The following is a 61,512-nucleotide window of genomic DNA, read 5'->3' as shown; positions in this document are numbered from 1 at the left end:
TTAAGCTCTCTCAAGTCCTGTGCCAAAGACAGCTCTGTAGTAAAGCTGGCAACCCTGAAATTAAAGATCCTCGGTCTTTTGTCAAGAATAAAAATCAGCCAGGTATGAGATTCGTTGTCGGTTGAATGGCTTGCACCGCGACGCAAGCGAGCTGCCGATCACCTATATACATACACCCGGTGGGCAGAGAGAAGCTGATAACACTTTCACTGTTGCGGGAAGCTGAACGTATTCTTTTTTTTAAGTCTAATGAATTATTCAAGCTGCCCCCGTATCTGCTACATTATTATGCAGCCCAGATGAGAAACCCAGAACGGATGAAAGGCCAGTAAGTGTGTACGGGTGTGACGTCACGGCAGTGGGTAAAACTATTTTTAAGTAGGGGTGGACGGGAATTTTTATAACCGTCTTCACTGATTACCCGCTACCAAAAAGTTGGATACTCGGGATACCTCGGTGGATTATCCTTTTTGGCGCGATGACCCAGTAAAAATGCGAAAAAACCCACCAGAATTGTTGCTGTTAGAAATTTAACACTTCCCTAAACCAGCCAATATTTGTAGTTGACGACCTGTTCCGTAGCACCAGGAGCATGAGCAGTGTGGCATTACCGAGTGGGTATATGTGTATTTATATTACAAGTTGGCCATTGACAATAACAACTCTATTATTCACCAAGTTTTTCTACAAATTTCTCATCGTAGTATTTTTTCAATTTATTTTATAAGCGTACTGGCACTCTCTCCTATAATCTAAAACCGTTAACCCGTACATTATGATGTCGATATGTGAGAGAACTTTACCCTAAGGGGAACAAGCACAGTAGTAATCTTTAATGCGGATCGAAATTTAAAATAGGGATGTTACTCTGTGCGAAAGAGATACATATTTAGAGTGGCGCACAGTTGTAAATATATACATGTATGCACACAACAGAGTCTCGCTTCGTATAGACACCACCATCTTCTCCTTCCTGGTGAATTTGAAAGTAAAGAACAGTGCATCGATTCTAGGAAGGCATAGTAACTGTTGTAGCGTTTGATATTTGTCTTCGCATGGCATTTTCTTCAGTGTATTATAAACAGATTTTTTATCACTATAGAAAGTGTGTCGACAACTCCACCATCTAGCTTGTTAATGCTACCTTTATACAAGTGCATTTTGTGCGCCTATGTGCGTGTTTGAGCATTTACAGCAGGTCATAGGTGCATGGGTATGAGGTCGCACTCTTTTGACCAGTGCTTATTACAAGAGTGAATTACAACAGTGAACACTAGCGCGGCGTACAGCGCAGCGCTTAAATTCCTGTGACCTTACAGTATTGAAAATACACTGTATTCAGCGCAAGCCAGTAAACAAGAAATCTAATTTTCAAACCGAAGACTGAAACCTTTCACGGTTTACTTCCCCGAGGTGCGGGATGACCCGGTTATCAGGTTTCCATGGTTACAGTCGATAAGATGATGACGCAAGCAGGGAGACACTGAAGTGGGTCAGTAGTAGTGTTCACAGTATTGCTCATCATGGAGGAGTTTATTCAGATCTCATATCTTGTAACCGTTTTCAAAATACACAACCCATTATTTTTGGAAATTCCTAAAGGAAAAGTACACTACGATTTTTCTGAATAAAGTATTGATGCTGTTGGCAATACATATTGTGTTAGGCCTACCTATCGCAGGAGAAAGCCGATCTTATGATATGTATTTTTATCCAGGCTATGGGTTTGATATAATCAGTAATATTGTGGCTTTCATGTCGTTGCTGGGCGACGATTAGACTGATCACTCACATTGTATATAAAGGGTATCATATATAATTTCGGTGGCTGGAAACCGCCCTCTATCGGAGAAAAAGACGCTCAATACAGTGCAATGACACGATATTATCGTTTGCAATGTTCGAGAAGTGTGTTGATGATCGATTAATACATTAAATGGAATGTGTACATCATGTGCAGGTCGAGTTCACGTGTAAGATGAGATCGATATAGAAGAGTTGAAATAGGAGTCAGTGTGCCTGACCTTTGCTTGAACTCTTCTGGTGTGATTACATCGTATTCGAGTACTCCATTTGTGACTTCGCAACTCTACTCATTCTCATTGGCACATCACTTCATGAAATCGATAATTTAACTCTAAAAATTTACAATACTGCTATCAAATAATTAGAACAGACGATATCCAACGAAATATGAACAACGAAAGATGAAAAATAGAAAGACCGTAATGAATAAAACACTCTTCCCAAACAAGATAATTGAATGCAAAGCTTGGAAGTCGAAAGAAGAAAAAGAATTTAGGTAATTTACAACTGTCAAGTCTAATTATTATTGGAGTCACGAAATCGAGTTTACTGTGTTATTCTGCCAAAAGTACTTTTCAGATCGTTTCCATGGATACCATTTTGAAAACGCTTGCTAAGTGATCATTCTTTTCAAGCGGATCCTGAATGAAAACAGCGAAATAATGTTTCGTCGGACAGGAAGGTCATACGAGGTCAGTAACCATCATTGAGCATCGACACATAAATTTCCATTTTCCTGAAAACTGTGTGTTCGCGGCAACAATGTGTTAATAGACGAAATGTGTAGAACACGTTCCATCAGTAGCCCCTTCAGTCATTAGAGGACATTTTGGTTCACCAACAATAGAAGAGCTCCGAAATGTAAAGTCATTTGGAGTAAGTTCATCTACCTGCAAGTTTTTCCAATTCAAATGCAATAAGTTAAACCACGAAAATTACAACACTCACTTCTACCCTGTCAGTGCTAGTGGTGGGGAAGGAAAATTGCATGTTGCCGGTTCGCGTTTACGCGAATGGGACAAACTACAAAAAATGCGACGACACAAATTTTTACGCTAGAAATTTACGCGTAGAATTTATTCGCGTTCGTAAGAGTAGTACATGAAAACTTAAACTATAGTGTTACATCATGACTACAGGAAATATTTGTCATCGCACTGACCTTTCGAAATCAAAAATCAAAGTCAAGGGTCACCGTGCAAAATTTGGCACCAGGAACAAATTACCAATATTTACCGGCACTTGGTATTCAACGTGGCCGCTTTCCCTTTGTTAACTATAAGGGGAAAATAACATTGTCGATTATCACAAAAGTATGGAAATCGGTCACGACATGCGACATGCGACCTGCGACTTCAAAACTGCAACCTGCGTCCTGCGTGTTTGTCAAACTGCGACCTGCGTAGGGTTAGGGTTAGTTAGGGTTAGGGAAGTCGGACCCCAAACCAGAAGACAAGTTTTGACAAACACGCAGGGCGCAGTTTTGAAGTCGCAGGTCGCATGTCGTGACCGGATTTCCATACAAAAGTCAGCCGGTGGAAACTTTATATACTCCATGAGTTTCAAAATGAGTCCAAGCAAATTGTCAGTATTTTAAATTCAGAGGAAGTCGATATTTTCGTATAAACGGAAACAATCACACTCCCTGACAAGCAAACCAATCGCAATCGAAATTTCTTACATTTGCATTTAAAGTTGAAAAATAAAAGACTAAATAAACAAACAAATAAACAAACAAACAAACAAAGCAAAAAGGCTTCATCAAGTATCAACACACAATTCGCTGAACAAACTGCGTGCCTTAGTTTTTCCTTGAACATTCTCCTTCTTGCACGACCAACTCAAAGGATTGGGAGAAGTCATCGCCCGGACGATGTTTCCACTAGCGCCCTCAGGCGGTCAGTAATCCGACCCGTCATGATTGGGAGCCCTTTTACGAAATCCCTTCGTTTTAATACATCGGAAATTCAATAAATGATAATTTTAATAATGATAAAACAAGGGAACAGAGATTTTTCCGTCATGTCTTATCGTTCCATTGCAGTGGTTAATTTTTGTGACGTATGAGTGATGTAAAATTATATCCAACATTATTGTTCGAGAATGGCTGAAATCTTGACACGGAAATCTTGACACGGCTGTAATACTATTATATATGGTAAAATGCTATACGATGCGTCATATGATAGCAAGAATACTAAAAATTATTTTGTATTTTTCATATTTTATAAAATAAATCACACCTGAATTCACGTGTGATCACATTGCTAAATTGGAAACTCGAGTAAAGAAGAACGTACGAACTCATATTCAGTTGCACAGAAATTACTGATTTATTAATGCCTTTGGTATGTTTAGACGGTATAAAGGAAATCGACGCTATAGCTAACAACACTTATACGTCGGGAAAAAATACGTGTGTTAACGTTTACACGTGGAATTTGTATTTTCTGGTTGAATTTTGATACAAAACAATTCAACCGAAGTGGAACTGAGAAAAATCACCCTTGGTTCTCAATCAGGACCCATTCTGTGTGACATATACTGTTTCTGGTCACGTGTGAAAAGTTTCAAGTATTTAAATATCCGAAAAACGCAAAGAGAACATTATTGTGCAATAACTACAACTTTTCTCACGAAAGAAAATATTCATATAATAATAAAACTACAGAAAAAATTGCTAGCTATAAAATATTAACATCATAAATCATAATATCTACAAAAAAAAAAAACTATTTTAATATGCTGTTAAATATTAATCCTATTAAGTACAAGAATAATCCGATATGTATTAACCTAGCCTAGTCCCTCGACGAAGTATTTTTGCCTTCGGAGATTTTTCGCCTTCGGCCATACTCCTATATGGGCGAAGGCCAAAAATCTCCATAGGCAAATATACTTCGTCGAGGGACTAGGCTAGCATTAACCATTTTGAAGAAAACCATAGTCTATGGACTGAAATAAGATTTGCTGATTATATTAAGTCAGCGTGGCTCAAATGTCTTCCAATTGGTAAGTTTTTCCAACAAGAGCTGTATGGTGTATGGATGAGTTTGATGCCAGCTCGTTTCAATTATGTTCGAATCAGCTGCACAAAATCTGAAAAAAACAAACAAACAGAAACATTCTCTCAGAAATGTGAATGATATCTCTTCTATTTTGTTCAGTCTAAATCGCAGATAGGGTTTACGTTCTTGTTTCTGCTGATAGTTTTGCTTACGAGACGTTTTGGGGATGAAATCTGCACTTGACAGTGTTATTGCGATTTCAATGCCAATGGTTGAACCTCCAAAAGTTCGAAGGACAACGAGATTCAGATTGTTGCCAGCCATAGGTTTGCTGTTACTGCCATTTCAGATTCGGAAAACAGATGAGCAATTCAGAATAGGATTGAAACTCAAATCAATCAGTTATCCTTGTAAAATATCAAACACAGTGTCGATATTGCCAAACTTAATCAAGCAACCGACCTTCATAATTAATCTGTCCATGTGAATTCTCAAGACCCTGCAACAGATCATCCACGTCCTCGTCGCTGAGCCGATCTCCTAAATAAAAATAAACACAAGACAAATCAATACCGTGCAATACGATACAATACAATACGATACAATAACGAATCTGTAGATGTATACCATTTTCTGTCCGAAATACATTCTAAGATCAGATACAGTGGTCTGTGCGTTGGAAAAAGCTAACGGCAGTCTTACAGCTAACTTACATGCACTGCATACTGCCATTTCAGAAAGTCTACGGTGCGAATAAATGTATTTTTGTATTCTTTACTATGCTAAACTCTCATTCTGTCATAGTATCAACTTAACGTGGACTATTGTGAGTACCTTATTTTATTGTATTTGCTAACTTTCAGTATGTTAAATTTCGCTAGTAATTAGTGTAAGTTCCTGCCGATTAGCCATCATCCCATCGGCAGTTTCGTTCGTTCGTTCATCAGGTAGTATCTATGTCAAGAAAGCGCCTGTCGACCTTCCTCATCTACGGAGCCGACCGTTACCTCATCCCATCTCGGACTACTCCTCCTTGGAAATATCTCCGTACTCATTACAGTAAGTCAGAAGCTTTTGATGTTGGTTGGCTTGTTAGTTCGTAAGTTTCGATTGTCGGTCCGTCGGTCAAATAATGAGTTATTTTGTCAAGTTAGTGTTGCATGTGTTCAAAGACACACTTTTGTGGAGGGACCGTGACACAATCTACTCACCGAGTGTCGTTAGGATGTGACGTAACTCAGATGACGATATATAGCCGTTGCTCTCTTTGTCGAACACACGTAGCCCTTCCACCATCGTAGTGTAGTCGCTGGTAGAATCGCCTCGTATCTTAGACCCGTGGGCAGCTACCACCGCCATGAAGTTCTCGAAAGCAACTCGGTCGGCTGTGTTGTGAAAAAGAGAAATTGAAACTTATGAATGGCGCCCTCATGTAGAAATAAGTTGTAGCTCTTTTGACAACGGTTACCACATTCGGAAATTTTCAGTACATTGCATTCCGTTCACTCATGGTTCTCAAGAGTTGCAGCTTTCAGAGAGAACTATTTCACGTTTGACTGAGTTATTCAATTTTCTAGGGCATACATTTGCCTAGTCACGCGTTTCTCCTCTTTGATTTCGACCAGAATTTCATCAAGAATTGCGGTTGACTGGATGTTATATACAAACAAGAAAACGAACGTGTTGGTGCATTCGTCGTCGTTGTAGACAGTCAACATAGCGTGAATGTTTATTTCACATGTTGCAATGGAGAATTTTACATCACCGTCATCATACCAACATTTGCGGTTCTAAAAACCGAAATGCTTTCTTTGATCATTGTCCCTATAACGAAGCTCAGTGTTATGACCAATTGCCGCTATCCGAGACACCAATTGATAAATATCACTGACATTTGAAATCAGATTGTTTGTTCTGACCAATAAAGTTCCTCAACTGCCGATCGAATGCCTACCATTATGGTGAAAATTCCTTTAAATTAGCCATTTAGTATATTTCAGTGATTGAGTGGCCAGAGCCATGGTATTAAAATTTTGCAAATCACTTTAAAATATCCAAAACAGTTATGAACATTTATCCTTCCAAAGTTAGGTAGGTCAACGAACCGAACCTCGTTTTGACTCGACTTACCTCCATCGCCAAGTTCCTTCTCAATTTTCTTGACATCTTCTCCCATCGGATTGTAACCAAGGGCACGTAGAACATTCTGTATTTCTGATATCTCAACCTTCCCATCGCCAACCTTGTCGAACAGAGAGAAACAATCTCTCATGTCTGTACAGAAAGGTCAATCAGATCAGATTATTTAGGAAAACGTCCATTGGGATAAATATTTTTGAACCACATACAGTTTACCGACAAATACATACCAACACCTACCTACCTACCTTCCTACCTACCTACCTACCTACCTACCTACCTACCTACCTACCTACATACCTACATCCATCCATCCATCCATCCATCCATCCATCCATCCATCCATCCATCCATCCATCCATACATACATACATACATACATACATACATACATACATACATACATACATACATACATACATACATACATACATACATACATACATACATACATACATACATACATACATACATACATACATACATACATACATACATACATACATACATACATACATACATACGTTCATACATACATACGTTCATTCAGTCATTCTAGTCAGTCAAATATTTGCCCCAGGCCAGTGGTGCTAAATCAACAGGTTGTTTCTCGGTTCATTGCCAGGATTCCGTGACCTCTGACACACAAGCAGTATTCCCAATCCCTGCCATGGCTTTGGCATTCACCGAATTCCATTGATGCTATTGAAAACTGTATCTATGCATAGTCTTTGTTTTGGCACATTCCGCACCCCTGGCATATATACAGCGAGCAAGGCTTACATACAATGGCCAGACCAAACACAGGCGCTGAACGATAAACATCACCCCATTATAGCGTATCGAATGCCCGCTTCAGGTGAAACTATCAAAGTCTTATATAGATTGTGTACATGTCCGAAAACATTTTAATGAATTCTCTAGCAAGAGAGATTAACCGCTGATTTGAATTTGTTAACATGAACCGCTATGCCACGCCCTCGATGTGGTGCGCACCTTTTAAGACGCAAGCGATACACTTGTACTATAAAATCATAGTCGCCGAAGGAAACTGAGGAAAATCTTTTACCAATGACTTCGGTAAGCTGATAAACTGAACACATAAACTGGCGATCTGGAGAGTTTCATGAACGTGTATAAGATTTTCAAATCGCTAAAGAATGAATGGGTTACAAAATGTCGTTCTTAGACTATTGATGGTATTCAAAGCAGGCGGGGTACGCTTTTCAGACCTATACTTTTGTTTGCTCGCAGTCTGCGCTCAAAGAAACGAAAATGAGGACGAAAAGCGGTGTCGGCAGCTTTGTCGATAAACTGTGAAATGCGTGAACCTGGTAAGACGTGGGTACGTTCAGCGTTGTCAGTTGAAATCCTGTAGGTCTGACTGCCTTATGATACAATTTAAATACTTGTGTCGTCCCATTCAGCCTTTTCAGCTGTCGACTCTAATCCCGTTTCTTGAATAGACTTTCCGCTTGACAGATTTATTCGTCTAGTACGAGCAGCGGTGGCTATTCACAATACATCAAAATATCTGTTCGCTTACCCATGACCTGGTCTTCGTCAAAACCGCTCGCTGCCTGTGAAAAATGAAAAAAAAATTCAAAGTTATATGCAAAAAGTATCACGATTAAAGCCAGTAGGACTTGAATGAAGATGTGGTTTAATACTCACCATGTTGGTCCTCACTGCTCCTGGAGTGTTTACAGGTCTTAAACCTATTAAGATGCGCCCTCTAGTGATGAGCAGTTACGTAAGTGTACCAGGTAAGATTGATGACGTCTTCGGTCAAATCGTTGATTGGAGGAAAGGGCAGGTCTGCAAAGTCGCAAAGAAACTCGTGCACAAGATGCGAGCTTTAGAGTTCTACGGGTGTCTAAATGCTATGCAGCCTCTCTTTCTTTGCACGTTACACAAATCTATTACAAACACTACAGCAATTGAAGTATAGAAATGCAAACCTTTAGAGATTTGTCTGGTGTTTGAAGTGCATGACCAAAGCTGTACACGTCGCAGAGTAAGTACATGTAGCTTTTCATCAGTTGGCCAAGGCTCAAACACTTGTTTGCCATATTAGGAATGCATTAACATACCTTCTGATTGGCGGTAACGGCGAGGATACTCCTCCCCCTCACACCCCCCTCCCCCGAGATTTTGTTTGATGTGGAGTGCGGTGCGGACTTTGAGGCATGAAATGCAAATCTTTACCATGAATATCATCACTCCTTCCACATATCAGTAATGCGCCTCTTCAATCCTGGTACAAGGCAAGCGTGTGGATTTTCACTAGGGTCGTAATTATCACGTCAATTTTTTTACCATCCCTCAGAAAATCCGATGGTTTGTCTTCATTGCTGCCAATGGTAAGGATAAGGCCAAGAAAGACATAATACAAAAATGATGCGGTGACACGTTTTTTACTCTTTGTTTTTATTCTTCAATCAACAAGAACGCGGAAAAAAAACATGAAAGCAACATAAGGAATGCACCCAGAGATGAATGCACAGCAGTATTACTGTAGTATTTTTGAATAGCAACAGTTCTACAGTTTGACTTTTAGTGCAGCAATGCACAGTTTTGACAGCTTAATATAACAGTGACATATGTGTACAGTTCTGAATGGAATGTTAGTGTCAGTTATTTTGTTTACGGTTCTGATTTATACAGCACTGTGTTATGCACTATCACCGCGTATTTTTGCGTTTTATTTTTTTCCTTATGAGAAGGAAAAAAAAAGTTTGACGCCGCGGGCCTGACGCGCGCGAGGATGAGAAACAAACTTTTTATTTATTTTTATTTTTCTTGGCCTAATAGTACCATGTAAATGTACTTTCGATAAACATAAACGAAAACAGGTACGTGGCCTTCGTTTGTTGTTGTTGAAATTATGATAAAAGGTACATCCGCTGTCTGACAAGCATCTTGTTCTAAAACATCGATGACATATCTGAAACTTCGGAAATAAGGTCGATCGCCAGGAATTTTATATAATTTTTGAACAAATATAAGAAAGAAAAGTAGAAATGAGCAATTTTAATGTACTTTATAAACTTCGTGTTGAAGACCTACAGATTATGCGAGAATAAGAAAATCCAATATTTTTGTAGGAAAAATTTAAGATGCTTCAAGAGAGTAAACACAGAATACCGACTTCAGAAATAGAGTGTAAGCATTAGATCGCCATCATCTGCATTCTGTTCATTGATACGAAAATCAGCGACTTTAAGTCATTTCTTTGCAGAAATTTCTTGAAGTCATCAGGAGTGTTCTCGTAATTACAAAGCTCCAGGTCCTGATCGATTTTTTATATTCTATTGATATTGTTACATCTATTTATGTCAACTTTTCAGTGTTATTCTTGATGTCGGACTGTGTTCTGAGAATTTGTTCTAAGGAATTATTTCTCCACTACATGAAAAGTGCTCTATCTGATGGGAATAAGTAGTGTAATGGAGGAATTCCATTACTTCCAATCTGTAGTAAAAGTTTGGCGACAATCTTAAATCAACGGGCACCTGAAAATAGAGTGATAGCTGAAGCACAAGCTAGTTTTCGAAAGGGGTATTGTACCAGAGACGATATTGTTTGCTAATCTCTAATTCAGAAACACGCATCTGTAGTTACAGACGGACGATAATCGTGTACACCATTTCATAGACTTTCCAAAGCTTTTGAGGTAGTCAAACATGATGGAATACATGAGAGAATTTTGAGTGTTGAGATCAGTGCATTACAGGCTGCTTGCGTGTAAAGGGGGACAGGCGAAGTAACTGGACAAAGTTGTACGGTAAGTCGAGTTTATTTTCTTTGTTTATTAGTGATTTATAAGCTTATTCAAGTGATGTGCAATCAGAGGGCATTATCGTTGATGGCAATCATGAATACCCTTAAAGCCATTCCTTGGGTATAAAAGACAGCTTCACTTCAGTGGCTTCATTGTTTCGAATGACGGAAACGTGGAAGCAACGCGAGCAACTGCTCCGGAAAACTGGCGTAAATCTTTTAAAGTTAGTACTTTGATGTACGCTGAAGGGCTAATAGTAGGCTGGAAGATCCGTCGCTCGAGGGCGCTCTATCCTCCAGCGACAGATCTTTCAGTCTGAGAGCGAAACTCGTGAGCGAAACTGTAACTGACTTAGATTTTGTCTGCAGAGTAAAAGTGAATCAGCTCGACGAATTTTATGTGAATCTTTCTGAATCAAAGATAATTATCTTTACAAACGGTGGGTACCTCAGAAATTATGTACAATAGGTTTTCTCTGGTAAAATAGTTTAGACAGTGAACATTAAAGCTATCCCGGGGTTGATTCTTTCCTCCAAATTGTCATGGTCACCAACAACAAAAGCTGCTATTGGTTTGAGTTTTAGTTTCGATACAAATAGCCACCAGGAAAATTAGTGCAAGGTCTGTTGCAAACATTTCCAAAATGTTTGACCCGACTGCTTTTCTCGCTACTTGTTATGGATCTGATGTAAAATCTGGGCCTTGATAGCTATGAGCATGTAGAAGTTGAGTATTGCAGTTTAACAGGTGTGAACAGCATTGTAAATACCATACTGAAGTTATCCTTGGCCAACGTAGCAGAATGCCTTTCTGTTGCTTTTATTTGAAAAAAGCACTTCTCACAGGCAGAAACGGCGAGAAATGAGAGGTACCAGATACACCATGCAAATGGCTTTGATATGATGGGGGTGGGGTGGGGGCTTCCCCATCATTTTATATGCAACAGTTTTGGGGAGGGCCATTTCATGACAGGTTGTCAGAGAAAAAGTTTCTGACCACTTGGATAAATGTGTATGATAATCCAAAACACACACAAACAAAATATGAAAGCTACATTAAAACAAATGTCAGAGGTTGACCAAAATAATACGAAAATTGACCAGAAACAAATAGCACTTGGATTTTAATCCAAAGGGGTATCAATGACATTTCAAATATATCAGTAGTGTTTATATTTAGACTTGTTCATTTCCAACTCATGATGCAGCTTCACAAATGCCTGTGTGATATGTACAGTGGTTTTAAAGTTTGGCATTGATGCCTATACACACATATACTTTCATACATACACATACACATATACAAACGTACGCACATGCACACATACATAAATACATACATAAGCTTACATACACAAACATACACTGAATTGTGAAAAAAACAATGTTATTGTTGAAAACTGAATTTTAGTCAAGACTAGAATTGGGCTTACACTCTATTGCAACATACTTTATGTTGAAAAAGAAAACTTGAGTGTTTCGCCAGAAAAAATAACAAAAATATTATTTCAACTATTCTCCCTCTGATGAGTTGCTTCTTCAAAGTTCCACTTCAGTCTTGCATTCACCATCACCAACATCCTGCAGAATAAAAAAATAATAGATAACCTGATAAACTATGGGGAGAATTTCTTATAAGTATATCATTTATTAAGAAATTCCACATATTATTTATGGACCCAACTAAAGATTATTTTAATATTATTGGTAGCATGTTTGAATCAAGGCTGTGGATAGTGTTGTCAGATATTCAGGAAATCACAGTCCTGACTTTTAGGAAACTACACTGCAAATTCTGGCACAGGGGTTAATGAATTGCAAATTAACAGATAATAAAGAATAATGCTATTAAATCTAGTTTTTTTGTATGAGCCTTTTCCCCTTGTTATCTTCTCTCACCCTATGTTTCCTTCCAGTGTGGGTCACGACTGTCCTTATATGCAGTGCGCCCTCCCTTGGTGAACTTATGGTATGGGATTTCGGCTCTGACCTCCTTACTGTTGCCGTCCTAAAAGCCTATCGTAAAGCATGCAAAAAATTTACCAAGGGAGGGTGCACTGCATACTCCGTATATGTATATTTAACACTGAACCATCATTACTCACAGGTCAAGGAAACATGGGGAAAGAGAAATACACAAAACTAGGTTTAATAGCATTATTCTTTATGTGGTTGTTGAGAGTGTACATGTACATAAGAGCAGTAAAAAGGGTTTTTTTTTGCCAAATGGAAATAAATCATTATTACCATGTGTCAAACTTTGACACTAAGCATCAAAGGTATTTCTCCATCAAAAGGTTATTTGATTGTATGCAGTGATATATGCCAAATTTTATTGACTTAAAGGCCAGGGACTTGATCCCCGGGATCAAGTTTGTTTTAGTCTATAAGAGGATTATGGAGTATTATAGCCTTTTGTTTTCCTTTAAATTGTAATCCAACAAGCGGATTTCCCTGAGAGACAATCTGACCCTGGCACAGGCCTTTAAAGCCCCTGGGTCAAAACCGTGACATACCTTCCCCTTTACAGTTACACTGAACACATCAAGAGCCTTTGGCACAGATCAGTGCACACAGCCCTTTATTAGGTGTATGTAAGACAACCCATATGACATGTCATTCAGGCTGTCTGATGTATACTCATCCTATATTATCACAAACATGGAGTTAGAAGTGAGATCTACCTCCATGATCACTACACAAGCGATTGTGGCACATTTCTCCAGCACCTAAACCGTTGTGGGGAGGTGCTTGTGAAATCAAGCACCCATAGCAGTATACATTGTTTTTGCATACTGGGGAAGAGCAGTAAATGATTTGTGGACCCAAGTAACAGTTCTGCTGTCCCTAATCTGATTACATTGATATACCAAGGGTAGCTGCGGTACAGTACTTGAGATTTTGCCGGTGGTTGTTAGTTGAAGTTTAGTTTTGCCATAAAATCCACAACCCCGGGTAAAACCTTGAGCCATGCCACTGAAGCAATAACAAGGGGAATCTGTTAAAATGACTTGGAAACCCCGTAACATTTACCTGCTTCCCTCGACAAAAATGCTGGTACAGTACATCTCAGTACTATATTCATGACATTACAGTACTGCAGGTGCTTGACTCCACAATCACTGTTGCTTGTGGTTGGTACATGACATACACCATAGACCGGCCTTATGCATCTATCATTGTATCAATGCTCTCTACAAGGGGGAGGGGCAGAGCAAAATGTATCCCGGGACAGGGGAATTTGATGGCCACAATATTTTACAATACAGCAAAATGCTAGTTTTAGTTTTGACTGATACAGAAAAGTCCTACAAATTGACGAGGATTGGAAAATCATTAAAAACAAAATACTGATTTGTGTATCATGATTTTTACCACCATTGAGGCATTAAAAAACAGATCGTATCCGAGGGTACGTACACGGATCTTCACCGGCTACCTATTAAACTACAGTAAGCTTACAGGTTGAACAACGAGCAACTGTTGTGAGGACGACCGGCGGTTTCCTTGAACAGTGCGCTCTCTCTGTTTTTAAAAGGTGATAGCTGTTTTTAATCTATCTGAAGTTAGTCTCCCCTACCTGATTCTACGGCCACCTACAACTTCAACGCAACATGAGGCAGATTTTTCGGACGCTAAGTTACGGGCGAGTTAGTTACGGGCGACTCCATGGGCCAGCTGATGGGAGATCGCCCTCTACAGGTAGCATCGAAAAATCTTTTGCAACGCCCTAGGACGCCCTCTGCCAAAATATAGATGAAACCTTCGTTTCTTTTACCAAGTTGGGCAAAAAACAAGTCCCTGGGGGAGGGAAGGGGGTGTTGTGAACGAACGCTGCCTAGTGCAGACCCGGTAAGGGAGGGGAGGACCGGATCCTAAGCGCCACACACTCTATAGAGGCTCACCTCAGTCTAAGACCTACCAGTGAGTTATTTCCAAAGAGATAACGGGTCAACCCCTGCCCCTGGCTTTTAAATGCCCTTGGAGCTCCCAGGTTAGTACAACGTACTTCCACATTTACCTAATGAATTTTGTGCCTTTTTATGGATCACTCCTAATTCACAAACTTTACAAACGGTGAGAATATTAAAAGGAAAACTGGAATAACGAGCCAAGTAGATGTCGATTGAAGGTAAAGTTTGTCAGGTCGTCTTTTATCGAAACAAATAAGAGTATCATGTCAAAATCTCTTCAATAAAAGAACATTTTACGCTTTCTCGCGAAATTTGTCATAAACATGTCAACACGTACTATGATCGTCATCAGTAATTTATTGATATGTAAATGTAATATGCAAATGTTATTCACATATTATTATTATGTAAATAAACAAAAGACATGGTATGCAAATTCACAGTAACCATCAACACGTGCTTTCACACCTATTGCTCACAGTGAATAACAATGGCTCGTTGATCTAAGAGAACACTATTTCAGCAAGCCATGAAGTTCATAATATCACAGATATATACTTGTTGTGCTTAGTATTAATTTCATTAACTTCGTTAACTTCTCTGCGAGGTGAGTAGGTATCGCAGCCTGCGTTTTTAATCTGTTTGAAATATTATTTAATCCTGAAAGGTTAATTAGGGTATGGACAGATTCAACAAGGGGGAGAGCTGGTGAAAAAAATTGTCACAAAATGCGAACCCCGCCCTTTTTCGTGATCAAAACGATCACTTCCTCTTATAAGGGTTACAGCATAGTCCCTTTAGTTAACGACTATAATGAAACTCTGATTGAAAGAAAATTTGTAAAACCCTGGGGTCATAGAAATGTGAAATAATGAGTGCAACTTGCGCGTTGATGGGGTTGCCAGCACGACCAGGTTAATGAATGCAGACTTGCCGCATTTGTGTTCAAGTTTCTTCATAACATTTTCCCAAACGATGAAAAGTTGTACAAGTGGGAAAAGGTAGCATTGTTAAAACACAGAAAAACATGTTCTGGGATTGTGCCAGACGCAAGCATTTTTGTGAGAAAGTAATTGAACCGATTCATGATAAGAGACAGATAAAATTGCTTTTTTTAATGACGTACTCACAGAGAAAACGATGTCAAGCAAACACGTTCTTGTTATTCTGTGCAATACATAAAATGGCTGATTTGCCAAAGCAGGAATATTGATATCTTTAAAACTTTGTGGATTTTTGTTGTTTTTAAAGAAAAGTCGATGGGTAGAGTAAGAATTGAAGATAACATGAACAGCGGATCTGCGAGAAACAAATGGTATTGTTTCCTAGAGATGTTCAACTAAACGTTATTTTGACTGTCAAACGTGTACAACTTCATTTTTGTTCGCTCGGTTGTATTATGTATTACTGTACAATAGAGGAATGAAAAAAGAAAGAGAAAAAACAAAAACACAACAAACCAAAACACAAACAAAAAGCTACGCTACTTGCATGTTGAATGTGATGCAAATGTTATTGAAGGCTGGTGCGTTTCAAGAGCTGGAATCATGATAAACATGACCTTCCTCGAACGCTTGCAAAATACCAAAAAAATGCTGACCTTTCTCTTTGATCAACCACAAGCTATCCTACCCTATCTCAAATAATATGCCTTTCACAGGGGTTGTTTGCAATGATGTCATTGATTTCTCATTAATATGCAAAAATAAATAATAGTCGCAAAATCATTTTTTTTCCAACTATAATAACGCATGCAGGAATGGTTAAAAGATCTTAGTCAACTAAAGAGGCGACTCTCTATGTTACGATTCAGACATAACCCGCAACAACAGCCACACATGAAATACCGACAAACTTTGTCTTAATTTCTGGAAGAAAGGAATATATAGCTCGCATGAAATTATATTTAGTAACAGACCCATTAATCATTAACAACCCTATAGAGAGCCTGGTAATCGTTCCACATTCCAAAAGGAAATGCCAAATTTTCAATAATTTGCATTGTTACCACAGTTTTTACATAACGTGCATGTTATGCTTTTAAGGTAGTATGCACCTCGAAAGTGAAAGACTTACACTTTTGCTCAAACTTTCATCCAGGAATCTTTAAACCATTCACTTTCAAAATTGGGGGTTATCATGGTACTAGAGGAACAAATTACCCAAGATTTACCGATTTTTGAAATTCAAAATGGCCGCCATCCATGTGTTTACTCTATGGAGAGAAAGAAAATTTTCGATTTTCAAAAATCTAAGACGGTGAAATTTTTTTCGTTCTGAAAGGGCTGTAAAATGAGCCCCTACAAGTGGGAGATCAGAAAAGAATTGGGAAATTTGGAGAGTCCAAATATCTGTTTTAAATAAAGAAATGTCGCAAAACGAAATAAGTTTAATTGTATCAAACTGTGTTACATGAACGTATATGGACGATGATGATGATGATGATGATGATGACGATGACGACGACGATGATGATGATGATGATGATGATGATTGTGATTGCAGTGGTAACGATGGTGGTGTTGATGACTGCGGTTGTGATGAAGATGAGAGAAATGAGAAAGCGGAGGAGGGGGACCAAAAGGAGGAGGAGAAAGAGGAGGGGCAGAAAGAGGATGGTGATGATGAACAAGATGTTGATGACTGTGGCAGCAGAAGTGATGGCGTCGGTGATGTTTGTGATGGTGTAAAGTTTGGCACTCTCTGGGGGAGGGAAATAGAGTTTTCCATTTCCGAAAACTGAAGATGGTGAAAATGTTCCGTACTGCAAGAGCTTTAATGGACTGAACTCCCACAAGCAGTAGATCACAAAAGAACAGTTACTGTAAAAGTGTGAGAGTCTAAATATCTGTATCTGAAGCACACTGTACATTAATTGCACAATATGACAGAGAGAAATCTGTTTCCACAACTATCTGTTAAGTATAATTTGATGGTATGAATAACGGATCTTTTACGACGAACGAATGTGTCGAATTTTATGCTTTCACAATCATTGTTATACTTATTAAATGTACTGCAATTGAATGGTTGTCTAGGGCGTCGAATAGAAGAAAGAATATTCATCATGGACTGAGAAATGTCTCGGAATTCCTATTACTTGAACAGCTTAGTATTTTGTAATTTTATTTTCTGTGATACCTTTTTGTCATATCTCACTAAATCAATTTTAAATCAATGGTTTCCTTCAAAGCGCTGTGGAACGTCACTGTTATAACATTTCCATCTTTTCTGATACCGAATTCTTTTCTGATACCGAATTCTTTTCTGATACCGAATTCTTTTCTGATACCGAATTCTTTTCTGATACCGAATTCTCTGTTGTACTTTGCTTGCTGTGCACGATTGTTTAAAAAATATCACGCTTTTTAATGAGTTTGAAATATATCGCAAAATATCGAATAGTCTTCAAAAAAGTGAAAGCGTCATTGCGAAAAATTGAAACTTTTAAGTCTGAAACTTGTAAGTTTTAGTTTTACATCTAGCTATGAACTTCCGAGCTTCTTAAATTTTTATGGTAAATATCAATTTCCAAATCGGGAGAACGTTCAATGTACATTGTCAAATTGGAAGTTATAAGTAATAAAAACATTATTAATTGTCAACGTAATTCTTTGTGTTAAATCGAGGAAGAAAGCATGACAGTCATTAAACATTTAGGTTGACTTCAAAAGTTTGGAGAAATGTCTAAGGAGCGAAGGTGTGAAACGTGCAATTAAACTGAATGCATTTCACTGACAGTCTGAAGAGGGATCATAATTTTTAATGTTTCAATGTAATTGTGCAATGATACAGCGTTTATGGTGCGAGGAGGGGTGCGTTTACCTCTCTTTCGACGGTTTTGCGCAAAATCGCAGTAAATGCCAAAGTTGCACAAAGGCAACCATAAATGAATGATACTTGATCGCTGTTCTCCAGGTTCGAGTGGTTCAGAATTCCAACAACCTGGTTAACTTTAAATTGTAATTTATCGCGTTTGGAAGAATCAAATCATAATATCATCTTTGGTTTTCGCATTTCCAAACTTTCGTTTAGAGGAGGTTCAAGTTCAAACGTGGCGGGTTTGATTTGTCAGGTAGATGTTGTTAGTATCATTGGTTCCCGGCGCGACCACGAATCATTTCATAAACAGACATTAAACAGACGATCCGCCGCTCGAGAGCGCCCCAACGCCCACCTCTCTAGGGAACGCCCTCTTGTGACGCATCTTGACTCCTAATCATGCTAATAAACAGTGGGTCTTCTCTGTACTCCCATTCTGATAAATGAACTACGTTCCAGGGGCAGCTTTAGTCAAGCACCAGCCTGCACTTACCGTGTCGGTTCACTGCTACCGACAGTGGGTAAACAATATGCGGTTTGGACAGAGATTTCGAAATACAGCCTTTGGCAATCAGCTTACTTAGGTACCGTTCAGTTTTTACGGCCGGGGGGGGGGCGGCAAAATCCAGGGGGGGGGTCATCAAAATTTTGGAATCCGCAAAGGGGGGGTCATCGCTTTTTCACTGGTAGGAAAGGGGGGGTCACCACATTTTCAAAAAATAATACCAACAATAAAGTTCACTTTATGCCATTGCCATGATCGACCCTCTTTACCGGCGGGCCGCCTTCGGCGGCCCACTACAATAAATATACATTATGTATTACCCATGACCCTCTTAACGGGCAGACGCCTTTGGCGGCCCACTCCAATTAGGTTTACTTCATGTAATGTCCATGATCGACCCTCTTTACCGGCGGGCCGCCTACGGCGGCCCACTCCAATAAATTGACTTTATGTAATACCCCACGGCAATCTTAATGGCTGTGTGCCTTCAGCGGCCCTGTCCAGAAAAATCTACTTTATGCAATAGCCATGATCGACCCTCTTTACCGGCGGGCCACCTTTGGTGGCCCACTAGAATAAAGTTGACTTTACGTAATGGCCCATGACCTTCTTAACCGGAGGGCAGACAGTCAATGTAGCCGACAATGAGATGCTAATGATATGCAGAATGTACAAGTTTCAGGTTTTGTCGACCAACTTCCCCCTCTTGGGTACAACTTCAAACTCTGAAATACCAAGTCGGTGGCTATCGTCTGTTACATAATTCAATAGCAAACTTGTGGAAGTTTCCAAGTTCGTGGGACCCTCTGCCAACTTGCCAACTTACTTGCCAACTTTCAATGGGGAAGTTGGCGGGGGCCTCTGCCAACTTGCCAACTTACTTACTTGCCAACTTTAGGCCTAATGGGTGGAAGTTGGCGGGGGCCTCTGCCAACTTGCCAACTTACTTGCCAACTTTCAATGGGGAAGTTGGCGGAGGCCTCTGCCAACTTCCACCCATGAAAGTTGGCAAGTAAGTAAGTTGGCAAGTTGGCACAGGCTTCCGCCAATATCCGTCCATGAAAGTTGGCAAGTAAGTTGGCAAGCTGGCAGAGGCCCCCGCCAACTTCCACCCATGAAAGTTGGCAAGTAAGTAAGTTGGCAAGTTGGCAGAGGCCCCCGCCAACTTCCCGTTATGAAAGTTGGCAAGTAAGTTGGCAAGTTGGCACAGGCCTCCGCCAACTTCCACCCATGAAAGTTGGCAAGTAAGTAAGTTGGCAAGTTGGCAGAGGCCCCCGCCAACTTCCACCCATGAAAGTTGGCAAGTAAGTAAGTTGGCAAGTTGGCACAGGCCCCAGCCAACTTCCACCCATTAAAGTTGGCAAGTAAGTTAGCAAGTTGGCAGAGGCCCCCGCCAACTTCCACCAATGAAAGTTGGCAAGTAAGTAAGTGGCAAGTTGGCAGAGGCCCCCGCCAACTTCCACCCATGAAAGTTGGCAAGTAAGTTGGCAAGTTGGCACAGGCCCCCGCCAACTTCCGGCAGACAGTCCATGTAGCCGACAATGAGATGCTAATGATATGCAGAATGTACAAGTTTCAGGTTTCGTCGACCAACTTCCCCCTCTTGGGTACAACTCCAAACTCTGAAATACCAAGTTGGTGGCTATTGTCTGTTACATAATTCAATAGCAAACTTGTGGAAGTTTCCAACGTGGGACACTCTGCCAGCTTGCCAACTTACTTGCCAACTTTCAATGGGGAAGTTGGCGGGGGCCTCTGCCAACTTGCTTACTTGCCAACTTCATGCGTGGAAGTTGGTGGCGCCCTTTTGCCAAGTTGTGGAAGTTAGCAAGTTCGTGGGACCCTCTGCCAACTTGCCAACTTACTTGCCAACTTTCAATGGGGAAGTTGGCGGGGGCCTCTGCCAACTTGCCAACTTACTTACTTGCCAACTTTCATGGGCCGAAGTTGGCGATGGGCTCTGCCAACTTGCCAACTTACTTGCTAACTTTCAATGGGGAAGTTGGCAGAGGCCTCTGCAAACTTCCACCCATTAAAGTTGGCAAGTAAGTAAGTTGGCAAGTTGGCACAGGCTTCCGCTAACTTCCATCCATGAAAGTTGGCAAGTAAGTTGGCAAGCTTGCACAGGCCTCCACCAACTTCCACCCATGAAAGTTGGCAAGAAAGTAAGTTGGCAAGTTGGCAGAGGCCCCCGCCAACTTCCACCCATGAAAGTTGTCAAGTAAGTTGGCAAGTTGGCAGAGGCCCCCGCCAACTTCCACCCATGAAAGTTGGCAAGAAAGTAAGTTGGCAAGTTGGCAGAGGCCCCCGCCAACTTCCACCCATGAAAGTTGTCAAGTAAGTTGGCAAGTTGGCAGAGGCCCCCGCCAACTTCCACCCATGAAAGTTGGCAAGTAAGTAAGTTGGCAAGTTGGCAGAGGCCCCCGCCAACTTCCCTGTATGAAAGTTGTCAAGTAAGTTGGCAAGTTGGCACAGGCCTCTGCCAACTTCCACCCATGAAAATTGGCAAGTAAGTTGGCAAGTTGGCAGAGGCCCCGCCAACTTCCACCCATGAAAGTTGGCAAGTAAGTAAGTTGGCAAGTTGGCAGAGGCCCCCGCCAACTTCCACCCATTAAAGTTGGCAAGTAAGTTGGCAAGTTGGCAGAGGCCCCCGCCAACTTCCACCCATGAAAGTTGGCAAGTAAGTAAGTTGGCAAGTTGGCAGAGGCCCCCGCCAACTTCCACCCATGAAAGTTGTCAAGTAAGTTGGCAAGTTGGCAGAGGCCCCCGCCAACTTCCACCCATGAGAGTTGGCAAGTAAGTAAGTTGGCAAGTTGGCAGAGGTCCCCGCAACTTAGACCCATGAAAGTTGGCAAGTAAGTAAGTTGGTAAGTTGGCACAGGCCCCCCGCCAAAATTCCACCCATGAAAGTTGGCAAGTAAGTTGGCAAGTTGGCACAGGCTTCCGCCAAGTTCCACCCATGAAAGTTGGCAAGTAAGTAAGTTGGCAAGTTGGCACAGGCCCCGCCAACTTCCCTGAATGAAAGTTGTCAAGTAAGTTGGCAAGTTGGCAGAGGCCCCCGCCAACTTCCACCCATGAAAGTTGGCAAGTAAGTAAGTTGGCAAGTTGGCAGAGGCCCCCGCCAACTTCCACCCATGAAAGTTGGCAAGTAAGTAAGTTGGCAAGTTGGCACAGGCCCCCGCCAACTTCCACCCATTAAAGTTGGCAAGTAAGTTAGCAAGTTGGCAGAGGCCCCCGCCAACTTCCACCAATGAAAGTTGGCAAGTAAGTAAGTTGGCAAGTTGGCAGAGGCCCCCGCCAACTTCCACCCATGAAAGTTGGCAAGTAAGTTGGCAAGTTGGCACAGGCCCCCGCCAACTTCCGGCAGACAGTCCATGTAGCCGACAATGAGATGCTAATGATATGCAGAATGTACAAGTTTCAGGTTTCGTCGACCAACTTCCCCCTCTTGGGTACAACTCCAAACTCTGAAATACCAAGTCGGTGGCTATTGTCTGTTACATAATTCAATAGCAAACTTGTGGAAGTTTCCAACGTGGGACACTCTGCCAGCTTGCCAACTTACTTGCCAACTTTCAATGGGGAAGTTGGCGGGGGCCTCTGCCAACTTGCTTACTTGCCAACTTCATGCGTGGAAGTTGGTGGCGCCCTTTTGCCAAGTTGTGGAAGTTAGCAAGTTCGTGGGACCCTCTGCCAACTTGCCAACTTACTTGCCAACTTTCAATGGGGAAGTTGGCGGGGGCCTCTGCCAACTTGCAAACTTACTTACTTGCGAACTTTCATGGGCCGAAGTTGGCGATGGGCTCTGCCAACTTGCCAACTTACTTGCTAACTTTCGATGGGGAAGTTGGCAGAGGCCTCTGCAAACTTCCACCCATTAAAGTTGGCAAGTAAGTAAGTTGGCAAGTTGGCACAGGCTTCCGCTAACTTCCATCCATGAAAGTTGGCAAGTAAGTTGGCAAGCTTGCACAGGCCTCCACCAACTTCCACCCATGAAAGTTGGCAAGAAAGTAAGTTGGCAAGTTGGCAGAGGCCCCCGCCAACTTCCACCCATGAAAGTTGTCAAGTAAGTTGGCAAGTTGGCAGAGGCCCCCGCCAACTTCCACCCATGAAAGTTGGCAAGAAAGTAAGTTGGCAAGTTGGCAGAGGCCCGCGCCAACTTCCACCCATGAAAGTTGTCAAGTAAGTTGGCAAGTTGGCAGAGGCCCCCGCAAACTTCCACCCATGAAAGTTGGCAAGTAAGTAAGTTGGCAAGTTGGCAGAGGCCCCCGCCAACTTCCCAGTATGAAAGTTGGCAAGTAAGTTGGCAAGTTGGAACAGGCCTCTGCCAACTTCCACCCATGAAAGTTGGCAAGTCAGTAAGTTGGCAAGTTGGCAGAGGCCCCTGCCAACTTCCATCCATTAAAGTTGGCAAGTAAGTAAGTTGGCAAGTTGGCACAGGCCCCCGCCAACTTCCACCCATTAAAGTTGGCAAGTAAGTGAGCAAGTTGGGAGAGGCCCCCGCCAACTTCCACCCATGAAAGTTGGCAAGAAAGTAAGTTGGCAAGTTGGCAGAGGCCCCCGCCAACTTCCACCCATGAAAGTTGTCAAGTAAGTTGGCAAGTTGGCAGAGGCCCCCGCAAACTTCCACCCATGAAAGTTTGCAAGTAAGTAAGTTGGCAAGTTGGCAGAGGCCCCCGCCAACTTCCCAGTATGAAAGTTGGCAAGTAAGTTGGCAAGTTGGCACAGGCCTCCGCCAACTTCCACCCATGAAAGTTGGCAAGTAAGTTAGTTGGTAAGTTGGCAGAGGCCCCCGCCAACTTCCACCCATTAAAGTTGGCAAGTAAGTTAGAAAGTTGGCAGAGGCCCCCGCCAACTTCCACCCATGAAAGTTGGCAAGTAAGTAAGTTGGCAAGTTGGCAGAGGCCCCCGCCAACTTCCCTGTATGAAAGTTGGCAAGTAAGTTGGCAAGTTGCCACAGGCCCCTGCCAACTTCCAACCATGAGAGTTGGCAAGTAAGTAAGTTGGCAAGTTGGCAGAGGTCCCCGCCAACTTAGACCCATGAAAGTTGGCAAGTAAGTAAGTTGGTAAGTTGGCACAGGCCCCCCGCCAAAATTCCACCCATAAAAGTTGGCAAGTAAGTTGGCAAGTTGGCACAGGCTTCCGCCAAGTTCCACCCATGAAAGTTGGCAAGTAAGTAAGTTGGCAAGTTGGCACAGGCTCCACCAACTTCCCTGAATGAAAGTTGTCAAGTAAGTTGGCAAGTTGGCAGAGGCCCCCGCCAACTTCCACCCATGAAAGTTGGCAAGTAAGTAAGTTGGCAAGTTGGCAGAGGCCCCCGCAAACTTCCACCCATGAAAGTTGGCAAGTAAGTAAGTTGGCAAGTTGGCACAGGCCCCGCCAACTTCCCTGAATGAAAGTTGTCAAGTAAGTTGGCAAGTTGGCAGCGGCCCCCGCCAACTTCCACCCATGAAAGTTGTCAAGTAAGTTGGCAAGTTGGCAGAGGCCCCCGCCAACTTCCACCCATGAAAGTTGGCAAGTAAGTAAGTTGGCAAGTGGGCACAGGCCCCCGCCAACTTCCACCCATGAAAGATGGCAAGTAAGTTAGCAAGTTGGCAGAGGCCCCCGCCAACTTCCACCCATTAAAGTTGGCAAGTAAGTAAGTTGGCAAGTTTGCAGAGGCCCCCGCCAACTTCCCTGTATGAAAGTTGGTAAGTAAGTTGGCAAGTTGGCAGAGGCCCCCGCCAACTTCCACCCATGAAAGTTGGCAAGTCAGTAAGTTGGCAAGTTGGCAGAGGCCCCCGCCAACTTCCACCCATGAAAGTTGGCAAGTGAGTAAGTTGGCAAGTTGGCACAGGCCCCGCCAACTTCCCTGAATGAAAGTTGTCAAGTAAGTTGGCAAGTTGGCAGAGGCCCCCCGCAAACTTCCACCCATGAAAGTTGGCAAGTAAGTAAGTTGGCAAGTTGGCACAGGCCCCTGCCAACTTCCACCCATGAAAGATGGCAAGTAAGTTGGCAAGTTGGCAGAGGCCCCCGCCAGCCTCCACCTATTAAAGTTGGCAAGTAAGTAAGTTGGCAAGTTGGCAGAGGCCCCCGCCAACTTCCCTGTATGAAAGTTGGCAAGTAAGTTGGCAAGTTGGCAGAGGCCCCCGCCAACTTCCACCCATGAAAGTTGGCAAGTAAGTAAGTTGGCAAGTTGGCAGAGGCCCCTGCCAACTTCCCTGAATGACAGTTGACAAGTAAGTTGGCAAGTTGGCACAGGCCTCTGCCAACTTCCACCCATGAAAGTTGGCAAGTAAGTAAGTTGGCAAGTTGGCACAGGCCCCCGCCAACTTCCACCCATGAAAGATGGCAAGTAAGTTGGCAAGTTGGCAGAGGCTCCCGCCAACTTCCACCCATTAAAGTTGGCAAGTAAGTAAGTTGGCAAGTTGGCAGAGGCCCCCGCCAACTTCCCTGTATGAAAGTTGGCAAGTAAGTTGGCAAGTTGGCAGAGGCCCCCGCCAAGTTCCACCCATGAAAGTTGGCAAGTAAGTTGGCAAGTTGGAACAGGCCCCAGCCATCTTCCCTGTATGAAAGTTGGCAAGTAAGTTGGCAAGTTGGCACAGGCCCCCGCCAACTTCCACCCATTAAAGTTGGCAAGTAAGTTAGTTGGCAAGTTGGCAGAGGTCCCCGCCAACTTCCACCCCTGAAAGTTGGCAAGTAAGTTGCCAAGTTGGTGGGGGCCTGTGCCAACTTAGACTCATGAAAATTGGCAAGTATTAAGTAAGTTGGCAAGCTGTAAGGGGGCCTCACCAACTTTCCAGTTGTCAAGTAAGTTGCCAAGAGGGCAGAGGCCCGTGTCACCTATTATTGTCTTCTCATTTACATATTTTTCGTGTAACCCCATGTTCGTGTCGGCTACATAGACTATCTGCCAACCGGAGGGCTGCCTTTGGCGAACCACTCCAATATAAAGTTCACTTTATACAATGTCCATGGACATGAGTTGTCTATGGAAATGAAGTTAAAAATTGCCTTACAGTCGTCCTAATTAACAGACGTTTCAATGGATGTGGCTGAGAAGTTTGTGCACTGGCATCTCTGCTACACGAATAAAGTGCGCCGCGTACCGGAGTTCAAATCCAAACCATGCGGGTAAATTTGACATATGGGTTTTAGTTATTTTTAAGCTGGGGGGGGTCATCAATTTTTTTCGTCTGACAAAGGGGGGGTCATCTTTTTTTCACGAAAAATGCAGGGGGGGTCTATATTTTTTTGAACACCGGCGACAAGATTTTGCCGCCCCCCCCCCAGCCGTAAAAACTGAACGCTCCCTTATTTCTGCTGATACAAAAGCGCTATGTTTAATAGCTGATGCATTAACGGTGGTACTTAGCCGGGATCGATTACCTCAAGAACAAAACTACTCGCACCTGCTGCAACCCACATATCTCGGTCTGCCCAGTCGCCCTCTTGGACTAATTAGCTCTGAGCCGTTCCTTTTTGAAGGACTATCTGTCTGCAAAACACATTTTCCCGGTGTATCTTCACCCGTCGAATCAGATCGACAACAACATTTATATAATCTCTTCCCATCCAGGGCATATCTCACCAAAACAAACATTTGCACATCGCATACTACTTACTGTCAATAGGTCATTCTTTTCAGACCCCGTGTCTGTTGTTGTAGCTGCATATGCATCCGGACCTTCGATGTCGGTCCCTATAAACTTGCATTCCAATGTTACACCGTCATCTTCCCAAATAACCACGTCGTTGCATTCAATGCATACACTGCTTTCCCGCTCAAATATGCATGATAAGGTGATATTCTCACTAATATCACCATTCGAGTTTTGATTTACATTCTCATTAAAATAATAATAACCGGTACTTCTCTTTTGCGCTGATCCTGCTTCAGCCGCAGGTTTGCTTCGACATTCGTATCTCCAATGACCGACTTCACCGCATCCATAGCAAACACCCGATTTTTTCGTAATGTGTCGTCCTTTATCGCCTGTCTCATCAGTACCTCTGCTTGCACTGCCGAGGCGGTGGTCCTTATAGGCCCTGGCTTTGCCACGTCGCTGTTCCTTCAGCTTTTGTCCAGCCCGGTATTCTGCCTTTCGTATTTTCTTGTCATCTTCATCATCTGAAGCCAGCTCGTGGGCGACATACTCATCTACAGTTTTCCAGCCGTTCTTGGACATGTCTGCTAGCTTGATCAGTTTTTGTCTATTTTTGATCATCGTAATACCTTCCACAAGTTTATCTTTGGCCTGGATGTATTTGGAGCCCTCTATTGCTTTAACTGCGCTTTCCATGTGGTCCATTACTTGATCGTTATGCTTGTACTGCAATTCATTGCCTTTCTTTCTGAATGATGGCTTTTCCATCCACTTCATCGCCCATATTGCTTCTATCTGGTTTGAAGAGTTGGCCGCTTGTGCTTCCTGGAGTTGATTTGCCATCGCGGAAACCCTCGATGTTACCAGCTTGTCCAAATCTCGCAGCAGTTGACTCGACACTCTTTCCATCGAGTCGGCAATTCTTTTGTTCAATTCTTCCTCGGGAAGAGCCATGATTGTCCTTGTCGCCGTGCTTGATTGCGATGTCGGTGGCGTCGATGTATTGTCACCTGTTGTATCAATATTCTGTGTATTGCGAGTTGCCATCACTGAGGATAGTTATGAGCACGAAAAATGAATCGGATTTTGATGATAACTTGGACGAACCCGTCTGTAGGCTGCGTTGAAGCGTCTGGCTAGACTGAATATCTACTTCCTAACTTCCCGCTAACAGCTTCGTAGCCCCGCCCACACATTGTTTATCAATGCCACGTGCCAAATTCACGTAACGCGAAGACATCAATTTCTCTCTATACTATCGAACCGCGAGAAATGATATCTCTTCTCGTACTCACCGTGTCGCATTACTTTTTCATACATATTTGAAGTCTTTTGGACTCTTTTCGCCGGCAAATTCAAGAAAATGTCAGACATGATGAGTCATAATGGTTACCCTTTCCAGTCGTTCTAAGCCAAATGATCACGTGACCTGTGCAACCTATTATTGGCCCGGATATGTGACATTACAGAAGGATATCAAGTAGGCCCTATATCATATGAACTGTGTTAAAAACATCAAAATAAAGTCAATAAGTGTGTAATTTTGTTTAAATATTTCCTATTTGATGAATGATCACTATTTTGGAATTATGAAATAAACAAATGCATCTATGAACGAACAAATAAATATTAATGATGTTAGTGACACTGTGTTCTCATTAGATCACAAATGATGGAAATTTTTCAAAACTGTAGGACAAGTTGTGCCAGAGATAGTTTGACCAAAATAAAAATAAAAATACTACAAATTACACATCTGCAAATTTCATCTATATTAGCACAAATGAGCCGGGATTAGGCGAGTCATGATGGTGAGGAACCAGCATTACCAAAATGGAAAATCATTTTCTCAAAAAACATTTGCCAAAACGTTTACACGTGCAAATTTCACGGTAATTTCTTCATATCTGTATGAAATCATCCCCAAGCACTTATTGAACAAAATATGAAAACCATAAACTTGTTTTGACCACACATAAGAAAATTGCGCCCCTTCAAAATACACATGGGTAAATGTGTCATCATTTTCATTCTTCGAGGGCCAACGTCAATTTTTCTCCCCTTTACAAAATATACCCAGGTCAATTTTTCTGAGATTTTTCTCAAAACTTTGATAAAAAACTGTAGCCAATGAAATATGATGTCCGTTGGGTCCAAAATTATCAAAACACTTCAGAAAAATTCATGAAAATTGGTAAAATGTGGCAGTACAATTTTGGTGGCAAAAATTACAGCACTCAAACACACCAGATGTCCAATGTGGTACATGCTGAAAAAGAGGAAGGTATGACATGGTTTGCTCTTCAGAGTGTGATTTCCATACAGTTTGATTTTTAACACTTTCCATTGATAGCTGCACACCTGTGTTAAATGGCCAAGTTTGAAACATATGAATTAGGATTTAGTTACAATTTTGGTTCAGAAACCTCGAGAACACCAATTCATGTGGTTGCTGAGAGTGCACATAAGTAAAGAGTATTAAAAAGGAGGTTTTTGGCCAAAAAATTGAACAAAATCATTATCACCATGTGTCAAACTTTGACACTTAGCATCAAAGGTACTTCTCTATCAGAAGGTTGTTATTTGATTATACGCAATGATATATATCAAATTTTATTGATTTTAAAGCCCCTAGGTCAAAACCATGACATACCTTCCCCTTTAAAGTACACTGAACACATCAAGAGCCTTTGGCACTGATCACTACACACAGCCGCTTTATTAGATGTATAGTCCAGTCAAAATAGGGTTAGACCCACCACAAATTGCAACAGAATTTTTTTCTTCGGAATGCATTTCAGAGAGGTACCCAGAACAACATATTAAAAGTTTACTCGAATCCACCTTGGGGAAATATGTCTAATTTGCATAAATCAAATATGGCGGCCAACATCCAACAAAATAACATAATTTGCTATATATCGCATGTTAAACAAGCTATTTCAGTGATTTCAAAGTCTGACACTAGTAATTTGGCCCAGGGAATTATTTTGGAGGTATAATGTTCTTTATAGGTACTTTATTAATTTGCATAATTCCAATATGGCGGCCAACATTCCTACAAGGGACATTGTCGGTCATACATCACGCATTATACAAGCTATTTCTTTGATTTTAAAGTTTTAATATTTTTCTTGGGTACGAAGAAACACTTTTAGGGGCTCAATTTTACAAAGGCCCTTTGATAATTTGCATAAATTAAATATGGCTGCCATATTAATGGCCCGTGGCTTAATAGCTTCTAATATAAATAACGGTTTTGGTATAGTTTTTAGCACTAGGAAACTATCAAGAAGAAACTGTTAAGTCCTTGGACATTCATTTTAAAATTTTTTGATTATTCTGTATATGACGACTGTTATGTTAATGAATGTTAGTCTTCTGAATGATATATTCTTTTTTTAAATATAACATTGAATTCATCTGTGTGTGGCATTTTCGTAATTTGTAAGGGTGTTTAACACTCTACAGTGTCAAAGCATGTAATCTGTAATGTTTACTGTTAAAAAAAGGGGTGTTCAAAATCTTTAGTTTTTAATTTAGACTGAACCCCCTTCTTATGGATGGGTGCATCTTTATAAGATCCCTAAGATGATAGGCAAGAAGTCATCACACATACCAGCAAAATACAATAAACACAACAAAGCTAAAAAAAAAAACCAGAAAAAATGATATGACCGAAATAAAAAGTGTCGTAATACACACAAATTGAAACTTAGCACTATTGCAAACAATGTCAGATTCATAAAAACTTTCTGGACACACAAACTCAAAAAATCTGAAAACTGCATGCTTTAGCAAAGACTTACAATTAATCCAAACACAGAATCCAACTATTACACAATACAAAGAAGTACATCTTGAGTCATTTTTCCAAGTGTCATTTTTCCAGATGTACATGTTTGTATCGTGTAACAGTTGGATTCTGTTGGGCTAATGAGTTGTTTGAATTAATTTTAAGTCTTTGCTAAGCATGCAATTTTCAATTTTTGTGAGTTTGTGTGTTGATCAAGTTTTTGAGAGTCTGACATTGTTTGCATCAGCGCTAAGTTTTAATTTGTCTGTATTGTGGCATGTGTTATTTTGGTCACATTATTTTATTTTTTGCGTTGTTATTATCTTTGTTGTGTTTATTGTATTTTTGCTGTTATATGTGATGACTTCTTGCCTATCATCTAGGGGGATGTACCAAAGATGCACTCGTCCATAAGGAAGGGGTTCAGTCTAAATTAGAAACTAAAGATTTTGTCCACGACTTTTTTAAAACAGTAAACATTAAAGATTACATGTTTTAACACTGTAGAGTATAAAGCACCTATAAAAATCACAAATATTGCCGTACACAGATGAATCCAATGTTATATTCAGAAAGAGATTATTATTAGATGACTAACAATCATTAACGGTTGTCATATTTAGAAAAATCACAAATAATTAAAATTGCATGACTTTCTTACAACTCAATAGTAAACGCACATCAACATATACTTATCTTAATCCGTTCGGAAGTCATATATGTAAGTCTACCAAATTTGCTTTAACATTCTTTTCAAAATACAATATATTTATGGGGTATTTTAACGAATTCAGGTATCACATACACCTATTAAAATAAACTTTTATTCGTAAATGGATCGTTATTGTATGTAAATTTATTGTATATTTTCTATATTTTTAAAAATAAATGTTCAAGGCTTTAATGTGGAGCTGCACGTTGCCAACACAGTTTTTTTCGAAGGAATATTTCTCATCTAAGATGACAAGGAAACCCTTACAAACTATTTTGTGAAATGTAATATTTCACTTGAAACAAGAGTATATCCTCATTCTAAAATGGCATGGGCTGAACGACTGACACTCAAAAAAGTGCTTAAAATCATGGTTAGCAAAATAAAAATGCCTCTAATTCAAAATGTAAGAATTTTATTGCAAAACAAAATAGTTGTTTTGTTATATAGCATTTAAAAACATAATGTGAAAATTTCAGAAAATATGACCCAGCTAGAACAGAGTTATATTCTTTGGAAATCTTGAAATTCGGATAAAAGGGAAGCAGGAATTCGGGTGATTTGCATACATTTGCATACATTAACCCTTCTATATCATGCAACTTACGACTGCTTGCCAAGCTAAAAGGTGAACCTAACCAATTTTTAATCTTGGGTTAACAAATTAATAAAAATTGGAAGAATATTTGCAAAATACAGTGCGTTGGGTGCAGTGCCCTCTTGACAGTTTTTTCTTGATATTCCTATTCCTAAAAACTCTACCATAACCTTATTTATATTAGAAGCTATTTGGGCATTAATTTGGCAGCCATATTTAATTTCTGAAAATCATCAAAGTGTCTTTTAAAAACATGGAACCACAAAAGGTGTTTCTTCATGCTCAAGAAATATAATTAAACTTCAAAATGGCTGAAATATATTGTTCAATACATTTTATGACTGAAAATGTAATTTGTATTGGATTTATGCAAATTAACGAAGTGCCAACGCAAATAATTGCACCTCAAACATCATTTGATGCCAAAGAATATACTAACTTTGAAATCACAGAAATAGCTTGTTTAACCCTTTGACTGCTGTAATTTTTTACACCAAAATTTTAATGCGATATTTTACCAATTTCTGTGAACATTTCTGTACGTTTTTTCATAATTTTGGACCAAATGGATATCATTTTTCAGCAGCTACAGATTTTAATCTAAATTTTGGCAAAAAGCAGAAAAATTGACTGTGGTACATTTTATAAAGTTGACAAAAATAGACTTTGGCGCCCAAAGGGTTAATACATGGTACATGACAGAAAATGTCTTTTGTAGGTATGTTGGCAACCCTATTGGAGTTATGCAAATTAACGAAATACCTAAGCAAATCATTGCATCTCGAAAATTGTTTGTCCATGCCAAAGATATACACTTTTAACTTCGAAATCACAGAAATGGCTTGTTTACCCTTTGAGTGCTGTAATTTTTTACACCAAAATTTAACTGCTGTAATTTTTACACCAAAATTTTAATGCAATATTTTACCAATTTCTGTGAACTTTTCTGTACGGTTTTTTCATAGTTTTGGACCAAATGGATATCATTTTTCAGCAGCTACATATTTTTATCAAAAAATTGGCAAAAAGCAGAAACATTGACTGTGGTACATTTTATAAAGTTGACAAAAATAGACTTTGGCGCCAAAAGGGTTAATACGTGGTATATGACAGAAAATGTCTTTTGTAGGTATGTTGGCCACCATATTGGAATTATGCAAATTAACAAATTACCTATGCAAATCATAGCATCTCGAAAATCGTTTGTCCATGCCTAAGAAATATACTTTTAACTTTAAAATCACTGAAATAGCTTGTTTAGTACGTGGTATATGACCGAAAATGTCTTTTGTAGGAATGTTGGCCGCCATATTGGAATTATGCAAATTAACGAGGTGCCTATATGAAACATTATACCTCCAAAATGATTCCCTGAGCCAAATAACTAGTGTCAGACTTTGAAATCACTGAAATAGCGTGTTTAATATGTGATATATAACCAATTATGTTATTTTGTTGGATGGTTGGCCGCCATATTTGATTTATGCAAATTAGACATATTTCCCCAAGGTGGATTCGAGTAAACTTTTAATATGTTGTTCTGGGTACCTCATTAAAATGCATTCTGAAGAAAAAAATTCTGTTGCAATTTGTGGTGGGTTAGGTGCCAAAATCTCGTAGATTGACTGGACTAGATGTATGCAAGACAACCCATATGACATGTCATACAGGCTGTCTTGATGTATACTCATCCTGTATTATCACAAACATGGAGTTAGAAGCGAGATCTACCTCCATGATCACTACACAGGCGGTTGTTGCACATTCCCCGAGCACCTAACCTTGGGAAGGGCTACAGGTGCTTGTGAAAGAAAGCATCCATAGCACTGTGTACAGTGTTTTTGCTGATATTAGGGAATAGTGGTAAATGAACCATTTCTGCTGTCCCTAATCTGATTGCATTGATATACATGTACCAAGCAAGGGTAGCTGCGGTACAGTACTCGAGTTTTGCCAGTGTGGTTGTTGGTTGAAGTTTGGTTTTGCCATTAAACCCACAAGCCCAGGCAAAACCCTGGGCTAGTACTGAAGCAATAACCATAGGGGCCTCAGGCTCTGATGATGATGATGATTAAACATTTAAAAATGAAGAAAAATAAAAATATATTTTGTACTCAGTAAAGTTGTTATTGTTGTTCAATACAGCCTAACTATACATATGCGTTGCAGCCTAACTATACATGTGCGTTGCAAATTCAATACAGCCTAATGTTAGGCTTATTGAATTTGCAACGCACATGTATAGTTAGGCTGCAACGCATATGTATAGTTAGGCTGTATTGAATTTGCAACGCACATGTATAGTTAGGCTGTATTGAATTTTGCAGCGCATAGTACAGTTAGGCTGTATTGAATTTCGCAGCGCATACTTTGTTCCTTTCTGCAAATACTATCATCATCAACAACAACAACAACAACAATAATAAAAACAACAACAATAACAAATTTACAGAGTCCAACATATTTTTATTTTTCTTCATTTTGAAACATTTAATCATCATCATCATCATCATCAATATCGCTGTATTGACACAGGTAAGGCTTGTATAATGAAAAGAAGTTTAATACAATACATTTATTGATCATATTCACAACTCCTACACTAATAATTCTTGCATGCCAGGCCCTGTGTATATACACTTGTTTTTATGAGTAAAATCGTAATCGTCACGGTAACTTTCAGCCAGAGGTCCCCTAAAACGTTTGAAAAATTTGAACAATATACAGATCCAATTCCCAAATTAGTTCTGATTGTGTTAATTTCACCTTTTGAAATGAATATATACTAAATTTATTGCAATGGTTGCCCACCAATATTTCACAGCTCTGCAATGTATACGAGATGGATGGGGTCACCGTGCAAAGTTTGGCACTCCCTAGATAAACAAAGTGTAGTACTTTGTTTGGTTAGTACCGTGACAATTGTTTTAACAATATCACTTTATTTTAACCAGTCTGAATAAATACCGCAAGGTATCGAATCGTTTTTTAAAAAAAAATGAAACTTTAAAGTTTCAGTTTATTTCCAGTTATGCATTTTAGAACTTTTTTGTTGATATTAACTTCAAAAAAACCAGGAGAACGATCATATTCTATTCTTAAATTTCAAGTTGTACGCGATCAAAAGATTAGATTAATCTTTCATTGTTAAACTGTCAACGTAATTTTAATTGTGTGAGGAGAATGTGAAAATAGAAAAAAATAAGAAAAAATTCGTTAAAAACATTTTGGTTGACTTAAAATATCGGAAAAATTGTCCAAGGAGTAGTGCGTAATGCGAAGCGTGCAATTATACTGAGTGCAATTAAATTAAAATCTGAGCGTAAAAGATGGGAAAATAATTTTAAAACTGCTCCTATGTAATTTTGCAATGATAGATCATTTGAGGTCCGGGAAAGAGGATACCTCTATTTCGATTATCGTGCGCGAATTCGCACTAACTGCCAATGTTGCACTGTTTAAACCATACATGTATGATTCACGATCACTGTTCTTCAGGGCACTTTGTTGTTCGAAAACTTTTGAGTGGTTTGGTTTCCAACGACTTATGTCAGCTGCAATTTATCGTGTTTTGGAGAAGTTAAATTTACAATATCATTTTTGGATTTTGCATTTCCAAACTTTCGTTACAATAAGGGGTTCAAGGTCAAACGCAGCGAGTTTGGTTCGGCAGGTAGATGTTGGCAATATAATTGCTCCCTAACCACGAATCTTTTCATCGTAACAAATAGATATAGGAATACGTCGCTCGAGGGCGCCCCCAACGCCCACCTCTCAACGGAACGAAAATGCAGAACATTATAAGCCGGTTTCAATATGGTATCACTCGGTGGCAATCTAAATGATCACGTGACTAGTCCGATATTTTGTAGGCTAAAGTGTGACGTTATCGAAGGATATGAATGACGTCATGTAGCAGTACTAAAACGTCAAAATATTGTCAATTAAAGTTTCATTTTGTTTGAATGTTTCTGTTTGATGAGTGGTTAGATATTTTCATTTAGGTTAGATATTTCATGTAGCAAAAGTTGTGCCAAAGAGATTTTGACTGGAAATAAATGAATACACCAAATGTCACACACCTGCAAATTTCATCGTTTTAACAAATGAGCTGGGAGTAGGAGAGTCTTGCTACGGAACCACTATTACAACATTGGAATGTCATTGTCTTCATATCACTTGCCAAATTATTTACACGTGCAAATTTCACCATCGTTTCTTATTAAATCTTTATGAAATCATCCCTTAGCACTTATTACGCAAATACGAAAACTATCAACTGAATGTTTTTGAAGCAACTATTGTTTTGACCCCCACACAAAAAACTCCCCCTCAAAATACACAGGTAAATTTTATCACCACTTTCAGAAATAGGCACTGAGTCATCCTGGGAAGCTAAAAATTTTGACGGCTAAATGTTGAAAAGCAATCATAAAAGTAATTTTGCCAAAAAGCACTTTTCAAAGTGGTTTTCAAAAGCACTTTTCTTCTGAATGTAAAAGAACACGCAAATTCAACTTCTCCCTTTCTCAGTACATATGTTACTTTTATATGAATGGATATTTTTTTGTCTAGATCTGGGGTAAGTAAGCTGGCTTTTATTTCGATAGCCCAGTGCATGATAGATGTATCCCCTGTGTTAAAGCCCCTCTTATCTTGCGCTGGATTATCGGTTTTTCTCCTTTCATTTCTCACTGGGCATGAACAAAAGACACTGCTGTTGTTTGAAGACTATGTAATAATTTAATTTTCAACAAAAACAGAGTCATGGTGAAATACCAAACAGAGCAACTATTTGTCTCGGAAATTAACAAGTCAAAGGACCAGTATGATGTACATGGAAAAATTCAATTGTACTTGAGTACAGTGTGACAGCATACAGTGTTACTGGTCTGATAGACCACCAAAATATTGAATTCACTGGTTTAAGCACAAAAATTTGTGATCTGTGGCGTAAAACCATTGGATTTGCTTATCCCAGCATACTCTATCCAAGGCATGATCATCCACAGATGATACAGACACTCTGATTGGTTCTTTTAAACGAGAGCCAAGCCTAGATTACCGGAAGTTTGTATCAGTTTTATTAGGTCCTTTGGAATGACTCACACACACACATTGCACCATTACAGTTCACAAATTACATGGTTTTCAGAAAAATACAAAATGAAATTTTGTCTAAAATGAAATTGAACAACTAATATCAAGTTGGGAAAAGAAAGCACTCCACAAATACTTCAAAAACCAAGAACACAAATAATTTCTTCTCATGATTTGTCTGAATTTACTCATTTGCATATTAGTAGTGCCATTGTCTAAACATTTTGAGTTTCATATCTACATGTTTTACTAAAAATACGAAGTGTCCGCAAACATGTCGTAAATTTTTATTCATAAAAGTGATAAACTTTAATCTTATTTTGTACGACTTTTGAACTGTCACATTTATTTAAAAAGTTCTCACCTTTGACCTCAAACACATCTATCATGAACTGCTACGTAGACTGAAAGATCTGTCGCTCCAGGACACTCTCTATGCGCCCCCTCTTAAGAGGGGGAGGTGAGAGAGGGCCCTCGAATGACAGATCCTTCAGTCGATCTACTATGGTGATACAGGCTAAGATTTTCAGAATTTTGCAAATGCTGGACATGCAATCGCATACAGAATTGTAGAGGAGTGTCGTCTGTCAATGAATGACACCAGACACCTAGTCTTACAAATCTATGTGCTACATTGTTACCTATATCAAGACCTATAATATCAACAAAATCTTTCTACATCAGGGAAAGTTTGGGAAAAGTACACTGTTTGGTCATGTAAACTGTTTTACATAATGAGGTACATTGTTACTGCCTATACAATTATGTAGTTTTTCCATTAGCTTCTTTCATAAACTTCAAACTTGTACTGGATACCCTTCTCTTCCTGGATTTCGTCTGGAATGCTGGGATCACTGTAAAGGGAATGGGGTAAATGGTGATAAAGATAGCATACATGAAATGGGGTAAGATGAGCTGTAGTTTTAGAATTTGTCACTTTGTGGTCATCATCACACAAGGCTCATGGGTGAAATCTGGGCTTGGAATAGACTCAGTACAAGTGCTATATAGGTGAAACCTGAACTTCAAATGGACCAAAGTATTAGATCTGTAGGTCAAATAGGGACCGGGAATAGACCAACAGTACAGATCTATATGTAAAATCTGTACTTGGAACTGCTCCTAGTCCAAATACCAAAAAAGAACAACACCTGGCAGGGAACTGGAGTTCTATGAAACTATTAGAGACAAGATGGGGTAGTCAAGGATGTTATGATTTTTTTTTATTTTTGTCCATCATAAGAGCAGTGTATGCACAAACAATGCAGCAATCAGAATCTGCATCATCGCGCCATTCAAAGCAGTCTTGCAAAATCCCCTAAACTACACCTGTTAGCTTTGACCTTGATTGATAAGAATTGAAATTTAATTTATTACAACATCTGTACATGCAGTGTATGTATGCTCAGTTTTCTGAAAATCAAAATCCCCATAACAAAGGGAGGCAGCCATTTTGATTTTCATGTATCAGTACATGTAAATATTGGACATTGTGTTTCTCTGATACCAAATTTTGCACGGTGATCCCTGATTTTTATTCTTGATTTTGAAGGCAATGGTTTGAGGATGCCTTATGGAAAGTTTGAGCAAAAGTACAAATCTGTCAATTTCAAGTGTGCATGAACTTGACCTTCTTTCGGTGACATGCATCACACCATCACCTGGGGTTTGTTGGCTGTTCCACAACTCTGATCTGATTCTGTTCACCCATTTTCCCCTAGAAGTGAGGTCAATATAACCATGATATCAATGGGCTTAGACTGATCCACAGCAGCACAATAACCTTACAAGGAGGTAAGCTAAAAATCAAGAAATATCAGAAAGTAAAGTAGTCTGTACAAAACTGCCGTGCATCACTGACCTGACAAGCTTGAAGACATTTTTGTCAAACTCTGGGAAGAAAGTGTCACAGTCGAAGTCTGCCATGATTCTAGTAAGGTATATCCTATGGCAGTGCTCGGATTCCATAGACTCCTGCATGAACAAAAGAAATTGACAAATACGAAGGTGTCAGAGTATAAAACTGTCCATCTTTCCAAATCAAGGGGCATTTTGATAAAATTGTGCCAATTCATAGGAATTTAACGGTAATTATTTACGGAGTAAATAAAATTTTAACCTCCTCAGTTTTGTGAAAATCAGGAATTTTATTTTCCCCATAGAGACAATACAGGAATGGTGGCCATTTTGAATTTCAAATATAACCGGGGTGAACAGGTTTAACCCTTTACCTGCCAGACAGTATCACATCCCCATCTGCCAAGTCAGTAAAAAGCGGTATTGAGCCAAAACCATGTGTATATTCACTCACTTGGCTTGGTATGTTATAGCAGCTTTAGTCTGTAAAAATCATGTTTACAGTATCTCTGTCTTCAAGGATGTACCTTCAAATCTTCAAGTCTTTTTTAAAATGCACCATATGGGATATGTTTTGCTTAACTAGTTTTAACCAACTTGACCTGATGGTGAAATATGAACTTGGCAGGAAAAGGGTCAAAAGAAGCCAAAACCAACCTTACCCTGTACACAGAAGTTCCACCAGTGATAAAAACTTTGTCAATTTTGTCTTCCAGTGGAGGTTCTGATAGCTTTTTAATGGCCTCGTCCAATGTGGATGACAGTAAGTCAGCACCGGGCGGACAATCCCTGATAGAAATGAAAATAAAAGACATTTCATTCAAACAGTAAGGTATCACAACTTAAAATACACATCATTTCTGTTTTTGGTGCTATTTTTGTCAATTTTTGCTTATTTTTGTAGTTAAATAGTTAATCGCTCTACATCATGTGATGTGCTCTCAGCATCACTACAAATTTAAGGATTTTCAAGGAATTTTTCAGCAATTTTCAAGGTCTTGTAGTCTTCTTTGTCATTTAAAACACCATTTTCCAGGTATCACTTTTGTCATTTCTGTAAACCGCTGAGGGCTTTTCACTTTTCCAAGACTGTCCAAGAAACTTAATGTCATATTCAAGGACTTTTCAAGTCTTGCCAGGAATCTTTAAAATGCAATGACTGTTAAGGTAGAATGCACCTCGGGGACAGATATTCAGACTCTCAAACTTTTACAATTATTTTCTGATATACACACATGTAGGGGTTGATTATAAAGCTCTTGCTATAAGAAAACTTTTCACCGGCTTAGTTTTTCAAAATTTGAAAATTTTATTTTTTCTCCATAGGGTTAACACCGGGATGGCAGCCATTTTGAATTTCAAATATCGCTACATCTTGGGTTAGGCCTATTTGTTTCTCTAGTACTAAAATTTGCATAGTGAGCCCCGATTTTTTCTTGATTTTTTTTCTTTTTTCTTTTGATTTTTTTTTCTTGATTTTGAAAGAGAACGCATGGTTGAAAGATTTCTTGAAGAAAGTTTGAGCAAAAGTGTAAGTTTTTCACTTTCGAGGCGCATACTACCGTAAAGACTTCCCAGGCGCCTGGCTCTACTGAGTGAAATGAAAGATGCAAAAGTGAATTGTCAGAGAAAAAGTTCTTGCAGATAATAAGATCCACCACTAGTGGTCTCTTCTTGACCCTGAATAACCTTGAGCAACCTATCTCCCACATAACAGTGACTGCATTGTGCGTATATTTTCAATTTTTCATTGTGGATGGACTTACGTCAATGTGTGACTGAGGACAACATTGAATCTGTTGTTTAACGGTCTGTACTTTTCCGGAATTGAAAACCAGGTTTTCCTTCCCATGATGACGGCATTCTGTTTGCACTTCTCTTGGGTTTCAGACGTAACTCTGGTAAAAAACTTCATTTCATTTCTGTAACAAGAGTTAAATACATAATAAAGATATCATTAAAAAACTAACAGTATCTGATGACTGTATTTAACTCTTTGAGCACCAAAGTCTACTTTTGTCCCCTTACAAAATAAAACCCTGTCAGTTTTGGTCAGACTTTCGCCAAAATTTCGAGAAAAAACTGTAGCCAATGAAATATGATGGCCATTTGGTTCAAAATCATCTAAAAACTTACAGAAAATTTCATAAAAATTGGTAAAATGTTGCTCTAAAATTTTGGCGGGATAAAAATTTATGAGTGGGCGAAATGATATTGTTATTTTAAGCAATCATGGTCTTATTCAAACCAGTCTGATTAATATCAGAAACTGAGACGATGCAAATCTGACATTCGAGAATCGCCAAGAGCACATAAAAGTGAGGCCATTGGCTGTCATCTCTATAATGAGACTTGTCTGATTGGAATCAAAATGATTCAAGGCGAGCACTCTTTCCTTCATTCACAAACTAGAAAACCTAGCAAGATTAGGAGGAATGGCTAAAACTGATTCAGATTCGTTCACTATGTATTTCCAATTCATCGCTTCTGGAAAGATGATTGATAGGTAAGTTCAGGCTGGGTCTTGTTTCACTTCAGAGTGTCTACCTCTGAAAGTCAAGTGCAAAATTTCTCCCATCTCAAAGGAGTCTAAGTTTGCATGAAGATAATACATTGGTTTGCAGGTGTGAAATGGGGAGTCTCTTGAGACCCATATTCTATTTTGCTTGTCTTCATGCCACTTTATTGGACAGGCAGTCACAGTGTTGCACCTCGTTCTTCAAAAAAAATGGGACACTTGAGTTCCCTTTGACATTCATGGTTCTTTCTAAAATTTCTTTAGACATGCAAATGAAATGTTACTTGCATAATTGGCCCCATAAAAATACACTAATTTAGTGTGTGTATACCGGTACACTTATTATTAACTACCCTCTGGGACTGTATATGCAACTTTGAACTAGATGACGTTGTGATTAAATGTTTGCGAAAACATTAAAGGGACATTACATGTAGCTGTAACTGTTGACTAATTTTTCACTACTCTGTTTCAATGTATCAACTAAAGAATTTTACTATAACAATCCGATCATCATGACCAATGCCCGGTGCCTTGCTTGCCAACACAGCCTGTATATGTGAAATGACCATTATTATGGTTAATAAATGTATTCTATTCCGAACCTGAATGCAAAATTTAAACAATAACAATGCAGATTATACGCATATAAGGTATATTTATGAGCTAAATATTAGGAATTTCTACATGGTTCAGGGATTCACACCAGAAACTGCAGATGATACTCAGAAACAAACAAAATAAAAATGACCAAAGTTACAGCTAATGGATCTTTAACCCTTTCACCCCCAGTTCCCTGTATACAGGTCCAACTTTACCATAGAAAACAATGGATTTGGGACAAACCATGGTGGTGAAAGGGTTAAATCGAAGCCCTAGGCAGAAAGTCAAAAACTGTGGATACAGTGCATATCTGCACTGAAATCTTCACATAAACTGCACAGAGTAGTCAAATGTAATGCATAGGGTGAATGTTTTCAAATGTGACATTGTATGTTCTGTTTCCTTTGTAATATTTAACAATTTTTGAAAATGGTAGGAATTCAAAATGGTCGCCCAACTTTGAATTGTCAAATGTTTCACAAAGGAATGGTTTCCTAATGCAGTAAAAGCCCATATCCCTTCATAGGGTAGAATTCAGAGAAAACCAGGAGAGAATAGGAAGATATTTTGAGGTCAACTTTTTTCAAGAGTTGCAGCTAGTGGGACTTTAAAATTATTCAATGAATACCCTGGTGCTGGCTCACAATCAACATTCAACATCATGTGATTAAATTTGACCCACCTGCCACAAAGAGAGTTCTCTTTTAATGGAGAAAAATTTAAAATCAGGTGTACTACTCGAGGAATTTTCCAGAAATTCATAAATTTTCTAAATGAGGTCAGATATCTTAAAAGATTGACAAGTCAACACCTATAACATTGGTGATGACAAACAAAACCACGCTCACAAACGTGCCTGTACATGTACATGTGGGGCCCGGTTGTTTGTACCGACATCACACAATCTCTTGGGTGTACAGAGTCTGAAGAACACTGCGTCCTTTTACCCAGGAGTAGAACTGTATTTACTATTTCTTGTCTCTCACAGAAACGGCTAACACAAACTTCCAGACTGTGTGGTATGTGGTAGAAAACACACACAAACACACAAAACAAACCCCCCCCAAATAAACACTCTAAACAACTAGCATGTTTTCATTGGTGGGGGGGGGGTGTTGGGAGACATTTGATATGATTTTGAACAGGCCAGTTTTATGTCCATGGTTAGAGTTTAATATTCAACAAACATTTGGCAAGTACTAGTATGTTCTCTGGAATGAAATCAAAATACAGTATAGACACAGTCGCTTGGCGTTCGATACACCACGATACACCGCCGGTCCGTGTGTGGTATGCGTTGCCGACTTTTCTAACGCATACCACAGCGGCCATCGCTGTGTCTCGAACCTCAAGCGACTGTGTGTAGAGCCATACGTCCATGCATGGACGTAAAAATAGTTTTTACGTCCATGGAGGGCGTTTAATTCACAAATATATTGTCTAAAGTCTTGGAGTGCGTAAGCACAGTACAGTTTTTCTCATCACTTCTGCTGCTGTTTGGTCATACCATGATTTGACAGGGGAAGGTTACCACTACCTGTTTAGTTGACGTGAAAGTAATTTTTAAAACCCTCGGACTCAACCATAGACAGTCAACAAAGGTGTACATATACAACTCATGCAACCAAGTTACATAAGCAAGTCCGACGCGTATTCTGGTTGAGCGTGTGTATGGTTTGCTGCTATCCGTGGTTCCGAGCAGTATCCTTGCCATTCTACTGGTTGAGTTGAGTCAGAGAATGCCCTGCACTCAGAAACACAACAAAACCGTGTGAATCGAATGATACTATTGACGGTAAAGGCTTCGGATCTCAACAAACGTTCGGATCCGACTTATGATCAGATCGCAATCTGCCGGACATACCTTAGTCTCCATGGTAGATCACCGTTTTTCCCTATCCCCATGTTATTGCAGGCTGCGGCGATTGGACTGAACTTCTTTGTAGGCATCTTGAAGGTGGTGATCAGTGTATAGATACTGAAATATAACAAATGAAACCGATCTTGAGCTCAGCTGCTAGCTGTGACCTCTATGTGTTCAACACAATTAAATGTGGCGGTAAAACCCGGCGTGTACTCCGCGCATGGCAAGTGAATATTTGACCTTTGACTTGAATGACAAGCCAGCTTCAGATTACAAGTCGGACCTGCCATGGGAATCTCAGTATGGGATGAGCCTAAGAAAGCAGGATAAGTCTGCAAATTCGAGGTATCTAAATTTTCTAATCATCAGCTTTTGATCAGTCGCCAAGGTGATATTTTGAATAATATTTTGAATATAATATATCAGGGAGTGTCAAGATTTTACTTCGACGGAGAGATTTTCCACTTTCCTGGTGCTGTGGTGATTTTTTACCCGAAAGAAAATGATAGCAAACAGTAAAGGCCTCTCTCCGAATTCTTCTTTTTTATTTTCCCCAAAACCTAACAAACACAAACATCCACACAATTACATATAAATACACAAGCTAATTATTTCGTCACACCTTGAAGGAACAAGAATTGCAGTTATTTTCTCAAACCAAAGATACAAGAAACATTTTTCTCAGATACAGTCCACATCTATTCATTTGGCTTTTCAAATCTGCCTTCTAATTGTCAGTTCAAAATGTCAATTAACTGAGAATTTCGACATATCTCATGGAGGAGTGAAACTGAAGAAAAACATGTAATCAAAGCATTAAAATTCAGTGTATAAAATGATTCTGTTTACTTGCTAAGGGGGGCAACGTGAAAAAGTCCAAAGTAGAGATTCGGCTGTATGTCGATGGAAAAGAGTGAGAAGATATTAGACTATATGGTGGGGTGGAGCAATGGTAAACCTTTTTCACGACAGGGTCAGAGGGGGGAGGGGAGAGGGGGGTTCCATCTAAGAGAGGGGGAAATCATGGGCTTTTACTTTTCCCTTTGAATTTCGATTTGTTCAACATACTCTGGGGAAGTGTAGGGCCTACTTATGTTTAAAATACCATTGTTTAAAACATCGCTTAATTAAGGTAGAACGCGCCTCGGGGACACAAATTTGGACTCTCAAACTTTTACAATTCTCTTCTAATCTACCACTTGTGGGGGTTCATTTTAAAGCTCTTGGTATAAGAAAACTTTTAACCGGCTTAATTTTTCGTAATTCGAAAATTTTATTTTTCTCCATAGAGTTAACAAAGCGATGGCGGCCATTTTGAATTTTAAAAAAACTAGAGAAACAAATTACCGATACTCGAAATTTAAAATGGCCTCCATCCCTGTGTTAACTCTATAAAGAAATAATGAAATTTTCGATTTTCGAAAACTGAGACGGCGAAAAGTTTTCTTGCGCCAAGAGCTTTAAAATGAACCCCCACAAGTGGTATATCAGAAAAGAATTAAAAAGTTCAAGAGTCGGAATATCTGCCCCCGAGGTGCGTTCTCCCTTAAAAACTGATAAACTAGCTTCCCTTGAGCGCACACACGTGCATTCTCCAAAAAGCCCGTGAGATTGCGTTTGAATATCAACATACCGGTATATGAGTGTGAGAAGTGTATCAAAATCTCAGTTGCAACCAGGAATTCTCGACGGTCCGCGTTTTGATGCGAAAACTGTGTGAGGATGGTCGAAGTGCGTGTGTACAAAAACACCAGTCCGATGAGTTTTAAGCGAAAAATGCGCATTTTTCCTTTATTTTTCACTGAAATACATGTACTATTAATTCCTATGATTAATAGATTTATCAGATAGAAACACTTTTTTTGGTCGAAGCTCTCACTCGGATCCCAAACTAAAAGAATTAAATTTTGTATCCCGCATCGGCTTTTGAAGTCGACTTCTAACTTATTTCAATAAAGCCTTGTAGACAAAGGAAATAAAAGTAGAGCAAAGCCAGTCCCTTAATCGCTTATAAATTCAGATCGCTCTACACCATGTGCAGTTTTTCGTATTTTTTCAAAAATTTCATTTAAACTATCTCACCTGAAGGTAAAGTTATTGTCATCTAACAGTGTCTTGACCGTATAACAGCCCAAGGACAGCAACCGCCTGGTCTTCATGTTCGGTGCCAGGTTGACCTAACAGGATATCGTCGCTCTATGTGAAAGGCAGACAAATGACACCTGTGATCCAATGAGGGCGCTCAGCGCTTAACGCCAGCTATTTTTGATCGTTGATGCTATACTGACACGTGTTTACAATGTTGATGTCGAGCTTTTCTGTCGTCAATTATCGGTTTATAAAATAAAAGTTCTTTAGAAAGCAATTATCTCTTGACTAAACTTACTGAAAAAGATCTGTATTTTGCTGTTGGCCCATGGTACAAGTTATTTGAAGTGGAAATGTCCATATATCTTCCAATTATTATCACAACGTAGAATGAAAATCATACGGCTACGACGATGTGAAATTTCTATACTCTCTATGATTGTGCCATGCATATACGCTTTCTTGTAGCACTCTTGTCCTTTTTACAGGAAAAGGGTGAGAAATCGCACTTTACAAATAACATTACACGCATGTTACAAGAAATGTATAATATACCTATACTATTCATCAACTACAGATCTGAAGAAAGATTTCGGTGCAGTGCAGTTTCCACAAACTACAGAATAACCTCGTCCCTAGCTCCCACAACGAGTAAGCTTAATTCTTTAAAGTCAAAACTTCATTCGAATATGCCGTTCAGTGCAACTGTGAGTAAATTTGTGGACGTTTTTATTTGATGATTTGTGTAATCGATCGGTCGATTATTAAAATTAATTTATGCGAGAAAAGTAAGGAAAGGTGAGACAGTAGTAATATTGCCTTCTTTCGGAGCTCTCGTCACGTTTCTTTCAATTGAAATTTCTGTCACGGCATTACAGTTGGGCTCAGCATTAGGTCCTCTATTTTCGATTTTGATTATTTATAACAATCTGAGACTCGGTGGGAACGACACATATCCCTGTACTGAGTAAATTGTCCCGACGATATGTCGCGCTCACACGAATGCCAAATTCAGTCGATACAATCCCAATTTTTGTCGCTGAAACAGTAATTCTGACGATTTAAAAATTAGACACAATCATACACATCTCATTTCAAAGCTAGACCATCCATCTCCTGAACTACCCTTGTCATTCCTCAAGTATTACAGCATTAGGATTCCCATAAAATCTTGAATTTATCAGCGGGACTTACGCCATATTGAAAGATATGACTGTAGAATATTCTAGTTTCACGTCCAGTTTATTACGTGTTTGATTTCTGGTTGTTCCTCAATTCCCTTGACCAAATCAAATACCTTTGTGAATGTAGTACCAACACTTGACACTTTTAACGGGGAGATTTTTATCGACCAGTGAACACTAAGCAACGTCTGTATCACGTTAGCGGTGATATAAACGATATAAATAAACATCTGAAAAAAAATGATTAGCAAATTCGGTCGTTTCCAGTCCACTCGTTTGATTAGTTTATTTCAGAATCCTCTCGTTTGAGAATGTCACAACTTGGACAAGAACACGAGATTAACGGTAAATGGCGCTGGTTTACCTCGAAATCAGAAGCATCGCCTCCGACCTTCTCGTCGACCGGAACGCCAGTCGCTCGTAATAGGACTACGATGCGAAACTGTATACGGGAACTTTTTTTAATAAGAGTTCAAAAGGAAACGGCGTAAAAGGTACGCCTTGGGCGACCCATCTGCCACGTTGAAAGCTTACTTGTCTCCGTTGGGGAGACATACCGGTTTCCGGGGTCAGGATGTCTGATAGTGAGTGATTGCCAACACGTCATTGAATGAACCCTCTTATAATACATTGACTTGGCACTTACCATGAATGTACTGCTCAACTTTCACTTGTAATAAAAACAGATAAATAAATAAAAATAAATAATAAATAAATAAATAAATAAATAAATGAATAAATACATACATACATACATACATACATACATACATACATACATACATACATACATACATACATACATATATACTACTTCTACAACTACCTCCTCCACCACCACCACAACTACTACTAGTAATTATTCATTGTACTCGTTTATGGCGAGAGAATTTTATGTGGACTCTTTTTAAATTTTTGAAAAAATATTCAAATCGTCTTCACGACAAAATCGTGTTCCACAGTGGACAAAATGAATAAGTAATAGTTTCAATAATTACTCTTTCTGTTTACTTTAAAAATGGCAAATAGTTAAAGCTACTATACGCATCTTAGATGTTTCTGTCTGTCACCCTGTATTGCTCTGTGTCTCTTTGTCTTTGTCTACGGCGTGTCCGTTTTCTGTTCTCGGTACATACATAGATACATAGATACATAGATACATAGATACATAGATACATAGATACATAGATACATACATACATAAATACATACATACATACATACATACATACATACATACATACATACATACATACATACATACATACATACATACATACATACATACATACATACATACATACATACATACATACATACATACATACATACATACACACATAAATACATACATACATACATACATACATACATACATACATACATACATACATACATACATACATACATACATACATACATACATACATACATACATACATACATACATACATACATACATACATACATACACAAATACATACATACATACATACATACATACATACATACATACATACATACATACATACATACATACATACATACATACATACATACATACATACATACATACATACATACATACTACATACATAAATACATACATACATACATACATACATACATACATACATACATACATACATACATACGTACGTACGTACATACATACGTACATACGTACGTACATACATACATACGTACATACATACATACATACATACATACATACATACATACATACATACATACATACATACATACATACATACATACATACATACATACATACATACATACATACATACATACATACATACATAATGACCTTATTATCTCATATATGAAGACCATCTCTGTCCGCACAAGAGTTCATTATTTCCGACGACACTCTGTGACGTGACAATATTCCACAACTCCTGAGTTTGCACCCTTTGCGAGCTCACGAACTATGCATGCTTAGCAATAATAAAGCAGCACTGGCTGTCTTGCTTATGATGACACTCGACTGTACACGTAAGATGTGATCTAGACACCTACTGCTTGCTACAGACACGGGTCGAAGTACAGTATTATCCTTGACACAGCAAAGTAACCATATTATTCATTCTCGAAATGTTATATCAAATAACGCAAAGAGGTTTTCTCCGAGAGACCCTGTGTAGGATAATCAAGTAAGGGTAACCATTTGGGTATAAACGAAACTTTACTCCGAGAGGTAACCGACCATGTTTTAACGTAATTATCAAAACACTGTAGAGCAGACGCGTCGTTGAAACATACGCAATTTTGGGGAAGTGCAAAGATCTTTAATAAAGTCGACAGAATGCGAAAAAAATTGTTGACAGCACACAACTCACACAAAGTCCAAACTGCCAGTGGTTTGTATGACACATGATCAGAATAACATATTCATCCAGCTGCGCCTACCAATTTTTGCTATCATTCAGGACGAACAAATCGGTTTCCCGCCAAAAAGTCCTGGCGGACGATTTAGGCATTTCCAGTTCTGTGAGTATTCTCTGCCATTGCACGTAGAGAAGTATGACTGACTTTTTTTCTGAAAACAGATTTCGTCGAAATTACATTAGAAAGAAAGAAATGGGCCGTAGGAACGACCAGTGTAGACTTGCAAATAACCAGTAAAGGTGGGAATGGAGGGGAATTGTATAATGTACAACGCTTTAATTACCATCACGTGTCTGAATTTAAATGGATAAAAGCTTATAATTGCCATTTTGACGCCTTGTTTCTGCCCATGGCGAATAGTGCACTAAGAACACAGCGAATCAAAGTTGCCGTCACACTTCACCTTTGCAATAACACCTGGTGCCGTTATCAAGATTCACAGTGTCTCTAACCGTCTACTGACGGCTTGTCATTTATTTGTCAAGCCGTGTAACTCTCTCTCCTGACAAATTATGACCTTGCTGTTTCACCAGAACTAGTTTGCATCCAAAAGAAGCAAGCTAACCTTTCAGATAAAGCGATGATTTGTCAACTCTGAAATTATCCGTATAATTGCAAAAATGTGAAGAAAATAAAACGTCAGTAGATAATTAAACACTAGTTTATATCCGAGCAATACCAACCGCGATGTTCAACAGCTTGAAGAATGTACTGTCTCTGCATATATGTACTTTACCTTCCTTCCACAACTGATGGTTACCTCTGTCTGATATTGATGGTAATATAAAGCCAGGTAACTGAACTGCTTCCCTTCATCAGCAATGTGATTAACATAGGGAGTCTATTGCCTGTCACAAGAATATCCGCTCATCACTTCTATTGAATTAAACGGTCGAAAATATCACCTAATTGATTGCCAGCTTTTCTAAACCGTTGAGTGAATAATGTTGACAGATTAGAAAGCAAAACTAGCCTGTTAAAAATGCGATCATAACTGAATTAGAACGGTAAACTAATTTAATCTCTGTTCGTCATTTGCACCAATTTTTGTAAAGATAAGCAAATCAGAAATTACAATTTTGTGATATTTGCAAAGGCGACCATCTGTAGGCGTTTAAGTATGAACACCTCGGCTACATTCTGCGGCTACATTCTGCGCTGTAGTTTAAAGTGAGCAGTTACTGCAGTGCAGAATGATTTAAGGGGCGGCGAAGTGTCGGACATTTTTTTCGCAGAGCTAGGGTGTCCGCTTGTCAAGAATGAGCTCCCCTCGCACGCACAGACAGCTTCGGCGATATCAAAGCGCGGACGCGAACCGAACCGACCTCTCGAGTTTCCGAATCCTTGATTCAAGACAAGCTGACTTGCAGACTTAAAGCAGGCCAAGAAGAAATCGAGAGGTGAGTAAATTAAATGCTGACGATCGATACACCTCCGAGGCTAATATCGGTCCGAGTTTACATGTTATCTGATCTAGAAATCTGTCTCTCGATATTTCTTACATATTTAAAACATTTTCTTTTATGCGCGCTCAACTGTCGGGTCACGATAACTGCTTTGGCAAAAAGATACGGTAATAATTTTATCCGATCAAACTAAAAAACCTCGCACCACGTTAGCATGAATAACAAAACGCTGTGGAAATAGTAATTCCAGTCTTTCCATGCAGGCTTGTTCGAACTAACTAGAAGTTGTTTGATTTGCGCAAAAGATCGCGATGGCGTTCACACCCCAGTAACTAGCCTGTCAGCTAGGGACTGATAATAGGGCCGTTGGGATGTTTCCGATTTCTCTGTTTGGCTTAGGGAACTGTAGTGGGCGGTCCGTGAGCCGGCTTACTACCATATGGCAGTTGGCGCGAATTCATATAGATCTCGTAATGTTGATACGCTTGGGTTAGCTGATCTGAAAACTGAAACGTACAGATTGCACAGACACACTTTACACGGACTAGGTAGCACGCATCCGCGAACCAGAAATTTAAAAATAATACCCTTTGGAAAAGCTCTACTTTTTTCAGTTTCTTACGAAAAGCATTCCGAATTTTCACTTCGCAAAAATAAAATTCAATAAAATATAGTAAAAAACAAAGAAACAGTAAATGATCAGACATTCATCGCTCCACTCGAATCACTCCTGGCGTAGACAAAAATATTCCGAACAAAACCAAAGTATGGCTTTGTTTATTTACCACCCTGTTCAATGCTGACTTTCATATCGACATGCTTGATTGTCTGTTTGACTATGTTTACCTGTATGTACGTACTCATGGATATACACCTAGTGAAATCTGTATCGAATCACTTCTTGAAATTAAAAGTGTTCACCATGGCGTGAAAATACCACTGGAAAATCATGAAACATCTGCAAAAGTGTCTTCTGTTTCATACTATTACTTTGGTGTGTTGCGAAAAAAAGTAAGTTAACATATTTTAGAACTTTCATACTTTTTCCTGAAGTAAGTCCCTATGTAGGCTATATGTACCTCGATTGAATCGATTGACAAACCTTCTTTGATTTCGAATTCCTAATCGATTGATCTTCGGGTTGAGTTTTTGTCATTACGTCTTTCCTAAATGTTACTTAGTACTGAGCGATTCAGTCCAGCGGTACCCCACTGCAATGTGAATGACTATCGACAAGGCGTCGCACGTGCTGAGCTCGACTTCCCGGGCATAAATGAACAGCTGAATGAGCAATAACGCACGGCAGATGGAGGGAATGTGATCACGTTTACATCACAAATGACAGAAGTTTCAATTTTCTTCACAGAGAGTATTCCTTGGACGATTTCATTATCTAAATTATCTTCATATATATTTTCCAGCGTATCTTCTTCTAAATAAGGCATATGCTATTCACAACCCCGCAGAGCGAGTTAAAGTAAAGTGTTCCTTGTTCTAGTCTATTCTCACTGTCAAATTTATTACCCTGCAGCAACCTAGCTGTGACGTCACAACTTCTGGAGAAATAGCGCCCATGATTGAAATAACTAGATGCAATGCGTCATAACATGAGAAATCGACTATTTATCGGCTAATCGGCTTATTTTCGTTAAAAATCGAAAATTTATATATTTCCCCCACATAGAGTTCACAATGTTAATAACTGCGTAATTTGTTTCTCTGCTACAAAAATTTGCACGGTATCCCCAGACTTTTGTTTGTGATTTTGAAAGAGAACGGTCGAAAGCGTCCTTCAGGCAAGTTTGAGCAAAAGTTAAATTCTTTCAATACCGAGGCGCATACTGCCTTAAAAAGTGTTTTTGTGCAATCATGTTTCACGACACGTACAGTAATTCTGAGAAATGATAGGACAATCATATATAACGAATTACTGGCAATGCCTGACTTCATATAACGAATCGAATTTTTTAAATCTGGAACCTTATCAATTTTTAAGTTTTACATTTCCTTCTGTTTATACAACTGCATGTGCTTTTTATCACGTGGCCATAAAAGTCGAAAACATTTTATGACTTTCAAACCTCATATCATATCGATATCGACCTGTATTTGTCCGTCTGTCTGTTTATTTGTCATATTGTGCAGTTCGGGAATGGCTAGAATGAACTCATTGGCTTGCTCTGTGGGCGTGGTCTGCATACTTGATCAGTAATGATTGAACCGGATATGAGGAACCAGATATTTTTACGAAGGAAGGTATGAAGTCAAAGGCAAATTTGAATATTTAATGGACTCTTTATTATGCAAAATTGAACAACAGTTAATGGTGCACGTACATCATCCCAGTCCATTCGTCAATGCAGACTTCGGTACTGAAAAGCCCAAGAATTTTGATTTGTAAGAACCTGTGACCATCATTTCCCGCCTTATGACGCAATGCATTGACAAAAAGTAATCAAAACCGAAGAAGTGATTTTAATTTCATAAGTCTGTCACTTCATTTAACATGTTTATTTCACAACGATAAAAATGTATTCCTAAATCACAAATTATCCGCCTTGTGGGTCTTATACCCTAAACTGTTTAAAAATAGCTTTTCTTCGAAGCGAAGCTTTTCCAATACAAAAAACCATGCCTGTCGGTCAAATAGGTCAATTTATCCCAAAGTCATTGAATCGTGTTGTATTGTGAAACAGCTAATCAACAAGATAGTCTTTCTCGGAATTGATCGTAAACGGGCTATGCAATTTACGCTGTATCGCTTCCCGTCAACCTTAATTTGAATTATGACTGTCACAGCTAACGTACTCAGATTAGATTTTGTTCTAAATCAAGGTAAATGTTCGCGACAGCATTAGAACAGTCGTTTCGAAGTGTCTGCGTCATTAGAAGCGATAATAAGGGCACATGCAGGTACAGGTTGCAGGTCTCGAACATCAGAATATACAAGAGGTCAAAGTTCAAATTCATCATCAAAATTTCATTAGAGAGCCAAGAATTTTTACCCACCTTGTCTCCATCGATTGAAATTCTGGCGGCAAACAGCGAGATACCCAATCTGCCCTGGCAGGCTCAATTGAAATGGCCAGAAACGCTGTTTTTATCAACCTTACATTTCTTTTCTAGAATAAGTTATGATACGTTGTGATATAAAACCCACGAGTGCTCAAGTCTCCCCTAGGCGAACTTCTTTTCATGGGTGTGTGTGCTTTTCTAAGGAATTAATTCCGTGTATGATAATCTTAAGGTTCGGCCAGACATACTTCCCTAAGCGAGATCAACCCTCAATTCTCCGTTTTGTCATCAAACACTCGCAGCAGATTGTATCGAACAATTGGGAATGTTCGCTTTAAGCATCAATCACGGGCATTACCTTGGCATTTGTGTTTCTCTTACAGTATCTCTGTTATCTGTTTAATGGTGCCGTTCTGAGTAGGGCGGCAAACACAGATCACGGCGTCCGAGTCCGTGGTCGATGCCAAAGCGATAAGTACAGGAGATGTGCATCGCTCTGTCGCAAAGAAACGCGTTTTTGACCTGAATTCATATTTAATGAGCATCGCTACTCTATACAGAAAACTAGAAACACGAATGCATATCTCTTTGGTGATAATATAGCTGCAGGATGTCAAACGCAGCAACTTTCGTAGTCTACAATAAACCAATGCAGTCCCTTCTAAAAGATAATACTGTTACATGAAAAACACAAAAGTTAAACCTAATGTCGATCAAATAATATTAAAAAGTTGTGAGATGTTATTATATCCAAGCGATTCTCGTGGCAAGAATTCGGACCAACATGGCATTTCAATCAAAACAAACAAACCCTCACCCCAAAACCAAACAAAACCAAACAAAAAAACCCCAAAACAACACAAAGTTAAAAGACGTTGAAGAAGTTTCACTTTATGAAACCGGTACAACTTCAAAAATAGTATAAACTTTATAGAAATACTAGCCCTTTAATTATGTGAAAAAAAATCAAGGAAGCAGCTCCCCCCCCGAAATTTAGAAGACATCCTTATAACTGCAGAAACTTGGAAGCAAATGTCAATCTTCTTTCACATTGAAGACATATTGAGTTGATAGTAATTCTGCCCCTTGTCATGAAATCCTGCCTTGTGGAACATAATCTTTTGAGAAGTCCTCAAAAAACTGGCGATATTTCAGCGCATGTCCGCATTCAGCACACTTGAACGCGATAACCTCTGGGTGCACTTCTGTGCGTAGTCAGCTAATTCGAGGGACGCCAGAACCACGTCAATAGTGAGCTATGATGTCAATCTCTGGAAATTCTTAAGTGTCCAGGAAGTAATGGAATGATATCAGATTGCATGGATATCTGTTATGGTTCGGGAACACGACAACCATCACGACGAATGGAAATGTGACGGGGAAATTGGAGATCCGTTAACGACCATAATTCAATCGGCGACATATTTAAGAGCCTGACTTGCGCATTGCACTTTATATCATGTCACGGCGTCATAAGTGTATACAATGACCCTGTTATTCTACTTTATATACTGCGTTACAAATAGTAAAATAAAAAAAATCGTATAGAATAAGACCGTTAATTTCAAATCTATGGCATGGATTAAATGTGGGAGAGATAGACAGACATACGTAAGGCCAAGGAAAGCGAGAAACATACAGCTATACGGATGTACACAGATGTGGGGGATGGATAAGGAGGTAATAGGGAGATGGTTGGATAGATAGCGAGGTTGCATTGGCATTCTAACGCACACATTTTGACAGGCACGGCAGACAGAAACGATGAAAGAAAGCAGGGAAGAAAGTAAGGCGGATACTGAGACGGACAGGCAGATGAAACACTCACGCAGATCTAAACCTAGAGGGACAGACGGACTGTCGGATCTACAGAAGGGTTCTTCCCGCGTGACGTACACGCACAGTGGTGAAGCAAAATGGACCGCAGCGAGTACCATTCATCAGGTAAAATAGTCAAGGCACGAAGACGAGTACCGCTGATGGACGAAATAATAGCACGCTGTGAGAGTCGTGCACTTTCCAATGTGTACCGGTGACATGCACTTCAACACAAGAGTAGCTCCATTAGCGACAGTCGTGTGACCTTGGTTGAAAAATTCAGAGGTCGGTTCCGTCAGACTGACAACACTCTGTTGGCGGTGTGTTTATCTTCGTCGAAGACGAAAAGGATGGACGTCCGTCGGCGTAATTGCATTCGAAAGCAAACCTAAGAGGGTTGCAAAAATAGGACAGAACATTCAAATTCTTTGTCAGGCAAATCTTGAGCCTGCTTTATCTTTCGGTGTGTGAACGTACATCGCACTGATGCCGCCAAATATGGACAAGATTTTATTTCCATGTGGAAAACGTTGCTTTCTAACTGCAAGCTATTTTACACGTGTAAAAGCGTGTAGAATGTTAACTCATTGCCCTAGAGGACAGAAGTAGCATTATTTCCATAATAAAACGCTAAAATCCATAAAGTGACGCTTAACGTTTGTAAAAGAATATACTCGAGCAGAGTACTATGGGGATGTCAGAATATAGTCTTTGACGTAAGAGTTGAGAGCTAATTAGGGACATCCCCCAAGATAGGGCAGAAATACTTTATCAAATGAAGTGTGCACAACCTTAGAGTAAAGGTCGTGGAAAACCATTCCATTCCATTCATCTGAGATTTGAGTTCGTTAACGTCGAAAAGGGGGCTGTTTTTACAAGGCTCCCTCGAGGCGAATTTCTTGTTCACGCTACAAACGTTTGTAAAATTGACGTTTTATTTCACAGCCGTAAAATGTAATGAAATCGCAGTGTTCAAGTCATTGGAGTAATCTTGGAGAGTAACTAAAATGAGCTGAGAAAACCGTCCATTCGGTTTCAGATTCATAAAGGGGCTACCTCTCGCAGAGATTAATTTTTCTAGGCGTCTTTGAAATGATACCAAACTTACAGTTCTCACTCACAGAACTAGAATTGAAGTTTAGAACAGAGAAAGGGAGACGATTGAATTGATCCGTTTAAGGTAGAGAGCGACTCGAAAGTGAAAGACTTAAACTTTTGCTCAAACTTTCCTTGAGGAATCTTTCAACCATTCTCTTTCAAAACCAAGAAAAAAATCGGGAGTCACGGTGCAAATTTTGGTACAAGGGAAACAAATAATTCAAGATTTACCGACATTTTTAAATTCAAAATGGCTGCCATCCCTATATTAACCATGTGGAGAAAAATAAAATTTTCGTATTTTGAAAAACTAAGTCGGTGAAAGTTTTCTTACACCAAGAGCTTTAAATTGAATCCCCACAATTGGTATATCAGAAAAGAACTGTAAACGTTTGAGAGTCCAAATCTGTGTCCGCAAGGCGCGTTCTACCTTAAGCGTAGAAAAAAGCGGCATGTCACATGATGCACCCGACCAGTTTTCATTACCGAATCGTCATGACTCTTCAGATCTTCAGATCTTCAGATCTTCATGAATCTTCAGATACACATGACACCGCATTCTAAATAAACAATTTCTCGAATATAACCTGCGAGGGCGTTGATGCTATCCCTAGGCTAATTTGCTGTTACTTTACACGTGATTCATAAAATTTATGGTGCGGTACTTTCGTGTCACATTAATATCAAGATTCATTTCTGACGATATTTAGATGTAATTAAATATCACAAACTGACGCAATTTCTTTTGAAAATTAATGTACAACTTTATTCTATAGCAACACGAATCATGAAAGCTTCAGTCAGATATGATCAATACTTATTACATCAGTAAAAGAGACACCACAGTTGAGGTGAGATCTCTCTCTATATGTCATCTGTGTACGGGATATGCATGTGCATATGTTATGCCAACTTTGACATTAAAATACTACTGCTAATTAACACATACAAACGTCACACAAGGAATGGGAACTTGTGGGCGGTGGTCAGAACAACCGTATGTACCTTCTTTTCACATTCAGATAGTTGATATATGTTTTCTTTGGGAGCAGAAAGAGTACACATTCCCCCAATCCCCAATTTTTCCGTTTTGGTAATACATGCATGACTATATTTTCGAAGAAGATTACAATTTTGGACACCACTTCGCTCATTTTTCTCAATTTGACCACTGTCCCTCTCTCACAAGACTCGGCAGTCTATTCCAAAATTGCCCTGAAACCCAATGCGACAAAGTCATAGGTTGGTTGACTTAACCCCGTCAATATCCAATCCATTCCTTACACATATTATTCAGACAACTGATACCATGCATGCAAGGGATACAGTCGTCAGTAACTGCGCCCAAAGGTCGTATTGGACCCATACGACCAATGGCAACACTGTATCCAAGGTACGATGGTGATTGATGAAAGTTAAAACATGTCTGTCATAATCTACATCTTATGATTTAAATGTCAAGTTGCAGCTATATGATGAGGAGTCGCATCTAGATATCGGGCACGAAATACATTGTCTGTAAACTAGAAACTCACACAGGCGCGGTTCCGACAACTGTTTCCCTTTAAACTCTGCAGCTTGGCTCTTTTGTGAAAAGTATAGACAGAGGTGATGGAAGGATTTCGTCGTTTATCAGTTTTGTCAAGGATTCTGACGAGTGGTAACGGCTGGAAGAGAACGTAAAAGGGTAGAAAAAGCAGGGAATTCGTTGAATTCCAAGAAGTCGACGACGACAATGATCGTTTAAATGAAGTTGTTATATACTTTAATGCTTTCGTGGTCAATGACTTCAATACATTTATGACCCCTATTATTACATTTATGACTCGTATCGCTGAACCTGTTAACAGACTAAGTGTTATGGAGAACAGCTGACTGCAGAAACCGAGTTAAAGCCCAATATAATAGCTGCCAATGTGTAATAAACCGATCTCAAAATATCCTCTCTCAGTTTTCCAAGAGTTTTCTTTGAATAAGACCCATTAAAGACTGAAAAGTGTATAACACTGTCATAAGTGTCAAAAATGGAATGTAAATTCAAACGTTTTGGCATCATTTAAGATTTCCCGCTATTTTCAAAAACTAATCATGTGACAGAGAAAATAAAGATTACGACAACAATGTCGGCCTTCGTGTGTTGTGCATTCAAGTAAAATGGCATTGTGCTTGTTTCTGGTATGATCACGATGTGTATGTGCATGAAATACTGCATTTTTTATACTTTCCTATTGGGAGCCTTTTTACGAGTGCGGCACCCGTTTATTATTTAACCTGTTAAAACGTGTAGGCATTGTCCAAATCAGCGAGCAGTGATACTTCTATACACGTCCACCAGTTAGCACATTTACACTAACCAACCTTGGTTTGAAAATAAAAATCATGCAAATAATGCATAAAATTCGCAGCTATTGGGGCTTTAAAGTTATGAAAGTCACGGCATGTGACATTTCTGGAAGGGAAATAGCATTCCATTTACTAAAGTAAAGTAAAGTAAAGTAAAGTAAAGTACAGCAAGTAAAGTAAACTGAAATAAACTAAAGTAAACAAAATTTAACTTAACTAACCTAAAGTAATTGGTTTTCTGTGTGAAAACGATGACAGGAAAATACTAGTGTAAAATCAGCGCGGAAAGTTTGTAGTGTTTTTCACATTATACTCCTATCTGTCAGCATGGTATCCACAATCTTTCATCAGAAGCGCCCTCAAATGTTGGATTGAGTTTTCATTGATTGGTCATCGACTTTTTTATTCTCCATGCAGTTTTCCAATACATGGATATTGTATTCTTTTCTGATCAATACCCATGTAGAGACAGCGCTTTTTTTACCATCCATGCTTTCATGAAGACCGTATATCTTCAGCTAGCTGCAATAATTGTAGCCCTTGGTTGGTGGGGATTGGGCTTCTGTCGTGCGGCTCGCGCCTTGCCCCAACCAGGGCTACAATTTCTCCCTATACCTGCTAGTGTAAAAGCTGCAGTGCGGGTCTACACTGCATGGTCAAGGCACACACGGGGCCGCATTATTAGAGAATCTCGCCTTACCGTGTGCAAATTTCACTATAATCCTGCTCCCGGATAATGTTAGAGCCCTTGTCACTACTATCGATGGTCAACTTTACTCCTTGCAGCTGAAAAGTGACAGTTTAATGACTCAGGCGCGAAGTCAATTCGAACTGGACCGCTGTCGTTGAACTCTGTACCTAGCCGACTTGTACCATTACATTTTAGGGGTGGCCGACAGGTGTGAGGGAGCTGAATGAGCATGCTTACGGGTAGCCCTACGAGCCCTACACTGCATGCCTCCGGAGCCAAAGCCGGACACTCTTGCCATACTCGTAGGACTAGCTTATGGGATTGAAAGGGGTGGGTAATTTTCATGACAATATATAACTCTTGGTTAATAAAGAGAGATACTTTTGCCGAAGTTCAACTACGCATTTTAATTAGTTCAATAAATCCTGTGCTCTATCTTCCCAACTTTCTCAAATAAGTTACGTACTAGTTCAATAAATCCTTCACGGGAACGGGTCATTTGAAGCAGTTAGAAGTTTGTGTCCATGCACATTGTTCAGAGGCGTGTGCCTAAGTTAAACTCCATAACTAGTTCAACTTTCACAACTAAGTTCAACCATCCACCTCCATGGTACAACTACGTTAACAAGATGCCGCTGTTGTTCAATGTGGAAAGAGTGGTTCAAAGCAAAATCTGTTCGACTAAAAAGGTCATAATGTGTGAAGTGGGGTGCCAAAACGGCATTCCTGTCAATGACGGCGTGACTTTGAACATTAAAAATCGGATATTTTCCATCTAGTATCAAAGTTTGACATATCGACGATTTCGGGATTACTGTGAAATCGCCGATCGACACTGGACTCAGCACTCTGCGTCTGTGAAATCGCCTATACTTACAGAATATTTATCGGCCATTTCCAAATTCCGGACTCTAGACGATACTACAATGACTAGCCTTGTGCCACGGCACGCCGGGTCTGTGAAATCGCCGATATTTATTTATAGTTACTTATAGTGCAGCTTTGCCAAATACTTTGCTATTTGTATACAACACGTAGGTATTTTACTGTTTTTGTACGGTCGTAGCATTTCTTAACTCATTACATTCCAGGTTAATTTTCTCACAGGACATTTATGTAGTCTCGCTTCGAACCATAGTGAACTTTACAGTGTGCATGATGGACTCAGTATGGAAATAGCCTAATATAGGAACGACTTCCTCCAATCTGATTAAAATCAGATGTACAGTACGGCGACGTCTTCTTATGCGTACGCGGTATTCTCTCGCTGTCGCCTCTCGAGCGACAGCAAGAGAATACCGCGTACGCATAAGAAGACGTCGCCGTACTCTACACCTGATTTTAATCAGATGGACTTCCTCCATCCGTTTGCTCATGACTACTTCAATAATGGAGTGTTTATCAATTTAAAATTTCGGCATTTTCTTGACTGTCAACATACATCTTTATGACGTAGTAGGCCTGGTTGTATGAGGATTTCTTTACATCACTTTCACGTCTGTACTTTTTCGTGGATATATCTTTCTCTTTGTAACAAATTCCTTGTAATCAGCATGTTTTACATACATGCTTTGGTTTTGCTCAGCAGTTTATGAATAAATCTGATAAAATTTGAAGCACCGTAGTCACAGTAGTAGTAGTATCTAAGCTTCCCATTTTTACACAAAGTTGAGAATGTTCCAGACTAATTAAACTCATGTCATGATGAGTGTGGGGTAAAATGACATACATAACATGATCAAAAACAGAAGTGGACCAAAAATGGACTCCTGAGATACACCGCACTAATCGACAATACATGAGCGTGTACACCTAAATAGCTAACATTGACTTCTTCCTGTAAGGT

The 61,512-nt window shown here is 39.5% G+C and overlaps 4 protein-coding genes across 5 annotated transcripts in view; 1 reads left to right on the top strand and 3 right to left on the bottom strand.

The window, feature by feature from the left end:
• Positions 1 to 4,115: 4,115 nt before the first annotated feature.
• LOC139116821 (myosin-2 essential light chain-like) lies at positions 4,116 to 8,806 on the bottom strand. The gene is made up of 6 exons (XM_070679507.1): positions 8,628 to 8,806; positions 8,500 to 8,533; positions 6,945 to 7,088; positions 6,026 to 6,199; positions 5,277 to 5,354; positions 4,116 to 4,905 (listed from the first exon to the last, which is right to left on the bottom strand). Exons 1-6 carry the CDS (start codon positions 8,628 to 8,630, stop codon positions 4,880 to 4,882), a joined length of 459 nt encoding a protein of 152 aa, XP_070535608.1. The 5' UTR covers positions 8,631 to 8,806; the 3' UTR covers positions 4,116 to 4,879.
• A 3,132-nt stretch (positions 8,807 to 11,938) lies between these two features.
• On the bottom strand, positions 11,939 to 27,732 carry LOC139116820 (uncharacterized). Its single transcript, XM_070679506.1, has 2 exons — positions 26,582 to 27,732; positions 11,939 to 12,317 (listed from the first exon to the last, which is right to left on the bottom strand). Exons 1-2 carry the CDS (start codon positions 27,608 to 27,610, stop codon positions 12,276 to 12,278), a joined length of 1,071 nt encoding a protein of 356 aa, XP_070535607.1. The 5' UTR covers positions 27,611 to 27,732; the 3' UTR covers positions 11,939 to 12,275.
• Positions 27,733 to 36,389: 8,657 nt separating this feature from the next.
• Positions 36,390 to 43,837, bottom strand: LOC139116819 (dihydrofolate reductase-like). Its single transcript, XM_070679505.1, has 5 exons — positions 43,612 to 43,837; positions 40,393 to 40,548; positions 39,289 to 39,415; positions 38,631 to 38,743; positions 36,390 to 37,623 (listed from the first exon to the last, which is right to left on the bottom strand). The coding sequence occupies exons 1-5, from the start codon at positions 43,695 to 43,697 to the stop codon at positions 37,548 to 37,550; spliced, it is 558 nt and encodes a 185-aa protein (XP_070535606.1). The 5' UTR covers positions 43,698 to 43,837; the 3' UTR covers positions 36,390 to 37,547.
• A 6,736-nt stretch (positions 43,838 to 50,573) lies between these two features.
• LOC139116817 (ankyrin repeat domain-containing protein 34C-like) overlaps positions 50,574 to 61,512 on the top strand; it is a 148,704-nt gene continuing 137,765 nt past the window's right edge. The window contains exon 1 of one of the 2 annotated variants that reach the window (XM_070679501.1): positions 50,574 to 50,695. The gene's annotated coding sequence lies outside the window, so the exon portion shown is untranslated. The remainder of the gene's footprint in view (positions 50,696 to 61,512) is intronic. The other variant, XM_070679498.1, reaches the window with a different exon arrangement.

Source organism: Ptychodera flava, chromosome 18 (assembly GCF_041260155.1).
Source record: "Ptychodera flava strain L36383 chromosome 18, AS_Pfla_20210202, whole genome shotgun sequence".
Lineage (NCBI taxonomy): Eukaryota > Metazoa > Hemichordata > Enteropneusta > Ptychoderidae > Ptychodera > Ptychodera flava.
The sequence above is the reverse complement of the archived record's forward strand: the minus strand, read 5'-3'. Positions and strand labels throughout refer to the sequence as shown.

Bases quoted from the DNA above. Each gene is read 5' to 3' on its own strand.
- LOC139116821 (XM_070679507.1), bottom strand. The intron at 6,200-6,944 runs GTAAGTCGAGTC...TTCACAACACAG, and splicing joins GAAGGAACTTGGCGATGGAG to CCGACCGAGTTGCTTTCGAG. The intron at 4,906-5,276 runs GTCGGTTGCTTG...TGTTTTTTTCAG, and splicing joins TGGACAGATTAATTATGAAG to ATTTTGTGCAGCTGATTCGA.
- LOC139116820 (XM_070679506.1), bottom strand. From the start codon at position 27,610: ATGGCAACTCGCAATACACAGAATATTGATACAACAGGTGACAATACA. The intron at 12,318-26,581 runs GTAAGTAGTATG...TTTATTCTGCAG, and splicing joins AAAAGAATGACCTATTGACA to GATGTTGGTGATGGTGAATG.
- LOC139116819 (XM_070679505.1), bottom strand. From the start codon at position 43,697: ATGCCTACAAAGAAGTTCAGTCCAATCGCCGCAGCCTGCAATAACATG. The intron at 39,416-40,392 runs GTAAGTCCATCC...CATTTCTATCAG, and splicing joins GTCCTCAGTCACACATTGAC to GGATTGTCCGCCCGGTGCTG. The intron at 38,744-39,288 runs GTAAGGTTGGTT...TTGTTCATGCAG, and splicing joins GTGGAACTTCTGTGTACAGG to GAGTCTATGGAATCCGAGCA.